The sequence below is a fragment of the Ptychodera flava genome, chromosome 12 (genome assembly GCF_041260155.1).
Source record: "Ptychodera flava strain L36383 chromosome 12, AS_Pfla_20210202, whole genome shotgun sequence".
Lineage (NCBI taxonomy): Eukaryota > Metazoa > Hemichordata > Enteropneusta > Ptychoderidae > Ptychodera > Ptychodera flava.
The window spans coordinates 21,851,642-21,923,730 of record NC_091939.1 but is presented as its reverse complement, the minus strand read 5'-3'; the positions used below and the strand labels follow the sequence as shown (position 1 = coordinate 21,923,730).

Here is a 72,089-nt window from a genome sequence, read left to right as displayed (position 1 = left end):
AATTGCTTTTGACTTGCAGTTTGGATTTCAGAAAAACATATATATATATATATATATATATATATATATATATAATATATATATATATATATATATATATATATATATATATATATATATATATATATATATATACCGGTAGTGAGTAATGCAAAAGAAGAAATCAATTTGACTGAAACACTACATCGCAACTTGAATAAGTTCCATAGACTACCCAGTACGTTCTATTCTGTACACATGGCATTTCTTCCCAAATGTTACATTTTAAGTCACCTACACAATTAAGTACACTAATTATAAGTAGATCATAATTTGTACAGGGTACCTCATAATGTTGCAAGTGAAACAGCACCGCTGATCTATTTGCATATGCCAGGGATAACTGACAATCTTCAGCCTCTTCTCCATTGACCTTTGACCTTGGCTTGGCATACAGGATGCTCTGTGTTACAACGTTACAGATGAAATAAATAGAAGTGCACGTGTTGGTGGTTGTTGCAGAGAATTATTAGCTGCAGGTTCACATTATTTACTCGAAGTTGACGCAATCAATATCAACAAAGATACGGTAGCATAGCATAACAGAATGCAAGGGTTCAAGTGCATAAAGTGAGGTCTACTGAAAGGTGTTGCAGGGTGGATTGAAAACTCCTCCTGCAGAGCTATTGAACATTTGAATATTCAGGGTGATGTTTTGTTTCTTCTGCATTTTCACATTTTTCTTCCCAAGAAAGACTTGACAACAAATATTTGTTGCAGCGGATAGGTAGGTATGGACTATGAGAGGGTGTCAATCCCATATTTTCATAGGAAAGAACCCTTCATGTGCATAATTAATGTACACTAAAACAGACACAGTGATATAATTTTACACAAAGTTATCATTACTTCAAACAATAAAGTTTCATTGAATTGCCATACATATTGCTTATTGAAACTACTGCAACAAATCAGCGCAACCTGATTTATCGAGGAGTATCGTCACTGTAACAAAATACCTGATTATAATTCTTCAGTGCTTCTCTAAAGCGTTTCTTCTGAAAATGTTTATTCCCTGTGATTCTAAAATCAGCTGATTTTCTGTCATCTTTCTCGGACATCTTGTCGCTCTGACATTTCTTGATCATTGCTAGCACTTCATCATGGCCTCTGTTGTGAATATGGACGAACAAATGACATGGTCACTCACCATTTCTCCATAGTGATGGAGGGACGGACTGTGTATAATTCTGTATCTTTTAATTTTGGTACCCAGTATCTCCTCAGTAAACTGTGTTGACTTTCAAATACGTTTTTAATGAAAAGTTACCTTTGAAACTAAATTTCCACTTGTAGATTAAATCATCATGTAAATATGAACCTCGCATCATCTTCTGTCAAGCAGCTTATCTTTCTATGGTATTTTTTCTTTCATGTGATGGCACTGTTCATGACTGGAAAGATACAGCTCGCTAAAAGTACCGGTAGTAGAGCACTGATAGGTGATCGTTGCCATAGCTACAGCTACCATGACCATATACCCTTGAGGGACTATGCCTTGCTATAGTTTTATGGCCCACAACTTCCCCCTGAGATTTTGGGTGGTGGGAAAAATTGTTGGAGAAAATTGTGGGCTACTCAATTGAAGCAAGTCTATGCTGTGACTGAATAAAATTAAACTGCTGTTTAAGGGGGCGCTGCACCAAAAACGGCACATTTTGCTCAAAAATCACTTTTCTGCAAGTATTCACTCAGTTTATTTAATTTGTTAACCCACATTAAAATTGTGGTTGGGTTCACCTGTTAGTTGTCAAGCAGTCGTAAGTTATGCAAATATAAGCAATCACCCGACTTCCTCACTTCTTTTTTTTCTCCAATTTCAAGATTTCCAAAGAATTTAACTTCACTCTGGCTGGGTAAAATTTTTTGAAATTTTCACATTATGTTCTTTAAAATGCTACATAATAAAAAGACTTTTGTGTTTGGCAATAAAGTTCTTACATTTTGAATAAGAGGCATTTAAATTTTACTAATCATGTTTTTAATCACTTTTTTTAGCGTAAGTCTTTCAACCCTTGTCATTTTAGAATGAGGATAGATAATGCAAAATAAAATAGTCGTTTTTTTCCAAATATACTCTTGTTTCAAGTGAAATATTACATTTCGGAAAATAGTATCAAGTTTTTGACTTAAATTATTTTTTATCATTAATACCAATCTAGGCAAACTGCACACAGAAACTTATTGAACGGCAGTAATTTGGAAAAATGGCTGGGCATCTGTAAGTAGGTGCAATATCGGATCGGAAGTCTAATATTATTATAACAACGTCCCCCGGCACCCGAAGAGCATCCCGTTCGTCAACTTGAGTGCACTATCGCATAAGAAAACTCTGTAGCTCTGGTTTTGTCGTCCAACCCAAAACTCTTGGCAAAACCTCGAGCTACTATACTACAGCAAATCGAGGTGGTGCCACTTGGTATGTCTATCAATTATCAAACTGTCAGTGTATTACAATACATGTATCATAATTTTAAGCCTGTCGCGCAGTAGCTCTGCATGGCAGGGCTGTGTGTTACCGGCGTTATACGGCCTCCCACGGAGGCCGTATAACGCCGGTAACACACAGCCCTGCCATGCAGAGCTAGTCGCGCAGCAAATTGAGAGAAGTGGGAATACCATTAACCTCGTTTTCAGGAAGGCTTGACACTGAGCTAACCATTCCCTGTTGCTCTGTCGCCTCTGGAATGAATCGGGCGAATTGTTCTTTCGGGCATCCGTCCAAAGCCTTTTCACGATGTTGTACCACACTTCCACATGTCTTCCAGACGACAAGTCCGCCATGATGTTTATGACCGCCTAGCTCACTCGTGATTTTACCTTGAATTTTGGATGGCGAATGTGATAGAGCGCCTCCACACATTATAATATCTCAATCTTTTGTTTACTACGTAAAATATTGCCATGGCTCTCTTTCTTTGGGTATATTCAAAAGAGTTTGATCAGAAATGAATAAAATAAAATACAATTTGAGAAGTTAAATATATTTCTGAAAGTGACAATTTAAGTAAAACATAGAAGGTAAGGTAATAAAAAGTTAAGTCGTTATGGTTTAAGCTATACGCCGTCAAATCTCTTTCATACACATTTTTGTTGATCTGGAAAAGGACTTCAGCACATTTACAGCGCATATAAACATGGAGGTAGCTACTACCTCCATGATATAACTAAAGCCCGATAATTATTCTTTTTGAAAGCGTCAGATTATTCACACGTTCACACCCCATTCATCACGTCGAAGATATACTCGGGCGGCTTACTACACAATACTTTCAAGGTATTCATACAAATTCGAAATGACCACTGGCGTTTCCACCAAAGTAGTGTAGTTATTTACGTCAGCAAATCTTGTGAGACCCTCATCGCGAAACCTTCCGCACTGTGGCATTCTCTACACACCGTAAAGGAACCGTCATTGTTCCTGGCCCTGGGGCTGTGGAAGTGTGGTGGTTGCACAACCACCCAGACAGCTTCCTCTGAGACACTTTTCTGAAGAGCTATTACATGTAAAAGCTGACTATTGACACGTCGAAAGAGAGCCTGGAGAGAAAAAAAAATCACAAGGATTTCCACAATTCTTCAACTCCTGGAAAACAGCCCATTTTGTTCTACCTCGGATCATAGCGATGAATTTTTTCCGTTAATGCCAAAACAAAATTAATACTAACCAGATACCAGATATGAACTGAAAATGCTCACGTGTTTCATTATATATTGCATTTATGTGCAAGTTTGAACCTTTGCTACATGCTTTGCTACATTTAAAGTGTTATGATCAACACAATGAATTTCACCACAGATCAATTCTAAAGGTCATTAAGTATTCAAATATGTAATTAGCTGAAATAAAAATAATTAATTTCTTTGAGTACTGTCATTGTATCACAATATAGCATGTGTAATTACCTTTGGTCAAGTCCTTCAAGCTCTATATGCCAAACCGTGAAAGCTTGTTAGCTATTTATGCAAATTATGAATTAGCTGACATGAAAATGCAAAATGACTTTCAATACTGTTATAATCTGGTATAATGATCAATGTACACAGCATGTTTCGCCAAATTTTATCAAGTAAATGCCAGTATATATCCCTAATTTGGAAGGTTCATTAAATATGCATATTGGGAATTGGCTGAAAAAAAGTCAAATGTCTTTCAATAATCTTGTATCATAGTATCTTTAATGTACATAGCAAGTTTTGCCAACTTTGGTCAAGTCAAAACAGATAAATATCGCTAATAAATGCGGGATATCGGACCGCAGGCGGGCGAAGATTGCATTATAAGCGCGCCAACCCAAACTCACTGCATGGACATCACATTTACGAAATCGAAGTCCAAAGTCAACTACGTCATTGTTAGAATAAGAGAGGTTTTCCATCACACGGGAGCATACCACCACAAATTTTGCACAGATGGCGTTGCACTGGCATTGCGGGCAGTTTCCCTCGCTATGGGTAGGAAATGCATTGAGCAAGACACACTTCCGGGTTCGCAAAAAAACGAGGATCCCATTTACGGGGCGCTCAAATATAACTATTTGCTGTGATACATAGCAGAGGCGTATATGTTTGTGATGCTGAGAATAACATCAGTAAATAAATGACGGGTTTTAAAAGTTGACGTTTTTTTGCGATGAAACAGACTTCTGAAGGTAGCTCGCTTGGGGAACACGTCATCCCGGCCGCTGTCCGCTTTGACCCCAGTAATTCACACTGGTTTTGGTCGGCCCCAGGTACCCAAGTCACTTCGACCCCGTCACACTTTTGCCTACATGTCCACGGAGACGATTCAACATGTTCCACAACAAAGCCAAGACAAAAATTGAAAATATCAATAAAATGGCTTCACAAAGGCTGAAATACACGATACTCGATGAAGTATGAAGTTTATGAAATGAAATCAAAATTGACAACACAAGTGTTTGTCTCGGGTAATACCACTTGAAGTTGAACTATTCTACAGACTGTTTTTTCCATACAGTGCAGTATTTGTCAGTGACAAATTAATCGCAATCATACCAATCCATAATCGAATAACACTAGGTCAAAATTTGTAAGACAATAGTTGTAAACATAGACACAAAACAGCACAGAACAGACAGTAAATCTATGCAATACATTTTTTTGCGATGAGCTGGAAATTTGATTAATATCGAGTTAATGTACATAAATATTCCGTTATTTACTGGGACACGTTTATTTTCTCGATCCGCTATCTGCGGACTACGTGCTGAAGTACATTGACTGTTCATGTCAACGATCGTTTCTCCCTCTGCAGAGTTTCTGTATCCCGTTCAACAACGCTGTACCTCGATCACACGATAGTGACGCTATGTAGCTGTGCAGTATTGAAACTTATCATAAAATGGCCACCTCGTCTAACAGTAACACGTATTGTCGGGATTATCGTACGGAAAAAAGACTGCAAAAGTAAGACTTATGAATCTTCATCAGAATTGAACACATCATGATTGTACACGAGTATCAACCGTGAATGCACGTTGAGCTCGGCAGTTACACAAGCATGGTACGCTACATGCATAGCCCTACGAGTATGGCGACAGTGTCCGGCTTTGGCTACGCCGCCTACCGGAGGTGGGAGGCGGCGTAGCCAAAGCCGGACACTCTCGTCATACTCGTAGGGCTAGCTACATGCACTGCCGCGATGCCGATCGTATGCATTCCAAGGCCTATCCCGGAATTTGTTTCACAAACAACCTCAAAGGAGAGCAAACATACTTCTATGGACAATGACGAACACGTTTCTTGGCGAAGCAAAATCAAAACAGTGCAGAAGTACATGAAGTAGGTCATGGCCTTGGACTCTGTGCACGAACCTGATTGGACACTTCAATACCTTTGACCCAAAGTTATTATTCATCAGCACTTCCATGCCATGAGGCTAGGTAGAGAACGTATGTACTCATTTCTGGCGATCGAGCAGCGAGGGAAACAATCAATTACCAAGGATAAAGCTAATTTGCTAAACGATATTTTATCTTGAATAGTGAGTTGAATGAGTAATAAAATATCATATTTTTAATGTTCAATACGAGGTTGAAACACGGAGGGACCGTGGTTGAAACCAGAGCTATCCAGCTGTAGCCAACCTGGACAAGCACATTTCACAGCGCCCTCAAACAGTCGATTGTTTTCACTTGTCATACGCCGCGTAACAGAAAAATTAAAACTTTCATAACTTCATTAATATCCAAGCCACGCCCACCAAAACCTTTTCAGTTCTAGCCATTTGAATTCTGAAGATGTCTACCAAATTTGACTGAAATACGTTCAGCCGTTTTTGAGAAAATGGACCAACAGACAGACAGACAGACAGACAGACACACAGACAGACAGACATCGCTGCGACATATGCTCACGTGTTCACACGTGAGCAAAAAATAAAGGAAAATAAATTCACAAGCGACAAAAACGAGATCGATAGGAAGATAATACACTCAGTGTGACAGTTTTCAGACAGGTAGTGAATTTCGCCCAAAGTCGTTTCGTAAATGACCAGCAATACGAAATCTTATTACCATAACTTTCGAAACTTTATTGTGGTTATCCTCAAACTCAGTTGACTCGACGGGAGTGGTATTTCGGGGTCAAAGTTGCCAAAGTTTTGACCCCATGTTGAGGGCGTAGTAATCGGACTGCAATCCCAGAAATCGGACGTCGTGTTTGGAATGTGATTAGGAGCTAAGTATTGATAATTTGAAACTTCAAACCACCGATTTTTAATTTCGATGTGTTTAGAAAACTGTACATAAGAATGATGATAATTAGTTATGTTTAATCCATGGACGACTCAACTATATTTCGACGTGTAGGCCTATAGCGCTTAGATATCAGACATGGGCTGTCTCTGTGTGTGTTGCTTTCGGCACCTTGTATCGTACGGTGTGGCTAACTTCGCTAAGTTTGTTCAGTGAGTATTACTTATAATTGTTTCCATTGCATATTTTGTTTGTAATAGAATCGCACAGGCATTATTTAATAAAAATAGCGAGTATATTTCATCCTATGGAATTATTTACCTGTCAAGTTTTTACGCAGTAAGTCACTTACTACGTTTACACAATTATGCTAAATATTGTCTGTCCGAAAACTTGTACACTTCTTACGTTCATTAAATGTACTTTTTTTTCTCGAAACAACTGCGCAGTTTTCGTTAAAACTACATGCAATCGTAGCGAACAATGGAAAGAATATTTTCAAAATCATTATTCTCCCCCACATTCAAAATTCAATGCTAAATCAGGACTTTAGTCAAAATTTCAGTTACTTTGACCAGACGGCAGTATGTTGACAGTATCACTGACGCGGTGTCAGACGACAATTTGTGACCGCCGCTTGTAGCGAACTCAATAGTTTCTACCAAAAAAACTATCGAAAACGGGACAACAGTGTCACCTGACTTAATATGAGGTCACATGACCTGTAAAACGCTATCGATACGGAGCGAAGTGAGTGTAACTAACAGCATGTCACTAAATGTCCGAAAACTGAGGTCGTCTGAAAACTGTCACACTGAGTGTATATATGATCCTCGTTTGTGTTTGTTGATGTACATATGTGTCAAATATGAAGATGTTTGTTCTACGTATTTGATGGTAGTGGAGGGTGGTCGGGGTTGGCATGCATCTGTGTCAGTCTACCGTTGTCGCACCGTCAAAATTCAAAATTTGATTGAGCATTGACATTATCTCTGAAGTGTTTATTTCAAAAATATTACATTATTTTCTCGTCTTGAGTGCGCGTGAAATGTGAAGTCCTGCTATCAACCATGGTTCAACACTCTTCAACATGACGACGCTCCCAGAAAGTGTTCCGCTTGAACCCTTTGAGCGCCAACGTCAATTTTTCTCACCTTTATAAAATATAGCACAGTCAATTTTTCTCAGATTTTTGTCAAAATTTTGATAAAAAACTGTAGCCAATAAAATATGATGTCCATTTGGTCTAAAATGATCAAAAAAATTCAGAAAAATTCATGAAAGATTGGTAAAATGTGGCAGTAAAATTTTGGTGGGAAAAATTACAGCACTCAAAGGGTTAAATGCAAGAGGGGGTAATTTGGGCGACATTCTTCCCACAAAACACACAATTCTTCGTCATTTCTACAGTGAATAATCTCTTCATCTTCTCAGCCTACAGTGGATCAATGCAGCTTTCAGGAAGACCTGGCAATGCCCATGCTGCTGTCTACAAATTAATGGGTGGCTTCCAACGTTGACAAATATAAATGGCATGGCATGTTGGTAGGACAAATCCTTCATATATTACACAGTGGATAACAATCGTATAGATATAGAAATTGATTTTGGAGTTTTAGTTCACAATTCTCCGAAGTCTGGTTACCACTGTATGAAAGAAGCAAAGACGGCTGACAAAAACTCATGCATACAAACAAATATGCGATTACAAATTTATTACCAAAAAGCCGTAAAAGCTACTTCTCAGACCATATCTTGAGTAGCAGTTCAGGTTTGGAATCCACATTACCGGAAAGATATTGCTCAACTTTCAGCGATTGATAATTCAAGGGGTTAAGAATAGCAACCAAATAAATACCAGAGTTGAAGAATTATTACTACAGCAAAAGCTATAAAGGCACTTGAACTGAAAACACTGGAGGAAAGAAGAAGTGATATCATAATCCAAGTATACTGTATTATGAACAGGTTTGATAAGATGAGCAGCGAAGCAACTGTTTCATCACACACCGTGTCTAGCAGAACCAAATGTCATTCGCAAATAAGCTGTCCACGCCATACCCTACTCTACAACACGTAAAATCACTCTTCTGAACTTGACGTCAAGTTACGTTCTTGCCCGGCATTGCGTATCGCCCCCTGTTAGCTTAGATAACTGGCAAGCAAACGAGGCAGGTGGGTGAGTACCTAGAGCCAACTCCGTCGATTTTTTTTCGTGTTTTTGAAGTTCAGCCGACAGCTTATCTTACAGTAATACGGGAATCAAGTCTTTCACACCTCCGCAAATCCTCTGCCCGTAACTGTGAGGAAAGGGCTTCCGTTGTTACCCAGGAAGCATTTCTTCTCACAGCGGATTATATCACTTTGGAATGATCTACCAGAATATGTAGCTCAAGCTAAAGCTGTTTGCAACAACTTCAAAAATAGACCTGACCACCTCGCAAACACAATTAAGGATAGTACTAGCCCTTACCCGTTTTGCAATGTGGTTTCCATGGCAATCATAGTGATAGCAATTACATGAATTGCTTAGAAAAGTTTCAATACTTCGTTGAGATGTCCGTACAATCATTGACCATTGCCGTCGTCGCATAGAAACAATAATAATAGCGGCGACGTTGCCATGGCAGTTGTCTAAAGTTGGTGTCCAATTCATCAGAAATTGTAAAAATAAAATCGCTTCCTAATAAGTTTTGATTTTAGTTCTGATATAAGTTGCTCAACGACGAAGGCATCTTTTGTATCACAGTTTTAAGTATGATGTTGAGAAATACATACATATATACATAGAATAAATAACACAAAGATGTATTTTTTGATCTAAAGTAATTAAAGAAGACTTAAAATTATGACATGAAAGCCAGAATAGCACGCACACTCTGCCCGAACTAACACTCTTCCGAGACAAACACATTCAAGTATAAGTTTCTCAAGGCATGCAAGCTAGGCTATCTTCTGGGTCACGCTCACAAATTTCAAATCACGTAAAAAGCGTCTAATTCTCTACCAACTACAAGGAAATTGGCATAGCGTGAAGAATCGAGAAATACACTCTCGCATTACAAGCCCTATATGTCATATCAGTCTTCCTCATCGTCTTACAACCCAAATTTCAGGTGGAGTAATTAAGAAAACCATTACGTAGTCGGTTTGTTTGTCCGTGTTCTCACTGATATGATTCGCATCTCCACAGCCTCCCAATTTGGTGGGACATTGTTTGTGAGCGGTCTTGGATAGCTTGGAGATACGCACAGCTGTGGTCGATCGTGGGCTGGGTAGTCTGCTTGATCGATCGATAATCTGCTCGAGTACTTTTTGCTCTGCCTTGCGGTGGGGCAGAGCAACGAGGACACGATCGATCGGTCAAGCAGACTACCCAGCCCTCGAGCGCCTGTGAATTACGAATAGCAAACTCAACTACTTTTTGGGGGTGAGTTATATTAAGCTCTCTTTCGATAGGCATGCGAAGTTTCGCACTGACTCTATGCAATGATTAAAAAAATTGTAAACAATGTATGTGCATGACAATCAATCAAGATTCAGATTTTGTTTTGAAGCCTGAGTTTTTCAAAAACCTAAGATTCAGCAGTTTAAAATTCCTACAACGCATTTCGGTTTAAGCAATTTAGGGAGCCTCCATTTATTTATGAAGGGGAGGGCCAAGGAGTTTGGAGGTCACATTTTACAAACTTGCCCTAAGGGGGAGTGTCGGGTCATATTTTCTAAGTTTGATGGATGCAAATGTCTGAACGAGTTACGTAAAGAAATTCCCAACAATCCCATAAGAATTGCTATTGCGGTCACTGTAATTCGCATAGGCCTGTCAAAAAGTGCGTAGGTTGTACTAACTGTGAATGGTGTATCAATAGCAGCAAACAAAGGACATATACAGCACCTACTTATGCAAACCACTTTTAATAACAGAATAATAGATATCTCTCTCTCTAGTGAGCACTAGCCTCACGTTTTACAAAAACGACGTGTTCTATATCATGTCCCTTAATAAAGCTTTGAAATACAAATGTATATGAATATAGTGCTTTACAAAAAACAAGATGCCGTATACTGTACAATAGCAATCAGTTCAGTTCACAAAAAAACGAAACATGACTCATTCTTATAAAAAAACTAAACACAAAAAAACAAAGATATGAACGATATGTTGAGTTGCTCTCCCTTTATTGCATTGTTCCATGTATCGTCTGCAGTGTCTGGTTCGAATCCTTGAGATGTGGTGGAATACCAAGTATTTAACACATCCTGTATTTGTACAGTCAGCATTGTTATTGGTGAAAATTGAATTCGAGTCAGGACTAGAATTCATTTATCAACAATAACAATATACTAACATGCTGTAGTGACAGGAAACAACATTTGATACACAGAACAAGAAAAATATGACCCAAAAATACCGTATTGTAACATGACAGAGTCATCAGTTCTATCAAAGTTATAGACACATTTCAAACTTTTGAGTTTGGAGGAGGATGGAGGGGAGGATCATATTTTATAAACGAGCGCCATTTTACATGATGCGCCACCCTACCCACCGCGCTCATAGTAACTGAAGGTTTCTCTATCATGTTAAGGTGAAGCTCAAATTTCACAATCTTTCGTTTTAGCTGGTTAGGGGAGGGGATGACATTGCGGTCAAACGCAGTGGGTTTCTTTGCCACGTGGGCGTTCTGATAATCTCAACCCCTGACAGGTTTCCAAATTTATGAAATGTGTTTTTCCTACGTAATACAGGAAAGTGAAATCAGCAAGAAATACGACCCAGTAGTCTTTAAAGGGATATAGTCGGCGGAACTGCGCTCAAAGGTCGCATGGGACTTATACGATCAATGTAAACACTGCATATGGTGATTGATGACAGTTAAAACATGTCTGTCATAATCTACATCGTATAATTTAAATGTTGCCGCTATGATGATGAGGTGCATCTAGACATCGTGCACGAAATACATTGTTAATTTGTAAACAGAAAATTCGCACAGGCGCAGTTCCGACGACGATTCCCCTTTAACAACCTAGCTATGAATGTATTGGAATATCTTTAATTTTTGTTAATTGCGTGGTGACAATCTTCTAATTAGGAGATATTCCGATCTTGTTTTCTAGTTCTCCTGCATTTCTCAAAAAGCAATTTTGATTCAAAGATAGTACAACAGGGGTATATTTAACTTTTCAGAATCCAAGGCTCAGCTGCCCTTGGATTGCCATCCATTGGACTTTCATAATATCGTACACTTACAATTACTTCAATAAGCCAAAAAAATACATATTTATGTCGAACACAGATGTAAACCATCTCGCAGATGACGCATTATAATGATCAAATCGCAGTAAAAAAACACGAACGAAACGCAATTTAAAGTAGCATGCGCCTCGGAATTGTTTGTTCAAGCTTTCCGTAAGAGAACTTTAAACCACGGCCCCTCTATATAGAGGGACTGTGTTTAAACCATTCCCTTTCGAATTCAGGAATAACAACTGGCAGTCACTGTGCAAATTTGACACCAGAGAAAGATATTACCCACACTTGAAATTCAAAATGGCGGCCATACATTGTGGTAACTCTATGGGGAAAATTGAATTTTCGATTTTCACGCAAATAAGCCAGTGATAACTTTATTAACTCCATGAGCTTCAAAGTGAGCCCCCACAAGTGGTAGACTGAACAAGTCTTTGTAAGAGTGTGAGAGTCAGAAAACCTGTCTTCGAGGCGCATTCTACCTTAGTACAACCTTGATATTCTCTACTTCAGTTCCCAATACCGTTTTATCAGGATTAGCTTTCATTCTCTCTCTCTCTCTCTCTCTCTCTCTCTCTCTCTCTCTCTCTCTCTCTCTCTCTCTCTCTCTCTCTCTCTCTCTCTCTCTCTCGTGCTCAAATACTATAAACATACGTACTTACAAAGAGAGTACAAAAGATTTCGGTAATATATATCTTTCGGTAGCACCACTTTCTTTGGACATTCTCTCTTGTAAAGTGAATATGTGTACTTTATTAAATATTAAGGAACCATTGTCACAGCTCTGGGCATGCGAGACTTCATCGTTTGTAACAGTAACTTGCTTCGAATCTGCGTATCATTCGTTGGCTGTAATGCTACGTATCTTCGATTTGAGTGAGGTGTTAGTGGCACTTACGTCATGCTATGTCCCCCACTGTTCTACTTCTTGTCTGGTATAAACTGATCGTTGTTCTTAGGAAATCGATCGAAACGGTAGTATCAACGACTCAAACAATAATTCTGAGTCGTTGATAGTAACGTTCCAGTACAACAGGCACTCTGGGGAAAAACAGACTGGCCAACTAGTCCCCGGGCTATTCTCGGGCGCACGCGTGGAAAGTATGGGTTTCACGTTCACCTTACCATCTAAGCGACAATCAGCTAACGTATATTGCCTCAGTTTGGCAATCACCTCACAGCTAACGCGACAATCTGTTGAAGTTTACTTCAATTTACTCAGTTTTGAGATTTATAAGCCCACAGACTTGAGGCAAGTCTAGAAAAAAAAACAAAAAAAAAAAAACATGCGCAGAGCTGGGACTGTGGTCATTTGGGTAATCTGAGAGTATATCGCTATGAAACTGTGAATTAGTATATTGATGAAATAACTCTCACAAGAGGTAAAAATGACATCAGGCACTTGACGGAAAAAAACAAGTTATTGAACAGAATGTCGTTGAAAATACGGTTGTTTGACTGGGACATAATTACAGATATATCTTACTTGTTAATAATAGGTGTATAACGAAATATCACTGTCCGAATGGAAAGGGAATTTTGAAATAGAACACTAATAAAAACAGGGGGTTTTTTTATTTTTTAGAACAAGGAATCTGAAAATTTTTCCATTCTTTCTCTAGCAATGCGTACGTTTCTTCGAGAAACTCCCCTACAAATAACAACTAATCAACTGTCTTTATAAACTACGGTTGATCACAAAAGCTCAGTGCGGTATCACATCTGTACAAGTACTTGAGAGATATCTTTATGTTCCATACACAACAAAATAAAGGCCAAAATAACAAAAAACTGCGTGTGATTCCTTAAAAATGGCTTTGGGAAAAAGAGTCGGCCCTTCTGACATCTTTTTTTGGTTTTTTTTTATTATCCATGTGGTGCAACCGATCAAAAACAGCGAACTTTAAATCCCTGCGCTGTTTTAAAACAGGCGGAGAAACATTTAGGGTTTTAGATGGAGAAGGTCAGGTTACGGGAAAAACACATATTTTTTATTTGGCCTAATCATGGTTGTACCTTGTTTACAAAAGTAGCAGTCCCATGATTGAAAGGCTTTGCCGACACAGACTACAAACAAGTATTTCGTTGACTGGAATCGCAGATGTACACTGCAGGCAGTATCTTAGGCTTGTCTGCTAGTTTGGAAATAGTCATGCATTTCGACCCCAAAGTATACTTCATAAATACATTGGTTGTTCACGTTGCAGGCACTAGCTTGGTACAAAATTGAGCCCATTATGGACGCGTTGATACGAAAGGGCCCTCAAATTGCAATGTGCGCAGATGTCGACGGTATATACTCAATTGAAATCTGCCCTTCGGGACGAAGAACCATGTGTCCTAGCTCTTTTGCGACGGAAGGACAAATGGCAGTCCCATCTGTATATAATTGCCACTTCAAAATGCTCTTTCCTCTTCACAACCCTTTGAGCTGTTTGGAAAGCTTCTGTTCGTCATTCAGTCATTTTCTTCGGTATGATGGACAGCTTTGGCATTTTAATCTACCGCAACAAGGTTGTATATACAATGCACTTGATTGTCACAACCTTCGCCTCCATGGACAGAAAAAATAAATTCTGAAAAACTAGTGATCGTTTACGGGTTCATGTGAAAACGTTACAGCTCTTCTGCGTGACTTTATCCCCCCCCCCCCATTTATAATAGTTAGCCCCCGTGTAAGAGCATACACATCTGAAATGCTCTAGAATACGGCATAGCCTTGCAATATTGCTGGTAAGTGTTCATGAGAAGTCGACGGACGTTGACGTCACTTGAACGAGTTCAGCAATCTCCAGGTGTGTCAGGAACTTGTTGCTGTTTGAAGTTGATAGGCTAGTCTCTGTCATCGGTGTCGCTGCACAGAAAGAATGGAAAGATGGGGTTCAATCTCTGTAATTTTTATTGCTATTAGAATTCGATTTGTGAGGTGAAGTACCATTCTTTATCACCCACGAAGCTAAGCGTTAGGAACACTAGTCTGATTTGCACGTCTTTGACTTAAAAGGATTCATGGCGGATCTTGGCAATTTGAGTAATCGTGATGAACATTGTATAGCTAATTTAGCCATAAATAATAAAGAAAATATTTTAAGTTCGATCCCCCACCGGTCCGGATTTTCAATTATTTAGCCAGTTAAGTTCTCATTTACAGTTTGGCACAACGTGAATATGTAGCAAATGTGGAGTGGGCGCAATCTCGAGTGAAGTGGACTTAGCGTGGATGATACGAAAGGGTTGCGCTATCACACAAACAGGGTAGTCAAATTACAACATGTAAATGAATTGTGAACAATATCATGCAAAGTGGAAAATGCAAGTTGAATATCAGGGGATGTATACAGCACATCCGAAATGGATAAAACATAAACGATTGCAAAAATAATTAAACCAATGAGGGTTAGGTGGAATATCTTGATGAAGCGGGTACCACATGAAGAAACTTGATGATACCGTACCATAAAAAGGTATATTTTGGCAGAGGTTGGTTGAATCCGTCCCTGCCTTCAAGCCAGTAAGTCGTCACCATACCGTGTCCCTGAAGTAAAAGTAAAATTCAGACGGTGAAATGTGAAATATGGATATTTATACGTTTTGACGTATATCACATCATTGTCTTCCAAGTTCTGACATATTTCTGATCAACATGTCGATATTGATAATTTATATAAAATGCATATTACGCTCCTGTAAAGATAATTATCGCACTTATATGTCGTGACGCACGGTTGTTTGTTCTCGAATACAGCCTTTTCCCCTGACTCATTGTGTCCACATATCCTAACGTGTCAAAGAAAGCCAATGCGCGTAATTTGTCTGTCATTCTCATCTCCTTCACTGTCATTTTTACGGTTATCACCTATTGTTAACCCTTTAATAACTATGGTTTGGCCAGAACCCAGTGTCATCAATGGCTGGCGTGGAACTGTTGATAGGAAATGGGGATAAACAGGTTAATATATGGAATAATAGATAGAAATTCGTGGACGCAACCCTTTAGATACGAACTTAAATATGAGTTTAGGGATTTTTTGAGGGGGTGTTGATTTTGTTGTTTTTGGGGGGCTCCTAGTTATGTATCGTCTTCCTATCTCTAACCGTACCGACTCATGTGCATGCTCACTGGAGATCAAAGCCCCATTTATCTGTATCTTTTCTCATTTTTCCCGATAAGATAAGGCTTTGAAATCAAAAGCAAGCTATGTAAAACACTTGCTGAAGTGTGATCACGGAACGCTTTTTAAACATTGCCAGCAAACGTATGTCTGACTTAGATTTTAACAACTAAATAATTTTGGACTCGCAAGTCAAAACTCATATATATGACCACCGCGAGCGAGTACACAAAACTGTGAACATTAACAATCGACCGAATCCATCTCCGCACCAAGGACTGAAATAGTGACATTTTCAAAGATAATAAGACGTAACGACAGGAATCAAAACCATGTCTTCAAAGATTATATGGGTGTTTGTAAAGCAAAATGCAAAAGGATACAGCTAGAGGGCTTTAACTATATATAGTCTCCATCAATAATAGTCCCAAACTCACTCTTGCGTGGCAAGTTAAGCTATATTTTCGCAATCCGAACGGAATGCTTGATATAGTCGCTTGTGCTGAAACCGTTATATGCATTCGGCTCATGAATTATACAACCAGCTACTACAAGTTGTCGAGAAATACGTTGTTTACAGTAATAATAATCCTTACTTTTATCTTGATTGGCCCACGTAAGGCCAAGTAGTACCCACCGAGATCTTGCAATACTTTACTCGTGGACTCACTCACGTGAATTCTCAGTGCTGAAAGACATGGTTTGATCAAAGGGGGTCAGCTCGGCATTTAATTATTTTGCAATTTATGTAATCTTGCCGATTATTTAGGTCAGTAGGTCAGTGAGTAATTAGTAAGTGAACAAGCAAGCAAGCAACTAAGTAAGTAAATAAGTAAGTAAATAAGAAATAATTAACTAAGAAAAGGCTAAGTAAGCAAGCAAGTAACTAATTAAGTAAACCTGTCAGCTAGTAATAGCAAATAATTAGACAAGTCAGTAATTAAGGAAAACAAGGATAAAGAAGGCAAGAAAATCAGTCAGTGAGCAGGAGTGAAAACAGGTAGGTAATACAACTAGTAGTCTGTAAGTAAATCTGTCAGTAAATTCTTAGTATGTATGTATGTATGTATGTATGTATGTATGTATGTATGTATGTATGTATGTATGTATGTATGTATGTATGTATGTATGTATGTATGTATGTATGTATGTATGTATGTATGTATGTATGTATGTATGTATGTATGTATGTATGTATGTATGTATCTATGTATGTATGTATGTATGTATGTATGCAGCATCGTGTTCATTAATGTGCATGTTGACCTGCCCATACTATGTTTTGTCAACTGCAGTTGGTTGTCACACCACATAAGTTCGACGTTGTCTTTTCGAGAGGGATTATGGGAAATTTTAACGATCATGAATGGTAGGAAAACAGGAAAGATACCTTTGCCATTGGATTCCATCCTGGATGCCATATTGACTGTGTCACCGAACAAGCAATACCGCGGCATAGTCAATCCAACCACTCCAGCTGCGCATGCGCCAGTGTGAACGCCAATCCTCAGCTGCAGTTGTTTCTCTGGAAGGTGCCGTATTTTAAACGTTGTCACTTTGCTGAGCAAATCCAAGGCCATATTAGCTATAACTCCTGCATGCTCTTTGCCATTTCGTCTAGGTAGACCAGATACCACCATGTATGCATCACCTATGGTTTCAACCTAAACAGTAAATAAGTAATTAAATATAAGAGCATGCATACATACATACATACATACATACATACATACATACATACATACATACATACATACATACAACATACAGGCAGACAGACAGACAGACAGACAGACAGACATAAACACTGACATATATACACTTTATTCAGCTCAGTGAAACTGAACTGCGCTGGGTATGTGATCACAGAACTATGTTTCCCAGCATATCTTCGCCCCCCCCCCACCTCCCGCCGTGTTCACACAAGGGATCGACATGTCATTTCGTAACATCACCCGTCTGTGCGTTTTCTGTTCGTAGAACTTGTACATTCAGCAATCTATATTTTGCGCAATGGATAACTGAAACTTTTGTGAACCACATACTGAGAACTATCAACTCGGACTGAAAAGTAGAAAATCTGCGACGTTTTTATCATGTATATCTTTAAAATACCATGTGTCCATATCGATATAAAATTTCTTGTATAGTGACTGGCTTGAATCAGTACATATCGTTGAAGTCTTTATTCGTATGTTCGCCTTTTTCGAAGTGAGACCGAGATGACCTCTGAAAGGCTTTCAATAATTTCAGGAACCAAAGCCAGTGAACAATTTCACAAGACTTTCAAATGTTTGTGAAACATCTGACAGCAGTCTACTTTCCACTCAATGCGAGATCCCTCCCTATCCGAGTATCGCTTGTCGTCAAAACATAACATCGTAGCCGAGAGAGATCTGTAGAGTCTCGCGGCGTGAAAAATGACGATGAATAACTTACCTTGTAAACGTTGAAGTTCACAATAGAGTCATCAAAGATCGTGTACAGATCATTCAACAAGTCGACAACCTTCAGAGTGGAGAAAAAACCCATAGAAAGCGTCAAAAATCTGCAGAGGGGATAATTTCTTTCTTACTGTTTGAAGAATCTATTGTCATGGGGAAATGTTTTTCTTAAAGGCAGATGCAGATTTTGTCCAAACGATAGTAATTTTGAGAAAAAAAAGTGTTGCTCTCATGTCCTCAAATTACAGCATGGCATGTATTTTGATTTAGTCAGAAAAAGGGGCTTAAAAGATCCGCTCATATTTGAGAGAAAACCTTCAGTTTCAGGCAATTTTACATCGTTCACGTCATATGTGGCCTTTCTTCTTATTATTCCCTCGCTGTAGCTTAAACCTCACAAGTGCAATCATCAAAAATACATCATATTTCTGACGGTGGGTGGCTCTAGTCATAATTCTCGGCGCCAACTTCGAATGACTATTCAACCTAGACTTTTTGCCTGTTCGCTGTTCTTCCCAAAATGGGTAGCAATTACGTACGCTACAGCACGATTTATTTGTCGTGACAAACGTGGGAATATTTTAGTTGTTACTTTTCAGATGCAAAGGGACGAGAGAGGCTTACAGGAATAATGCGCAACTCGAAGCGTTGGTTGGGAATTGCAGATCAACGGTAAGGAAAGGGACCAAACTGGTCCTCACCTGCATCGGCGTACTGTCGAAACAAACCCGAGTGAATCCGACAATGTCCGAGAAAAATATTGTCACGTGATCGTATGTTTCGGGATCAACTCTCCGACCAGATTTTAGTTGGTCTGCAACACTTCTGAGAAAGAAAGAGCAACAAAAATGTGAAATTTGCAGGAAATACTTACACGGTTAATTAACTAAATCTCATTTTGACGAAAACGTTGAACAACAAATTGTCATTTTTTAAAAAGTCCAAGCTCATTCTATTACCAAATAAGCTAATATTGTCACATACTAATATCCAGTTACGTAAGCAGTCACGCTGCGAGGACGTCAAGTTTACCGCTCCGTCACAAATCCGTTATTTTCGCATTTGGTTTGCTCCTGAAAACTCAAAAGTCACCAAAGAGGAAAGTTTAAAACATAGAAAGGCCTATGGTCCAATATGGGGACGGAGTTAGAAATTTATAGACGGAAAATTGGATGTTTTGCTGGTGGTGCGCCTTCTCGCCATAAGAAGTCACCAAACATGGCCGCTTTGCGTATACCACTAATCAACTGCCACATGTTACTGGCCATTAAGGTATGTCTTGTGGCACTGCTGGTTGTAGCAGGCAGTGTTGAACGGAACCCTGGTCCACCTAAACGCCATGCAGCAGATCTTGCTACAAAAGAAGATGTTTCGTCGCTTCATGAGAAACTTGACGCAATTTTAGAAGATACGAAGGTAATGAAAAACAATTTCGGACTTTTACAATCGAGAGTTGATAACATCGAGGAGGATATACACGATTTAAAGGAGCACTACAGGAAGAGTCGGACAGAATTTCAGAACTAGAAAATTTAAAATATAGCAGTGATTCTTTCGATGGTATCGCTAACAGATCTGAGGGTATCGGGGAAAATGTAACCGCCCCGCTCAAATCGACTCTCGACGACATGAAGAAAGCTATCAACGATATCAGAAGAGAGAAAGACGACCTTGAAAACAGAAGCAGGAGAAGTAATTTAATTTTCTTTGGTGTTCCTCAAGATCGTGGCAACGAAAGTTGGGAAGAGTCAGAAGAAAAAGTTAAGAATATCGTAGAAAATCAACTCGAGCAACGTGGCAATATTGTCTTTGAACGCGTACACCGAATTCCTAACGCGCCATCTGTTCGCGGTTGCAAGCCTATCGTTGCAAGATTCGCTAGTTACAAAGACAAGGAACAAGTTCTCCGAAACGCGTTCAAGTTAAAGGGCAGTAGCATTACCATCAGCGAAGATTTTACAAGACGAGTCCGTGGTATTCGATCGAAGTTATGGAATCATCGTCGTTCACTCATGGCTGAAAATAGCGAATTGAAAGCGCACCTTCAATATGATAAACTCATTGTCAAAGATTCGGACAGTAAGCGTATTTTCAGCGTGAACGAAGAAAATCAAGTCGTCGAACGCACGGTAAAAGTTTCTGCTTCTTTGCCTAGTTAGGGGTGTGGCCAAGGTCAGAGCTGTAATCGTCAAAATTTCTATTCACTGTTAGTGTGGAATATCCGAGGATTAAAAAGAAATTTATGTAATCCAGATTTTGTATCACTTTGTAAAGCTTATGATATAATTTGTCTTATGGAAACTTTTTGTTTAAAGGATGACGATGTCAATTTTCTTTCCAACTACAATTCATTTTCTTTCCCCGCTGTAAGATTTTCAAATAGAGGTAGAGCAAGTGGAGGTGTGACGATTTATGTCAACAAATGTATTAGAAATGTCACCCGTATTCATTGTGATGTGAAAAATTGTGTTTTCTTGAATTTCCATTGGCTTCATTTTCTCTGGAAAAACGAGTCCTTCTCGGTTGCTGTTATTTTCGTCCTGAAAATCCCTTTGTTGATTTTGAGAACCTGGATGAGTTTTTAGTCAATGTGCACTCTGTAGATTCCGAAAACCAATTATTTTAACAGGTGATTTCAATGCGAGAACCGGCCATCTTGACGATTTCATCATTGACGACACAACCATTCATGTTCCAGTGCTAGATAATTTAGATTATATTTCAGATACGTTCTGTACACCTCGACATTCCAAGACACCGTTGTAACACCGGCAGGTAGAGTATTGATTGACATATGCAAACGAGCTGGTATTCACATTGTAAATGGCCGAACAGGTGGAGATAAAGATGGCAATTTCACGAGTATTTCATATGCCGGTGCAAGTGTTATTGATTACGTCATTTTATCGACTGTACTTTTTGACTCATTGGTTGATTTCAAAATACTATCTCGCACAGAATCAGACCACATGCCATTGTCATGTAAATTTTCTGTTGTTGAGTCTTCATTTGTAGGTCAACTTGATAATGATTCTGATGACAACACAACAAAGCTTGCTCGTTTCAAATGGTGTGAAAATTACAGAGATGTATTTTTAGAAAATCTTTCCTCAAACCAAGTGAAAACTCTTTTAAATGACTCTGTAGATAACTTCTTAGATATTGACACAGCTATTATTAAGTTTACAACAGCACTGCAAGTAGCGGGAAAGGACATGAAGTGTACACAGTCAGATTTGAAAGGAAAACAACGCAAGCAGCCTGACTGGTTTGACAACACTTGTGTTTCAAAAAAACGGTGTATGTATGATAAGTTAAAAATTTTCAGACATTCAAATTCTACAGTTGCTTTGGGGGACTATTTTACAGCAAAGAAACACTTTAAGGAAACATGTTGCAACAAGAAACGGGTGTAACAAAATTTAGTTCAAGAGAAACTTGACAATGCATTTAAGATGGGTCGTCAGATGTGTGGTCAGTGCAATGCAAATACTATAAGCTTAAAGGAATGGTATGATTATGTAAAAAAATTATACTAATGTGGTGACACAGTTTCGGGGATGAAAATCTTACACACACTGTAAATGATTTCTTACATGGCATGGACACGTCATCGACCAGTATTCAAGATGACGATATTTTGAACAAGAGTATTTCTATTGAGGAAATCGCATCGAGTCTGAAAAGATTAAAATCTTGTAAATCACCGGGAGTTGATGGCATTCCTGGAGAATTTTGAAATTTTCAGCAGATGTTACTATTCCCTTTATACACGTTTTGTTTAATAGAATTTTTGAATCTGGTTATTTTCCCGAAGAATGGGCTATAGGTGTTGTTATTCCTCTGTTTAAAAAGGGAAATAGAAATGATACAGGTAATTATCGGGGTATTTCTCTTTTAAATGTTTTGGTAAAGTGTTTACCTCAATTCTAAATGAGCGTTTGACATCATGGGCTGAACTCAATGAATTAAGATCTGATTGTCAAGCGGGTTTTCGAAGAGATCACAGCACAGTTGATAATATCTTTGTTTTGCACGCAATGATACAAAAATATTTGAGTGTAAGGGGTGGGGAATTTTATTGCCTTTTCGTTGATTTTGCAAAGGCATTTGACAGTGTGAATCATTCTTTACTTCTTTATAAGCTTTCTCTTCTCGGTGTCTCAGGTAAAATGTTTTCCATTCTTCGCTCCATGTACTCTAATGTGAAATCATGTGTAAAGTCTGGGTCTAAGCTTTCAAATTATTTTGATTGTCCATCTGGTGTTAGGCAGGGATGTATGCTTAGCCCTGTACTATTTACTTTCTTTATTGAAGAATTGAACGACATGTTAAAAAACTCTGGTAGCATTGGAATTCAATTAACACAAGATATGTACAACTTATTTTCACTGCTGTACGCTGATGATGTTGTAATATGCTCTGACTCTGTTGTAAACTTACAGAAGTTGATAATATTTTGGGTGAATTTTGCAGTAAATGGTCAATGGCTGTAAATATTAATAAGACAAAAATAATTGTTTTTCGTAATGGAGGTCATAGAGCTCGCACAGAAAAGTGGGTTTTGAATGGTCAAAATATTGAAGTTGTTTCCTATTATAAATACCTAGGTATTGTTTTATCTTCTAGAAATAGATGGGGCAAAGCGGTTTCTACATTAGCGGAGCAAGCTAATAAAACTCTAGCCATGCTATCTGTTGCGACAAAAAAAATTGGAGGATTGCCATGTAACACACATTTTATGCTTTTTGACACAACTATCTTACCAATTATGATTTACGCTTCTGAAATATGGGGCTTCCAACGTTATGAAAAACTTGAACAAATTCAAAGAAAGTGGTGTAGGGCCTTTTTAGGTTTGCCACCAAGTGCAACAAATGAAGCTGTTGTAGGAGAATGTGGCAGATTTCCTATTTTTGTGTACTCTCTGAAACGCTGTATTAAGTTTTGGTTAAGGTTGTTAGAACTACCCTCCTCAAGATTGCCACGCCAAGCATATGTCATGCTTTTCCAACTTGATGAATTAGGGAGGCATAACTGGGTTACATCAATTAAGAATATTTTATATTCTTATGGTTTTGGCTTTGTATGGCTGGCACAGGAGGTTGGTAACAAAGAAATGTTTTTAAGTGATTTTGAGAAAAGGGTAAAAGATATTTGCAAGCAACAATGGCGGGGAAACATTATGAAAATAAATAAAATGCGTACATATATTGAGTTTAAGAGCGCCCTTGAACCAGAGAAATACATTTCTTTAAATATTAATTTTAAAATCCGCCAAACAATAGCATGCTTCCGTTGTTTCATGCCTTCCTTTAAATATAGAAAAAGGTAGACATGTGGGTTAGTTTCAACTGAAAGATTTTGTGAAATGTGTAATTCTAACAAAGTCGAAGATGAGTTTCATTTTTTGTTTGAATGTCCCACTTATCATAATATCAGATCATTGTACTTACCTGAAGATATCTGTATTCATCCAAATATATGTAAGTTTCAGCGTTTATTACGTTCTACCGATGAACGTGTATTGCGTAAGCTTGGTATTTTTCTGTTTAAAGCTTGTCAGTTGCGAAAAGAATTACTTTGTAAGTTAAATGTAGACAATCCTTGATATAGAAATTGTTAATTACGGATTGGTTTATTTTTGTATTGTAAATTTGAAAGTTTTAATTTATTTACATTTTTTGACGTGTAACTCCTCTGCAGATGGGCCGGAGGCCTTGAAATGCAATAAACAAATTACCTCATAAAAATATCCAGTTTGCATCAAAAGTATTGTAATGTGAGGAAATGAGTAGTGACTTCTTTCTAAATTAAGTGAGAAACACGGTTGTGTCGTTTCGGAAAGTAGCTGGACGGTACAAATAAGAATGTCGCTGTTAAATTTATGTTGGTCCTTGTTGTAAAACCACGGCAGCCTCTGAAGTAATCAGTCTACCTTCATTTAGATAATTTGGTGGTAAAACATTGTGCTTGAACTCGTACACAATACACCTCGCGATACACTGGTTGCATTTCTGTATACCAAAGCTTGGCCTGATACCGATGGGCCACGCTGTTGTAAGGCGGTTGACGGTGCCCAGGCGAGGGGAGGGGGGAGGGAGAGGAGCGAAGACTAAGTTTGTTGTACGACCATTGCCGAAGGACATTTATCGATCGGACGCAATACCCTAACCACAGACCCTTCACGTGGTTAAATTGACTGTGCCCTAACCCAATTCTTCACCCTAGACCCTAAGGATGTCCGGATGTACAAATTTCGTAGGTTAACCTTCCTCATACCGTAAGAGGGGCTTGGGTAACTTATTGGTGTTTCAGACCAGTTAACTCCCTCCATCGGGGCATTTTACCATCCTGACAAATACTCTAGACCAATCCCTAACCCTAGACCCAAATGTGGGTGGGAAATGTCTTTTTTTGGTAATAGGGGAACCGCCCTCACATACCGACTTGCTTACTTCAGCGAAGAACGTATAAATATACACCTGGACACTCACTTCGGCAACATGCTGTAAAGAAGCCTGTCCGTCTTCCTCTTCTCCTCGAGTAGTTGCTGTGTTCTCTCTTCCACAATCTCTTCCAGATTGTTGGCATACTTCTCCATCATACTCAGAATGTTGTCCATGATGTTTGTATTTCTGAGCATGACAAGAGCAATATTTACCGGAAGTGCTCATGAGAGCACGGTGCCGAGCGAGCAGTACATGGATTTATTATTCATGGTACATAACAATTTGAATGTTTTCTTTGACATACATTACAGAGATAGAAAGGGATAGCTAATTAAAGGCAAACACTGTCAAAACCCAGGCTCGTTTTACAAACATGTTTACTATAATCCAGTAATTTATCATGATAAATAAAGTAGTAATTTGGGCGCATAACCCAGTATATCGAGATAAACAATGCTTCCGAGGGGAAAAAGTGTATAGACATTTTAAACTCAGCCATCGGGATTTTTGGTGTTTTTTTTTAAATGATAGACATGACATACATGTGTGCATTCACCCACCCATCCATCCACCCACCCACCCTTCCATCCATCCATCCATCCATCCATCCATCCATCCATCCATCTATCCATCTATACATACAAAACAAAGATGACTCGGGGAAAGAGAATAGATAATTATGTTTGTCCGCTTACTTTCCTCTTGTTATTTGTTTCAATTTAGCTTTTATTTCTTTAAAAGTAGGTCGTTTGCTTGCATCCTCGTCCCAGGACTCTTCCACTATTTCTGAAATTCCCGACTGTTCCGTGTTCAACGAGGGGATCATAACGATGCTCGGGCGGAACGGTTCAGAGCCTCCAATTTTAATCCGTTCAACGATTTCTAGAAAGACTGAATGGACCTACGGTGTAAATTTTGTTATATTATAGCTTTGTCAATACGAGTGAATTTTATGACGTCATACCCTAAGATTATTACTGATAATGTATCCGATTATCCATCATTGTAGCCAAGATGTTTTCCGACATCTACAAATTCACTGGCATCGCCAAAACTGTAAAATAATAGCAATAATGTACCCCTTCCGGCCCATAATGGACTCAAGTAAACTTCTCGTAGATTATGTTGCGCAAAGCTTGGTTTCGTCCATTATAGGCCGGAAGGGGTACATTATTGCTTAAATATGTCTCGTGTTCACATCCATTCGGGTATACGAAGGCTTAGAGCATAAATAAATGAATCTGAATAATAGACTGTCTGAAATACACGCAAGGCTGTAAATATAATGATTTCATTCATACATACGCTGCAATGAATTACAGGATCTGTGTTACGTCATAATTAGTGTTTTATTCGAAATGTTCTAGCCAAATTTCACTGTGAGGTATTCGTAAAGTTCAACTGAAATGCAAGATGGTATAAACGAACGGAAGACAAAATACGAGAAATGACTGGCAATTGCGACCTCTGTGTTGCTAAAACATACAATTTGATCACTTGATCACGTGACAAAGGGTTGCATGGCCAAGTAGCTGTAAAACTTTTAATGAGTCTGTTTTACAATTTTTGTTTTTAATGTCAACTGCAATTTCTAATTCTGCCTGTAAAGCATGTTGAGATACGCAGCCTTATACACACCTCAGCTTTTACGTGTGCAAACTGCGTTGTTATCGTTGACAAGTGGATTCTTGTCCGGACTAGAATTCCAATGTAAACAATAGCAATTCATTTAGCACCATTTAATTTGCATAGACACTCATCTGTATTACCAAACGGTAGGTGTTTCAACATACTTTCAGAAGTAGAGAAATAACTTGAAAATGACACTAAAATGGTGCAAAATCATAAAAGCGAATATGGGAAAAAAGAAGAACTTGAGGTGTTATGGAGCTGGTGTCGAAAGGCCCGCTTCTTGTCAGTGTTTCCCGTAGTATGATCGCAAAACTATAGACATCCCCCTTTTGGGTGCCCTTCAGGACCGGTGACGGAGACCGCAAAAGTTCAGGAGCTGTCCACAGCATTCCTACAAAAAATGAATCGCGATGCCAATAATGTTCTAGCACACATCAATCAGTAAATACACGTAACATGGTTCATGTAGGTCAACACACCTTTAGTTAGGCTTAATACAAATCTGACATATAGAGATGTTTTGGAGACCTCGTGTGATAGCCTGTCATACGGTGTATTCCATTATTTAATACAGCTCTTTTAATATTACCCACATCCTTGTTCCCCGCTGGGATTATCCTATATCTCAGAAAACTGAAATTACAATATTCTCAGCGATGCATTGCGATTACGAGTAGACGCCTTTAGTGATAACTGCGAAAAACGGTTCAATATTTTTTCAGCCGATTGTATTAGTAAGAATCGGACAGGATGCATTATAAAAGGCCTAAAACCGTGATGTTCAATAGAACTTTACAAATTCTTTGATACGGGCACGCCTCTCGTGCGCATTTGGGAGTGGCAATATTCCTCAGGTGGCGAACAAATATCAACGGGTGTCTGATTCCAATGAGAGGCTGAGATCTTGTACGTGGGAATAACCAGTTGCCGCAGGCCGATCTTCCCACGTTGTTATTATAATGACGCTAAGATTCGAGCGAGATCGCAAAAAAACTTGTATTCGAGTAGCAACGCTGTGAACAGAATTTTGCTCATGCTGCGTGTGTCAAATAGACCTGCAGTCAATCAGCGCAGGAGCCATCTTATCCACAGATAAAGAGAAATTTGGTAACAACACCTTAGTGTGAAATGTTAGCATTATTAGATCAAAAACAGTAAGTTTTTTCACTCATCCTCGCGATCTACACTGACGACGCCAGTCCTTTTCCCCTTTGAAAACATCATTAAATATAAAAAAATATATTAGTGCCATGGCAACGCATGGCACACCAACAGGTTACATCTGCCCATATACAAGCAGTGAAGTTCATCATAATCATTGTGTCAGAATTGCCGCTGAATGAATACATACACATGGAATTTTCCTGTTTTTGTTAGTTTTCATGCCCTTAGTTGTATCATTTGAGCTACAAAAACGAAGCAAGAAAAACTAAAAAAAAACCCAGAAAAATGAGCAAATGCAGCACCGAATAATGTTTGCAAGAGACATATAGGATGGGAAACCTACTATTTTTGCCGTGGATGTTATCATAATGATGTATTATTTCTTTACCTTGTGTTCGTTTGAAGAATACTAGTGTAACACTGTATTTAGTGCTTAAATTAGTATTTTCAATGACGATTTTACAAATTAACCGAAAATAAACAGTGTTGAACAATAGAATAGTGATTTCGACTTAGTTATAAGTAAGTGTGTTAGCAAACCAAACTGGGAATCATATAGCCCTGGGTTCCATAGGCGAGGAGTTCGAGGCCGCGCTTGTGTGAGAGGCCATAGAAGCGTCACAGTACACAAATGCCGCCGGCCTCGACCTCCGCGCCTGTGGAACCCAGGGCTAGGATTCATGGACGGCGGGGAGGGGCTGATCATTCACATTTTCTAATCATAATAGGACCTGGACAATAATTAGCTTTATCGGACGAAGACAACCTGTGTCTTTTCGAAACTCAAGCTATTCAACAGGGATCTGTGACGTAAACTGACCTTTTATTGAGCAGCATCTACCATCAACGTCGTCGGAAACAAAACAGCAAAATTATTACAAACTTACGATTGAAAACAGCAACCACAAAGTAGCTGCTTGAATGGGAACTGATGAAGCATCCTTGCTTACGTGCATATTTGGCGTATTCACCGGCGTCCTCTTGTTGGTTTTCCCGGAGGCTACTCAGTCCGTAGTCGGTTATTTTCAAAGTCCAACGACTGTCAATCACGCAGTTCGGGGATTTCAAACGACCGTGGGAAACAATCTCAGAACCATGAATATACTCCATTCCCTGCAGGAAGAATCCATTAAAACACTTTTGGAAGGTGTTATTGACGTACCGAAGAAACGCGGCATTCACAGAATCACTTAAGGTAGTATGCACCTCGAAAGTGAAACACTTAAACTTTTGCTCTAACTTTCCTCAAGGAATCTTTCAATCATTCTCTTTCAAAATCAGGAATAAAAATAGGGGGTCACCGTGCAAATTTTGGTACTAGAGAAAGAAATTACCCAAGATTTACCGATATTTGAAATTCAAAATGGCCGCCATCCCTGTGTTAACTCTATGGAGAAAAAAGAAAATTTTCGAATTTCGAAAAACTAGGCCGGTGAAAAGTTTTCTTTCACCAAGAGCTTTAAAATGAACCCCAACATGTGGTATATCAGAAGAGAATTGTAAAAGTTTGAGAGTCCGAATGTCTGTCCCCGAGGTGCGTTCTACCTTAAAGGGAGGGGTCGTCGGAACTGCGCTGTGCGGCTTTGTTGTTTACAAACAATTTATTTCATGCATTATATCTGAATGCATGACGTCAATATAACTGCAACATTTAAATTTTACGACATTCATCGTTAACAAACATGTTTTAATTTTCATCAATACAGTGTTCACATCGATCGTCGGTCTCTGGCAACCTTTGAGCAGAGATTCGACGACCCCACTCCCTTTAACCAGGGCAGATGCGCATGCACGCCTGGATGGTCAGTCTCAACATTGGCTCGTCACTTTAGAGCCGTGTAATTTCTATTGAAAATTTCAAGAGCCGATATGTTTTATGTTGTTAAATTGGATAAATTTGAACGCATAATATTGAACTATAATTGGACTAAGAATAGTCCTTTCATCATTACTTGCACTTCTGTATAAATGGTGTTGACGAAATAAAGATTCATTAATCATCCGCAAAGCTATACTTTTGTTGATCCCTGGCACCCTACTCCTTGAGGAACCGAAGAGCGTCGTAAGAACAAATTACAGGGCTCCGTTCGAGCCGTACAGTTTAAAGCGATCTAAAGTGCGTATCATCTTGAATTGACGTAGAATGCGCCTCGGGGACAGATACTAGTATTTGGACTCTCAAACTTTTCCAACTCTTTTCTGATCTACCACTTGTGGGGGCTCATTTTGAAGCGCTTTGAACAAGAAATAATTTCACCGTCTTAGTTTTTGAAAATCGAAAAGTCCTTGCCAGTAGCAAATATAATTTACTTATATCTTGATATATCGACTTTACTTCACTCTTTCTAAGTACTTTATTCTTTATTGCATTCATACCATGACGATGTCGGACAGGAGTGACGTCTTGAAGAGCCAGTCCAACTTGATGTCGTCATTCTCCAAGACATCCTTCAAAAGTTGAAAGACATCGAAATAGAGATGTGCATCAGCATTGTGAAATTAACAGTAAATTCGCCGGCAGCTGAAATCTTCCAGTTAGTATACCATGGGCATGATTGCTAAATGCCACCAAACACCAATGGCGTAAAATTTAGTGGTATGTCCGTGCCATGTCGATACTCATGCAACTGCACATACGAGAATCCAAAAACACAGGTGCCAATTACGGAAGTCATATGACAGTGTTGGTGCAGACATAGGCCCGTGACAACAGTAAAATAAGGCACGCTCACATGTACTGAACACTCAATACACAGTAACAAGACAACGTGACATGGGTAAAATGGGTTGGTTCAATTTTCCATTTCACATAATATCTAAGTATGCTATGCACAGCAAAGCACATGCACAGCAAAGAGTTAACGATAGATTAGAAGCGACACTGTTCTCTTGGTATGCTACCGGATAAACGACATCCATATGAAGAGTCGGGCAATTTGATTAAAACGGCAGGAGATCCCCTCACTTCATCTGTTGAACACCCTATATTCTGCGCCTGGTGTTCTCTCTTCAAGAGATGAGAGGACACTGGCCGTGATGGAAGGTAAGACAAATGAGCCTATTTAGGTACCGTTCAGTTTTTACGGCCGGGGGGGGGGCCGGCAAAATCCAAGGGGGGGTCATCATAATTTTGGAATCCGCAAAGGGGGGGGGGTCATCGCTTTTTTCACTGGTAGGAAAGGGGGGGTTCACCACATTTTCAAAAACATAATACCAACAATAAAGTTCACTTTATGCCATGGCCATGATCGACCCTCTTTACCGGCGGGCCGCCTTCGGCGGCCCACTACAATAAATATACATTATGTATTACCCATGACCCTCTTAACGGGCAGACGCCTTTGGCGGCCCACTCCAATTAGGTTTACTTCATGCAATGGCCATGATTGACCCTCTTTACCGGCGGGCCGCCTGCGGCGGCCCACTGCAATAAATAGACTTTATGTAATACCCCACGGCAATCTTACCGTAAAATTCCCAATTGAAGCCGCGGCTTGTATTAGAAACATTTTTGAGGGACCCCTGGGATCATGCACTGAATAATGGTGATGGCCGCGCGCCTTCAGCGGCCCTGTCCAGTAAAGTCTACTTTATGCAATAGCTATGATCGACCCTCTTTACCGGCGTGCCACCTTTGGTGGCCCACTAGAATAAAGTTGACTTTACGTAATGGCCCATGACCCTCTTAACCGGAGGGCTGCCTTTGGCGAACCACTCCAATAAAGTTTACTTTATACAATGCCCATGGACATGAATTGTCTATGGAAATGAAGTTAAAATTGCCTTACAGTCGTCCTAATTAACAGACGTTTCAATGGATGTGGCTGAGAAGTTTGTGCACTGGCATCGAATAAAGTGCGCCGCGTACCGGAGTTCAAATCCAAACCATGCGGGTAAATTTGACATATGGTTTTTGGTTATTTTTCAGGGGGGGGGGTCATCCATTTTTTTCGTCTGACAAAGGGGGGGGTCATCTTTTTTCACAAAAAATGCAGGGGGGTCTATATTTTTTTGAACACCGGCGACAAGATTTTGCCGGCCCCCCCCAGGCCGTAAAAACTGAACGCTCCCTTATGCCGAGGCAAAATTCTCTGACCTCAATCTAATCCAATTAAACTATCTTAGCATTATGGTGGAAAAGTACCACATCTATCAACCTTGTCGGTACAATCTCATCGGTGATACCATTCGTGTAATACTGCTCTCTCCAACGAAGTTATCAGGCGAACTCACCTGGAGGCTGCCCCTCGAGCAGTAATGAGTCAGAATGCAAATGTTCGGTGCGTCTGGACAGAGACCGGCAAACTGGACCGTGTTAACATGGGTCATTTCGCGCATCTGACAAAGGAAGGGAGAAACTGGCAATAAAGAAAGTACTAGTAACTCGACCACGGCAAATTTGCATGTACGTGTATCCGTATATTGTATGTGATGATTTCTGAAAACAGTCCGTCGAGCCAGAAGAGTTACAGCATTTCAAGCGATAAAAGTGGCAGTTGTGTAATTAAGAAACGGAACTGCCCGTGCTCATTTTTGCGAGTCTCTGGGAGCGAAAACACGACAGGTACAGGGCCGTGTTAGCCATTTTTACATATGAAAAGTCATCACCGCCACACAGCTTTGGTGGCGCACTTTTTTGTGTGGCCCTGAGTGAAAATCAGTGATTGGCTATAACACGGATGACCGACTTCCTCTAGGCATGTAAGTGATGTTTTCACCAACGTATCAAGGGAAGCAATAGATGATGCGCTGCTTACCACTTTCAACTCCAGGAGCGTGTTTCTATCAATGGTGATGGCGTCTTTATTTATGTATTTGATGGCTACCAACTTGTCCCTATATACGCCTCTTGTTGTAAACTTCTGTTCGGATGCTATCGAATTCGCAACACTTTCTGACCTCCGAAATGGCCTACTCCCGTGGCTGAACATGGTCAAACTACTCGCCTGGCACGAGACACAAATGAGAAAGATCTAATCTATATGAGATTTTAATAATATTGAGCGCCTTAATAAAAAAGACATAATTATCTAATATACAACACGAATACTGGTATGCTGACCAAATGCAAATTTTGGACAAGAGATTTAGAGGGTTTCCACGTACTGATCCCCAATTAACGTACAATATTTTCAGTATCCATATCAAAGGCGATGAATCAGATGTAACTGGAAGCGTTCTAAACAGGCTGACATATCTTTCTTTGAATGATCAAATTAAGGTCAGCCTATACCTGGGTGCCTGGAGAGTTCAGTGTGAAATAATGCAAAAAATATACTCTTCTTGCGTATATACCATATTGGCAACTCGAAGCGCCTGTGCTGCCGTATCGCATAATTGTTAAGCCTGAGATCTTAACATACGATACATCGGATTATCCGTTTCAACCTACCCCTCTGAAAAAAGAGGAATTTACATCGCATGGATTCTTGCAACTCTGCCATCAGTACTTTCTTTTTTCTAATGCCGAATTTGGATCTAATATTTGACTCTGAGACGCAGATGAGACAGCAAGTCAAGTTGGTGCGTGTAATTAAAAGCTTCCCCCTTCTTGAGAGATGGTTTCTTGGTTAGGCTTAGCAACTAATAACGTGTCCCAAGCATACTAGCGACTGGGCTAGAAGTTGGGTGGGGTTTTACATTCGTGCGCGAAGCTGATGCGGATGCGGGCTACGACGCGACACCTATGTGCGCCCATACGTCAGGGGCTATAAGCTTATACGGATTTGCCTGAACCAAGAAAACTTAATACAATATTGGACTGTCGCTTTGACTGTCTATAATTAAATTAAAACAAAACAAACACAAATAATAAAGAGCAGTGAGTAAGTAAAATACGTGCCTTACAAAGAAAACTCATTCAATCAAGGAGGGACAGTTATTTTTTCGTGCACCTATGTGCGCGTGCGCCGTTGCAACTAAATGCAACAAAATACGCCATGGATAAGTGTGTAGTACCTGATCAACATTCAGATATTGTTTTGAAACTACATGTCCTTCTAAATCTGTCAGCAGTTCAAACTTTCAAGGACCCGTTTAAAGGGAAGTGGTCGTCGGAACTGCGCATGTGCGACTTTCTTGTTTACAAACAATGTATTTCATGCACTATATATAGATGCATCATATCAAAATAGCTGCAACATTTAAATTTTACGATGTACATTAAGACAAACATGTTTTAACTTTCATCAATCGCCAACGTAGCTTGGATACAGTGTTTATATCGGTCGTAGGGGTCCCTAGCGACCTTTGAGCGCCGTTCCGACGACCACCGCCCTTTAAAGGGAGGGGATCGTCCCGTCTGCGGCTATGCGACTTTTATATTGTTGAGAATTCAGTAGATTTTCAATTTGATTTTTTGAACCCACAGCGTACGGCACCCAGTCACCTAGCGAACACATCACGGTGAAAACCAACGTTGCCTCTCCCAAAGACTTGCAATGAATGCCAAGCAAACATTAATCATTTGGTGCGTGTTCATAGTTTATAAGCTTGTAGCTTTCCAAACACTGCTAGACTTTGCCAAATAAACTTTGGTTGCGTTCGGCCGTGATCACCTGTTTCAGCACAGCCGCCATTTCAACAGTTTGGATATGCTCAAGGGATGTTTGGATATGTTGTGTATAGCAACATACCCGTTGTATAGGTCTCATACGCGCAGTCGCAGACCAGACGACCCCGTCCCTTTAAGCAACCATCGTTTCTTCGGGAAGTTAACCCTCAAATTCGTCGTTTAATTTTACGCACTTCAAAATTTTCGATAGGGGAGGGCGTTTCAATTAAAAGCATGAGTTTCGTATGCTATGGGGGTGTTTTAGTTCCTGATTGCTACTAGCAAACTGATAGGTGTCTATTGGAAAGACAGAGCTCCTGCTAACGAAAGGAAACGAGCAAAAACGAAAATCTAGAGTGGTTCCCTGCACGTGTACTCAGCTCGCTTGGCACCGGACTAGATGAAACTGACACTCCCCGGTACTCCCCATGGTGTAATGAAGTACATTTGTAATTCAAGTCGCCACACATAACAACGACTAAAACAGCGGAACGACATCTGAACTACAGTATCATGTTTGCCTTACCAAGCTTCCAAATTTTTTGAAGCCTTTGAAATTTACTTCCCTGTAGTCAACTTTCCACAGCATTCTGTTGAGTTCTTCCTCGAATTTCTTACGCCTATGAGAAAACACAAAATGGAAAGCATCGTTAGTAATTTTAACTTCAGAGAGAGAGAGAGAGAGAGAGAGAGAGAGAGAGAGAGAGAGAGAGAGAGAGAGAGAGAGAGAGAGAGAGAGAGAGGCCACCAAAGTTTAAAAAGAAGCCCTTATATGGCCTTCGAGACATTACAGCAATCGAATTCGCTTGGTGCGCAAGCGCGATCCTTAAGCCCCGAGTATATGTCTCGCTTCGGACAAAATAATGGAAATTATGATTCAAAATCAATTTAGTTTAATGACTGCTACATGCAACATATCTAATGTCCCGCTTGAATCATTTCTTGGAGCTCGTTTCACAAGAGCAGACGACCACCGTCTCCAGAGCTTACCTGTAAGCAAGGGCAAAGATAACAGCCGTCAAAATGACGAGAGTGCCGGCGACAACACTACCAATGATGATCATGTTCTCACCTACCATGAGAAAGAGACAGGAAGACAAAAATTGCAGGAGCGTGTTAAATTCAATAAACTGTAGAATAACTTTTTTACAACGATTAACCTTCATCCTGTTAAATTCATATGTCACCATCAGGTCAAGTTTATTGAAACCAGTGAGGCACTTGTTGAAACCATGCAGTAACAAGGAGCCACCCCAATGCTTATTATAACTGTTCATACCTAGATTAGCTTTGTGGCAACATGCCCCCCTAGCATGCACAAAGTACCTGCAATAGACCGAAACGAAACTATATTGCTATCAAGTTAACAATGTGGCTCTCTAGTAAAGTCACTGTATGGCTACCCATACAGCTGGTGTTCACTTTCAAGTCCATTTCGCTGTAACACAGACTTGAAATTTTGAATGTCCCTGAAAATATAGATTACTGTAAACATAATTTTTTTCTCAAACTGCTGTAATATTCCATGCAAAGTGTAGGTGAAAAAGAGGTTTAGGCTTTTGGATCAATACCAGTGTGTAATGACTTAGCAGGATAAGGGCAAGATATAAAGTGGCAAGTACGATCTTGAAACGATTGATTGAATCTGCACATCATCAAAGTTGAGCCATGTACTGGTATGGTATGGAAGACTTTGGGTGACGTTACCAATGTATGAGACGAGCAAAATTGCCACGTGATTTTGAAACATAATCGGCATAACATTTTTAACAAGTGGGTGGTTCGGCCCCGCGATACCACCGTTTATCAACAGTTCAAAATGGTGTTACTGTGTATGGTCCTTCGATTTATAATTGTTTCACGGAGTTTATTAAGTTATCTTGGATGTACATGTACAAGATGCAATGGCTACTTCATTCATTTATGATGAAAATTCGCATTCAATACCTATCCATGTTTCATTTGTTGACGATTTCATAAAAATTGCAGCATGAGAAGCGTGCTTAATATTCAATGACACCTTAGTGTCTTTATGATTGTTTAAAATTCCCTGTGGGAGACATTTTCGAGACAGATTTTTCACATCAAAGCTGTCGTTCATCTTTTTTTCCCTAACACCATCGGGACAAAGAATACTTTATTGAAAACAAAAAGTCGTCACTATGTAGATAATGTATAAAGTAATGATACATATTAGTTTCATCAAATTCTATGAGAAAAGATTATATTTCGATGTAAAATATGTATTAATATTAAATATTGAACGACAATGAAGAAGAGCTGTATAGAAGAGTAAGGGCACACTTAATCATGATCGATGTTAATTGTTAAGATAGAACGCGTCTCGGGGACAGATATCATATCCAGACTCTCAAACCTTTTACAATATTCTTTTGGCCTACCAATTGTGGCAGCTCATTTTGAAGCTGATGGAGTAAAAAGAATTGTCCAAGGCATAGTTTTGTGAACATCGGGGATTTTATTTTCCCCCATAGAGATGACATAGGAATGGCGGACTTATTGAATTTCAAATATAACATGATTGGAACTAATTTGGGATAATTGGATCTTCATATTGTTATATTTCTCAATAATGTTAGGTGCATCATAGCTGAATGTTGAAATATTACAAATCACCCATAAAAACAAGTGTGTAACTTAAAAGAAAAGCAAATGAGTTTACATTTGCAGATCAAAACGACATTCCGTCACTGTCCAATTATCCCAAATTAGTTCCAATCGTGTTATATCTGTAAATTGGGTAATTTTTTCTCCGGTACCAAAATTTGAAAGGTGACCCGCGATTTTACATGTATTCTTAATTTGAAAGACAGTTGTTGAAAGTTTATTTGAAGAGAGTTTGAACAAATTTCAATTTAAGTCTTTCATTTTCGAGGCGCGAACTACCGTATAAAAGGGCCACTAATGCTAATTTTGATGATTTTTTCATTATTTTTACACATGTATTTTGTCTATCAATTGCAACTTCTTATTCCACTCACGAACGCTGAAACACCCACTATTTAGCTTGTCAACTCAGCGTCTATATGAGTAAAATGGATTGTTATTGTTAACATTTGAATTCTACTCCGGACCATAAGTCACTTGTCAACAACAAAAGCGCAGTTTACACATGTACGTGCTGAGTTGACAAGCTGGATACTGTGTATATCAACATGCTTTCGTGGAGTAGAACAAGGAATTATGGTTCACATTCAAAACAAAAATGGTAAAAAAATTATCAAGAGTGAACAACACTGGTAAAATATAGAGCTCGACTCTAAATCAAAATTTTTAGCTCGAGAAGCATCCACGGTTCACTTTACTCATAATTTTCTGATTCATTAAATTGAAATGACTCCCGGGATTAAGTAGAATCTCACACACCAAGGACCTGGGATCATATTTTTCGCTCGAGTTGGGAATAATATAATCTCACACTCCCAAGGACCTGGGATCAGATTTCTCACACGAGTTAGGGATATTTTGTCTCACTCGAGCCGAAGGCGAAGGTGAGACAAAATATCCCCACGAGTGTGAGAAATCTGATGCCAGGTCCTCGGTTTGTGAATTTCTTTGTCTAACATGACCACAAAATGCGTTAGCTATACATCGAAAACACTGAATGTTTAACTGTATCAGCGATTATCCTACTTCTTGGCCATCTAGTATTCCGCCGGTGTCACAAATGCGAGCTCTGCTCCGTGGCGAGTTCTACTGCCGATACTTCGACTTCTGCTACGGAGGAGATGTCCAACAGAAAAAAAAATAGCTGTATATTCTAAGTGGCCCATGATCACCAGTAATTTGGAAAATTCTGCCGTCTTTTGTGAGTGTGTCAGCAACGACGTACATGACAACGCTGTCGTCTGCCACCATACTCTGACCTGCTTACTTTGTAGTTCCGGTCCGTAAGAGACTCATCGTGCCATTGGATAATATTTTGCTCGTGGAACGAAAGGCTGTTCATAATCCAATCATAACTCGTGTAATATAAGCTACATAGTGTGGGACAATTTCTGAGAGTCTGGGATCGATTTTGCCCACACCGTCGATCACACGCGCCTCAGTGGCCAGGAATGTGAGAATAGTGTATCACACAGGCTGTTTTCCCAATATATCACCGGAAAATCTGGCTGTTCGAATGCGAGACCCTCATCCCTATTTCGTGAAATTCAGTGCTAAGTAATGTGTTACTATAATTTCTAGACAAAAAAGGAGGAAAAAATAGTTAGTCTTAACTTGATTAAATTTGCCAACTTTGGCAACTATGAGCTTCAAAGTTAGGGCCATGCACTTGTCATCGATAAAAGATACCGAAACTTTTCCACAGAACAACTACTACCATATCCAGGGGGAAGTAACGAGTCATATAGAGTTTACAACAGTAAATTACGGTTTATCGAAAAAAAGAAGAAACATGATTAATTTCTGAGGGGTCTACCTTGCTGATTTTGTTGTGTATGGCTGTGAAGGAAGTCCCACCATTTGAGTTACAGAAGTATTTCTTCCACCGAGCATTTTCAATCACAAAACTCGCTGCTACAAAAGTGAGAGCTTTGAATCAGGTCAACGCACATACACATCAACCTTGGTAGCTTTCTGAAGATAAAATATTTGCTGCTGCCCAATGGGAGAGAATGCATGCAATACAAGAAAATAACTGCTACTTTGCCTTTGAAAATTTTCATGCCATTCCCTAAATTATCTAAAATGAGACAAGTCTCTACCCTACCTTTGAATTTACAACTAGGCAACACAGTGTGTTCATTGTTCGGTCTCGGTTCTTTGAAAAGGCACACACAGAATGATGTGTAACTAAATGCGCAATAGCTTTCATGTTATGTTCTTTTTTCTGTTTTTAATAATACACGGATGTCTGTTTGAGTTGACCGCTGAAAATGCGCTTTGCTTGCGACAATAGGAAGAGCTTTGTGTTTACCACAGTACAGCTGGTACGCAGGACCCAACATCTCAGTAATATCGTACTTTGAATGGCAAACTGAATTACAGCAATTACCTGTCAAGGCACAGCGGCGCGAGTTCGTGAAGATGCCTCTGAAGGACCGCATCGCCTGAGAGGTGCAATCGCTCAGTGTTAATAAAAGGGAAACCGGGCCTTAACATTTACCTGACGTAAATCACACATCGTCAATCGGGAAGAGAAAACGCCGCGGCAGCCCGGCGAACATAGGATCGTAGCGGCCTTTCTGGTGAAATTCCGCAACCAGCGGCAATTCGTGGCAACATAGACGGGGTGCTGCACAGCTCAAGGTTACTTGAATAACTTGGGCATCTCTAGTTTTGCAATGAAAAGCCGCAAATTATTCAACCAAAGTGAAGCTTAATTCGAAATCGTTCACGAGAAAGATCATTTGCGTCACAGTGAAAATAAAATTCGCCGCGTATGCTCTCTATCGACTTGTATGGTCAAGTTCACAATCTTGATGTGTCCTCCATAGTTGTAATAATCTCCATAGGCCTAAACGGAACAAAAATCAACCATAAAAGTAATAAAAACACCAACTATAATTGTAATAAATGGTAACCATAAATGTAATAGAAAATCACCAATAAATGTAGTACTTGTTAACCATAATTGTAATAAATCTATTTTGTCATCGCAATTGAAGAATCAGCCCATAAATATTTATCTATGTAAATAAAGGAAAGCAACTCCACACATTGTTCATATCTTCATCGTTTGCATGTAATGTGTTTTGTGTGTTTTGAAAGTGTGTTTTACGTTTCGCTTTTTGTGTATAGAACTGATTGGCCACGGTGAGAAGCAGCTGTAATCTGAACGTCAATGCAGTCTCTACTCCAGGGTGGAGAGACGGTATAACACTACGTTCCGTTCACGCTGTTTTTCGAAAATTTGCCTACTTTCTTCATCAGTCGCCTCAAATTAATGTTCTGTGGATAAATTGTGCGGAATAATTAATAGATTGTCTGTATTCCTATGTTGTCTCACTTGCAGTTGGTTCCTTCACTGGGGATGCTAATTTTGTTCAACTGTGTTCAAGGTAGTGTTCATATTGTGTTTACTAGATTGAAATATAGATATATGTTCTAGCCAACATGTTTTGTGTCGTAAGTTTCTGTTACAAGGTTGTACATTTCTCTGTTGTTTGTTCTGAGTCGTCTATAATGTCATCATTAATGTCTAGAACTGCTGTTCCACTTCCTGTCGATTTGATCGGTACCTCTCTGTGTTCTCAATGTATTCTCTTATGTGATTCGGAAAGGAAACCTAGTTTCAGGAAAGTATGCAATAACATACACTAGTCTTATTAAAGTTTATTATTTAGTCAGGTCATTGATAAAAAATGATCATATATACAAGTTCAAGTTTATTAAATTTATGGCATAACATACACTAGTCGTGTTAAAGTTTATTATTTAGTCAGGTCATTGATAAAAAATGATCATATATACTAGTTCAAGTTTATTAAATTTATGGTTGAGTTTTATTACATTTATGGTTAATTTGTGTGTTAACTTCGTTGTTCCGGGTTGTTACATTAATGGTTGGCTGTTACCTTTGTGGTTGATTTTATTACAATTGTGGTTAATATTACATTTATGGAGATGATTAAATTTATGAAGGTTACAGTAGCTATATAACATTTCATGATTTTGTTACTACTTTTGTGTTAATTTTCAACTACAATTTCAAGTTCTACTGCCCATGGCATGTTGAGATACACAGTATTCAACTTGTCAACCCAGTCTGTACATATGTAGACTGCATCGTCATTGTTGACAAGTGAATTCTCGTCCGCTCTGTAAGTCAAATATAAACAATAGCAGTGTATTTTACACGCATAGACGCAGTCTTCAGCTAAATATTTGGTGTTTCAACGTACTTCGGAGTAGAACAAGAACTTGCAATTAAAGCAGAATGAGCCTCGGGGACAGACATTCGGACTATAAAACTTTTACAACACTTCTTTGGTCTACCATTTGTGGGGGCTCATTTTGAAGCTCATGTCGTAAATAAAGTTTTCGCCGCTTATTTTTGTGAAGATCGAAAGTGCTATTTTCCCATTGAGTTAACACACGGATGGCGGCCATTTTGAATTCAAATGACGGTAAATATTGAGTAATATTCTTCTCTAATTTGAACGGTGTTCCTTAATTTTTATTCTTGATTTCGAAGATTTTTTTAAAAAAGTTTCAATGTTCCATTTTACCACAGTTACCATGGAAAGAGAAAATCTAACCAATCACAGATTTTAAGCGGGTGGCCGCTTTTTAAAAACAGCGCTCTCACATGGGCATTTTGAATACCAGGAACACCTCTTTGACCATATACGGGAATATTACGGGTGACAGTATACCTTTAACATTCACGATTATTAAGTCACAAATTCTTGATATCAACCGTTGCTTAGCAACCGGGAAAATCGAACATCACAACCATTTATGAATTATGTGATAGTCTGCCTTACCTGTTTGGTCAGGCGGACAGAGCTCATTGATAAAACCACATGGCGGTGTGTCCAACGGTGTGTCGGTGCGATCTCCTCCCCAAAGCGGCTCTGCGTATTTGAACAAGCTCTGAAGGGACAAATGACGTCAAGAGCGCATAAGTATGTCAATTTTGATATTACTCGGCGGGCCACGCAAGTGACATACGCAACTTTCTGCGACTCGAAAATTACTGCCACTCGTGCGCCTCTCGACCGCATGCTGCGTAATGGATAGAAAATTCAACATTTTGTCGGATCATGACTCCTAAGTGTGAAATACGTTCAAGTTTGTCATGCGTTGTTGGTATGTTGCTATCAGCAACTGGACCTCCTGCAACTGATAGAACAGACAATATGTAACGAAGGAAAACAGCCAACATGGGGGGGGGGGGGGGAGGGGGGTAAAATTGACAAATTTTGCCTTTGTTAATCTGAGATTATATGGATCATTGTATGAGATAGCGAACTGTGTCTTTGCTCTCTGTGAACACATATCGAACTGCCCAATAAAATCCTGCCATCTTACTGATCTGCTTGTACATAGTGGCATACGTCAAATTAAAACCCAACAAAACCGAACATAAGGCTTATCTGTAAGTTTCCTCGCCCTTTCGCAGGTGTGTTGGAGAGGTTAAATTGGAAAAAAAATCGGGCCACGTCACAGCACAGAACAGTTTGATGAAAATGTTCCTTATTTGAATAACGCAAAAAACAGCAAAAGGAGCACCGTTTGCAGGAAAATTATGGCATATATTCAACTGCCTGTGTCGCAGACATTTCTATAAACCATTGTCGTCCTCAAAAATTACACGCTTCAACGCCTTTGTTCCCACTCCCTTTGTCAATACATTCAAGCAATTCCCTGTGTTCGAACGTATTTCTAGAAAATAGAAACGTTTTCTTCATCTAAAATTTCTCCAACTTTCCTGTTCTTACTGATGCACTGTTTATTCCCCCATATGTGCAGGGACGACTAATCGCCACCACAGACTTGTCTGTGTCGCCACGTCTAAGACAACTAACCACGCAGGCGCGGGATTAGAAAAAAAATACGAAGGTGTCTAATTCTGTTACCGCGGGCATGCAGTCAAAACCTACGCCTCCCTGCATAATGGGGCGTGATTTCAACCGAGAAGTATTTCCATGGCTCCATTACAAGCCCTCGAGGGGGTCTTTTTTGAAGAAATGATTAATTCGACAGTGTCTGTTCGTTATCCAAAATTTGTGAGACACGCTATACCCGTGAATAATCTGTACCGTCCACTGATTATTTAAAATTTGTGCCTACCAGGAACACAGGTGTGTAATGTTATCTCTTTGCGATTGACATAACCTTTATTTCTTTGATTTTTTTTTTGGTTTTGCAGGTCTAAGATCTTGTTCGTTTTTCTGCGACACTGAATGCGAGGAATCAATTATGAAATCACGAATTCACAGAGATTGGATGTCACTTCTACAGGAAAAATCAGGGTGGTTAACATTAATTTCGAATGCGCCTCGGGGACAGATATTCCAACCCTGAATCGTTCAGACTACTTTTTAAGGTCAACCGCTCGAATTTGAAGCTCTTGTGGCACATGAAATTGTTAACCTCTTATTTTTGTAAAAAATCAAAAAAATTATTTTTTCTCCGTGAGAGTTAACACAGAGATGACGGCCATTTTGAAGTTCAAGTGTAGGTGAATATAATGTTATGCAATTTGTTTATCTGGTTTGAATTTATAATGTGACTCCTGATTTTTATTCTTGATTTTGAAAGAGAATAATTTAATGTTTTCTCGAGGAAAGTTCGAGTAAAGGATTGAGTCTTTCAGTTTCGATGCACGTACTGCGTTTTGGAGACAGAGTTTCTATCGTCATTTATATTAACATGATACAAGTTTTAGTAGACACAAAGATTTATCACATCTTTTACACACACTGAATCATGCTACTTGCCACATCCCCTACCCCCGTCGTTTATGGACAGAACATATTACACAGCTACAAGATACGACGTACATACAAATGATCACCACTGATAATAAGTCATTATCCCGAAATAAATTATGGACATAAATAATACTTCTCAGTTCAATTTGCGTTATAGCCAAGTACTATGATGTTGCACATGATGCACTAGATGAAAGAGAAAAGAGAAATTACATGACCTCCGGTATATTAATGTAATACGTGCCTCTAAAGAAGTTTTTTTTTATAAATGGAACTTAAATACATATTCTTTTATAGTCAGGAACAAAAATTAGGAGTCACCGTGCAGATTTAACGATTAAAGAAAAACATGACCAAAAATTACCTTTATTGGAATTCAAAATGACTCACACAGTCTGTTTTTCTCTACATGTGCTAAAAAAGTAAATTTTCTATTTTGACTAAATCAAAGTAAAACAAAACAAAACAACCAAAGAAATGGTGAGAACTCAATTTACTCCACGGCCTTCGAAAGGAATCTGCACGAGCTGCAGTCTTGCAAAGTGTTGTAAAAAGTTTAGTGTCTCAAAAGCTGTTCCCGACGAGCATTCTACTATAACCATCTGACCATGGTTTGGCCGAAACCTAAACGTCACCAATGGTGATTGTGGACCCGTCTACAGGCAATTTAGGGTGAACAGGTGAACAGACATTCATGTAAACGAACAGCAGAAAGAACAGAAATCTTCCTTGTCATTCATCACATTTTCTTTAACCTGACTTGAGAATTTTAATGACATGACTTTCAAAAACGATATAAGAGCAATTCTATCTATCCCCTTATAGTTATACCACACCCTTCCCCCCCTTTGTGGTACAATACCCTCGTTCCAACGGCATCCACTTGCACGTCGATGATAATCTCGAATCGACCGTTCGGTCGGAGATCTTTGATCCAATAACTGGGTTCTCGTTCAGCAGTATCGTCCATGACGACATCGCCCGATTTACCTGAGGGAGAATTAAATCAACGATACATCACTGGACTAATCAAGTTTATGTTGATTGTGTACCGAAAAACACTGAGCTAAATTCTCCATTTTGGAAACAATTATTTTTTGGGGGATGGTTTGTCAACAGTATTTTAGCAAGTGGATTCCTAGAATTATGTTAACTTGTCCAGTTGTTACTTTGTACAGTTGTCTAGTGCGGGCCCAGCCTTCTTGCTACGTTCTAAATGTAGGATATTTTATCTTCACAGGTACGTATGCAGGAGTATAGATGTGTAGGTGGTAACTTAAAACGATGGCAGATTGGTCGTTTACGAAGGAAGGAAGGCGAGTGATAGGCATAGGTATGTAACACGATTGGAAATATTTTGGTTTATAGGATTTTGAAAAGTTTTCAAAAATTATTGAAAAATAAGGCACCAGACCATAATTTGTTGCTACAGACTGAGGTAAATTTCTTAATTTGTTCAATCTACTTGGCAACAAAGTTAAGTTAACTGCTTTTTACTAAATCTAGTCAAATTGCTTTTTTTGCAAATGTAAATACAGTGAAATAAACAAAAATTTGCAAACTGTACTTATCATATAATTCTGCAGAATGTTTTGAATCTTACAAATTTTGATCCTTTACCTGTTTTTGATATATCACGGTTGTCAAATTGCGATTTTTCGAACACTATAACCACTACTTTGTTTGACTGCTGATAGTACATTGTAAACTCTCCTATTTTGCTAAACTGTCATTTTCATTGTGTGGTAGATGTTCAGAAAACTAAGGTATTTCATACTTTTGATGTTAGTACCTCAATAAGGCAAAGTAAATAGATAAAATTGTATTTTTTATTCTAGCTACTTAAAAAATACAAGGAGTTCAAGTAGCTGGTGAAATATTTGTATTAAAAAGATATTTTGAAATTGAAAAGTTGAAATGTCTAAAAATTGTTAATGACAACACTACCTTATATTTTCAAGGCCACCTTGAACATGACCCTCTATTTTTCAAGGCCACCTTGGACATGACCCTCTATTTTTCAGGGCCACCTTGGACATGACCCTCTATTTTTCAAGGCACCTTGGACATGACCCTCTATTTTTCAAGGCCACCTTGGACATGACCCTCTATTTTTCAAGGCCACCTGGACATGACCCTCTATTTTTCAGGCCACCTTGGACATGACCCTCTATTTTTCAAGGCCACCTTGGACATGATCCTCTATTTTTCAGGGCCACCTTGGACATGACCCTCTATTTTTCAGGCCACCTTGGACATGACTCTCTATTTTCTCAAATTACCAAAACTTGGGGAATGGACAAAACAATAATGACAATTTCAAAGAAAACAATAGGATCTGTCATTTTGAAATGGTAGAAATCTATTTATTGTGCAAATTTATCAAAGTGTCGGGTACCCTATAGCTGAAAGTTACAATATTACAGATTACCCTAAAAAACATGTGAATTGCAAAAACAGAAGAGTAGATGAGCTTAAATTTACTGAATAAACCAATATTACTACAATATCCTATTATCCCAAAATATTTCCAATCGTGTTATGTGTAAATGCATACATACCATAAAATTAAAGTGTTTCTCACCTGATAGTTTACTGTAAGAAGCGATAGTCACACAATTGAAGTAAGGCGCCGAAAGAATAGATACATGCAGTTGTAATGCATACCTGTGTATCTGATACCTTGTGTGTTTTCAAACATGAGCGTCCCATTCCTAAGATCGCCATCCATTGACAAAGTCTTGTTGGCTACGAGACCAATAAGGTACACGGCGTCGTGTAGATAGGGTGCGTAAAGACTGTCCTGTGAAGCAAAGATTCGCAGTTTAAAGTAATGGACTGGTAAGATGATAGTACTCTTAATCTGTCTCATGCCCGTCTATTGATTCAGTACACGTCTTTATATCCATCCGAGTGCAAGTCCATCCGCGTTTTTGCCCCTCTGTCTCTCTATGTGCTTGTCGAACAGTTTTGCATCAATGTCTTGTCAAGATAAATACTAGTCCGTCCTTAAATTCAACTGAATTGACTATTTGAATATCCACTGCACTTCAATGAGTTGTTTATGGAATAAGGTATGAGAACGAGACACTTACGCATAGATAGCTTCGGGACTGCCAGTTCGTTTATCTGAAATGTGCGTATTGCTATTTCTTTTCTCCAATTTTGAGCAAATAGTAGTCATGAATGAACGCAGCGCAATCTCAAAACGTCAGCGTTCCTTTCTCTCTTTTGAACCGATTGTTCGGTAAGTGTACTTGAATCTGACTACAGAGGCACATCTTTATTAAGATTAAAGAGAAAGTGACGTGTTTGAACGATTGAAAAAATCAATGAAAGACAAAGACGTACCAAGTGTAAATGAGATAGGTACGCTTACACCGTAGGGGTTAATTTTGCGCCCTCAAAAATGCATCCCTTCAAATCTAAGATTTAGAGACCATCTCCCGAAATGGTGTCAATTTCTGCTTTTATGGGAGCAAGATTTTAAACTTGCATCAACAAAGCATTATTAACACTAGCGTGCCGTAACATATTCCACACGTGCACTGCGGTGCTTTGATTGGTAGTCATAACGTCCATGTATGGCGTGGTGAAATTCAGATATTAATCGAAAATAGTACTTACTGTTTGCTCGTCAGGTACTGTCACATTGAATGGGTTGGACTGTGATTTATTATAAACCTCTCCATAGAAATCGCCTAGCTCTTCATTGCTAAGTGACGCAAATGAAACCTAAAACAGTTTGGAAAAGAGGGAACCGGTGAGAATCGATGCAAGCTTAGGCACGATGATGGTTTGCAGTAAAGATACGGAAATAAACATTCAGCTAGACGGAAAGAGAAGTTCAAAATGAGCGCTTCAGAGAGTGCATTATGGCCTGTATATATGTAGTCAGATGGATATTAAGAAAGACAGACCATCACACAAACAGAATATAGACAGACAATGACAGATAGATAGATAGATAGATAGATAGATAGATAGATAGATAGATAGATAGATAGATAGACAGATAGAATATAGACAGATAGATAGATAGACAGGTTGGTAGGTAGGTAGGTAGATAGATATATAGATAGATAGATAGATAGATAGATACATAGAGAGATAGAGAGATAGATAGAAAATGGTCAAAACAAGAAGACTTTATTAAAATACAACAATCCGATAGAATGTTGTAATCAATTGAATCGCTAATGACTTAGTCATATATAGTGTAAGGTAAACTTACCATGGTAAACCATGGAGTAGAGTGTAAGGTAAACTTACCATGGTAACCATGGAGTAGAGTGTATGGTAAACTTACCATGGTAAACCATGGAGTAGAGTGTATGGTAAACTTACCATGCTAAACCATGGAGTAGAGTGTATGGTAAACTTACCATGCTAAACCATGGAATAAAGAGTAAGGTAAACTTACCATGGTAAACCATGGAGTGTATGGTAAACTTACCATGGTAAACCATGGAGTGTATGGTAAACTTCCCATGGAAAGCCATGCGGTTCTTCACCTGTGATACTTTGAAGGATGTTGTGAATGTGTTATATGTCATTCTTTTCAGACGTGCCTCCCCTTCACTTACCAAGAGCGCCACTTCGTAGGCCTTCCTGGCATCTTCGTCCCTGCCGTCGTCTCCGAGCCAGGGGGCCGTTTCGTCCACTTTTTCGAAAATCTTCGGCAGGAAGAAGACGTAATCGCCGTTTGTCATGCCCATGTCGTGTGCTTTGAGCAGGATGCGTCGCTCTCTTGATGACCTGGCACAGAATAATACAACTGGCACGGGAAAACAGAAGGCAAACTTCAGTCCGAGATTTACCTTTGCCTAGTATTTGATCTACAGAGTTAAGGGCTAGTAACTGTAACTGTGGATGATTTTATTCACCATTTTTGTTTTGCATGTCAATCATAAGTATTTCTACTCCCAAAAGCATGTTTAAACACCCACTATTTAGCTTGCTAACTAAGCATTTACGCACTGACCACTGTTATTGTTTACGTTTTAATTCTAGTCCGGACCAGAATTCACTTGTAAATAATATCAACGAAGTGTACTCATGTGCAGACTATTGATAAGCTGATACTTTGTATCTCACTATATGCTTTGGGAAGTAGAACAAGAAACTGCTGTTTACATGATAAACAAAAATATTGATCAAAATCGAGGTTTACCAGATTGCCATGGAAAAATGCCACTTTGTTTGTGGTGAAATTGAGTTCAATAGTTCACTATGTAGCTATAACAGCACAGTTTGAACAGATGTGGTATTGAGAGATAGTTCATGCCTCTAAAATGAAAGACTTAAACTTTCGCCCAAATTTTCCTTTAAGTTAACTCTTCAGCCATTTTTCAATCGAAAAAATCGGGGTTCACCACGCAAATTTTGGTACAAGACAGAACAATAAGGCTTACCATTGCAAGCATTTACCGACACTTGGAATTCAAAATGGCCGCTATTCACGCGTTAAATCTATTCGAAAAAATAACTTTTCAATTGTCGCAAAAACAAGTCAGCGAAAACTTTACTTAGTTCATGAGCTTCAAAATGAGCCCCCACTAGTGGTACACCAAAAAGGTGACAGGGTCAAACTACATCATGGACTGTGAAAAACCAGATATCTTATTTTATTTTCAGTGATCGGGCATGTGTGATCACAACCGTTGCTCTAGGCTAATATTAAGTATTGTGCCATATATAAGTAATACGGTGCTCATTCAGGATAGTTTAATATCATATAAAAGGTGACTATGAGTTTGAATATGGTGGTACTCAGCAGGCAGCTGATAATCTAAAAAGAGTGAGAATGAAGATACATCAACTGAAATCGCTAATGCCGTGTGTGACCGTTTTGGCGTTGTTTTAGCTCGCTTAGAACATAGACAGTTGAGGGGAAGACTACAGTGTTTATGCTTAGAAACCTGAGTAAGAGCCCTTTCAAGGGCAGATTTGTTATCATCTTGATCACTAGACTTTTGACAAACTATAAACACCTGTTAAGGAGAACAAAAGACTGACAACATGTAAACAGTCAAGGTCAACAAGAACAAGTGCGTGAACCGAGGATTGAGGACTACCGCTTAAGAATAAACCTTTACTTACTCCTTCCAAGCAGTTTCGTTTTCGTCCACATTTCTTCGATCTCTTCGTCGGATAAATCCTCGGAGTAGACCCTGTAGTCGGCCACTGTCATGCCATTCTCCAACAATATATCGTTGACAGCCTGCGCCGCATATTCACATGGCGCGAACGCTATATCCGCTATGATAACCTAGATTTCGATGAACCAAACAGACAAAAGAACATAGTATATACAGTGCAAGATACAAAGTATATGTGATATCCCATCATTAGCATACAGTGTTGATACCGACACAATACCCATCAATATAATTTGCTGAATGCATCGCATCTGAGACAGATATTCGAACTCTCAAATTTTTCAAATTATTTTCTATGATACCATTTGTGGTGGATCATTTTAAAGCTCTCGGAGTAGGAAAAAAAGGTCTTAGTTTTTTTGGAAATCGAAAATTTTATTGTTTCTAATAGAGTTAATACAGGGATGGCGGCCATTTTGAATTTCAAAAATCGGTAAATGTAGGCAGTTTGTTTCTCTAGTTCCAATCTTTGCATGGTGATCCCCTGATTTTATTCTTGATTTGTTAAGAGAAAGGTTGAAAGTTTCAGAGAGGAAAGTTTGAGCCACGGTCCCTCTATCACTATCCCTATAGAGGGACCGTGTTTGAGCACATTTTTAAGTCTTTCACTTTCGAGGCGCATACTACCTTAAATTAATACTAATCTGCTTTGCATATCGCACTAATTGATAAACAACAAGAGCAAACATATGTTTAACAATGACCCGGTAGACGCTCTGTTTGGGTTTTTTAAAATGTGTAAATGTTATTATCGTATACCTTTAGATTTGTTTCGGCGAAAGGGGCTTGAAATAGTACATGGTAAATGTATTTGAAATTCACGATGGCCGCTGTTCCTGTGTTAACTCTGTTACGAAAATTAACACTTTCGATTTTCACAAACAGTAAGACAGTGAAAACTTAAGTTACTTCATAAGCTTCAAAATAAGACCCAACAAGAGGTATAATTTTAAAAGTTTGAGAGTCCGAATATCTCTCCCCGAGGCGTATTTTTCCTCAATGTGTGCTGTCATTTAAAATGTTTACAGTAGAGGTGAGCGACACTAACGTGATTATTCATCGTTACCATCCGTTTCACTGAGTTTGTCGAAAATAAATTTACATGCAAACGAAAACCCTCTTGGCTTGGTTTGATTAAAAGTCAAAGGCAAGAATTCGAGCATTTCCAGTATCTTATTGGTTTTTTTATGACTAGGGCTCGCTACCCCGTGGAAACAAAACACTTATAGTACCTAAAGATGAAGAGGATGAACAAATCGTTGTATCCAATTTTAATCAGACTGCTTTGACCTTTTTGTCCGAGATTCAAAGACCATTATTTTAGCAAAATGTAAGTCTGCACTGCTCATTCCGACAGAGTTACAGTCGTCGGTCAAGGTCGTAATGGTCCTTTATGACCAGGAAGTATGGTTCAAATTAACACCCAAGAGGATTGAAGAGTCACTCAATTATTTCCCATGGCGTAGAGAAAATCAAAAAAGTACATCTTCCGGCTATTTTAAATTGCTTCACTAAGATGTTGCTCGTGAGTATTTACGAATAACGCATGCACTTATGTGATGTAGTCCGTAAAAGGTACTATACAGTAATTATGCAAAGATATAGATGCGTATAATATGTATATAAAGCTTACCGCCCTGTTCCACTCAAAATAGTTGAAGACCTCAAGGATTAACGGCCCCATTTTACCGAATGACCCTAGCGTGCGGCCGAATGTTGTGAATTCCGATTTGTCGCTAAGCTCCGGGCTGGTGGACAACCAAGACAGATGTAGTATATTCCACATTGACGTCAGGCGGGCAAGAGGCATCGTTCCTGATAGACAGATAATATTTTTTTTCAGTTACATTTAAGAGCGACAATTCCAGAGAAATCATTTTTAGAGAGAGAGAGAGAGAGAGAGAGAGAGAGAGAGAGAGAGAGAGAGAGAGAGAGAGAGAGAGAGAGAGAGAGAGAGAGAGAGAGAGAGAGAATATATCTCCTTACCGGATGAGCAAGGAGGTCCCAGCATGACGTCTACTGACTCCGTATAATAAAGGTCGACTCCACCGTACAGGCCTTCCCGATCTCCACAACCATTTCGCCATAGAACACTACGCGGAATGGGAAGTTAATTCATTACTCAGAGAAGGCTTCATAAGACACGTTTAGCGTACATCTACAACATATTATAACACAAGTACACGTGGCCACAGGTTCATACAGACACACGGCAGGTTCCAACCAAATCACCATTTCTGTGTAGTTTTACTTTAATTAATAATGAACGAAAAGTGATGCAAAGGTCATGACAGGTGTGGAATGAGTGACATACACATAAACGACTAGATAGATGTACATACATACATACATACATACATACATACATACATACATACATACATACATACATATATACGCACGTGTACGTACGTATAGAATACTTACGTGCGTGTATAATGTATGTTCATGGTTGAGCTATAATCACGCCACAGTCGGCATTTCAAGGTCAATTTACAATGTACTTAGCTTATACAAATCACACAGCAAGCGTTTAGGACTGCATTATTCTCAATTTATATCAGCACTAGCGTTTCTGACATTTTAAAGCGATATTTCACTGCAGTTTGAACACCCGAAGAGGAGAAAACAGATTTCCAAAATCACGCGAATATCGTTGAACGATATCATAACCCTGGACCAGCAGTTTGAGTGGACAATCGTCAAAAAATAGGATACGCCGCATGTGAACACTTCGCTGTGCGACAGTGCCAGACTGAGTGACGAATGTATTTTTAACATTTTATACTATCTAATTTTAATCTAATTTTATACTTTTTAACAAAAAACATCCCCTTCTCTCTAAATAACCTATGATGCAGCATTAACGTTTTATGCTAGTTTAGGGTCACTTTTTAGCACGGAAGTTTACATATTGTACTATCTTTAATACCCTCATCCAGTCAGAAAGACGCAAAGGCGTAACTGTATTCGTCTATTACTATTTTAAATGGCAGTTGATTACTGTACTCTTACATCGTGCCGTGGAGTAACTTTATTATATTATCATTCCTTGTTCCTTTAGTGTGACTTTTTGTCATTGCTCTTTGCTTTGTCTGCCGTGTTAGTGCATCTAATTGTATGACACAGACTGTATTTGCCTTGTTTTGGTCATAAGTTTGTTTTTCCCAATGTATTCCTATTGTATTTGCTCATGTGTAGCAAGATCAAGATAATAAAAGATAAAATAAGTATACGATATATTATTTTGCACCAGTAATTTAGAGAAAGAATACAGCGATCGACATGATGTGTCAAGACTAGAAAATAAGCGCAATATTCGCGATATACCATTCTGGACCCCCTACGTACACAGAACATGAACCAATCTTCTACAAAGAATATACTTAATCAATAAATTTGAGAGGAGTTATTGAGACAGGAATTTGCATTTATACACTATAATTCATAAATAAAAGAAGTACAGTGACAGCACTAAAATCGTTCATTTTTAACCGAGGCGCTTACAAAGTTTTTATTATTTCTGGTGTCGTCGACAGCGGCCAGTCTTGCAGCCATCGGGGGTTATTTCAGGCTTACGTTCAAAATATGGTCGTCTGGGTGAAGTTGTCGGAAACACAATTTCTCTGAAGGGGAGAATATCCTGACTGTCTACCCTGTCTAGGCGACAATGAATTTTACTCTTCCGTAATGATTTAATTGTGACTCTTAGGGTTGTTTTCTCACTTTTTAATATCATCCATTTCCCGCTTTATTTGGCACTCTTTCTCGAGTGCTCTATGGTAAGTAATGTTTGTAATAGAATCGATCATCCAATACGCTAAAGCCAACTACAGATGAGGTACCCCTCTGCCCATTACTCAATGAAGCAATGAGGAGTATAGTGCGTTGCTCAGCTCAAGGGTAACATAAGCGAGTCTCGAGCTCCCCTCCACGGATGTGATATTTCCTCCATAACTCCCCCGCGAAATAAGGAATTCAGTCTCGTTGGTATGGCATCGATAATGCCTAACAGTCATAATAAAATCATCCGTAAAAAGTTGTTAATCCCTGCATGCCTTCAGTCAATATTTTCGCTTCTGAAATAATCTCCCCATGTCCCTGGTTTCTGAATAAAGACGGAAAAAGTCTTTTTCATAATGGCAACAGAAATCCTTAGCTTTACTGTGTAACCATTTCTCTCTTTGAGAAAACCTTTCTTGGCGGTGAAATTTTGTTTCTATAGGCTGCCCGCATCCATCCGATGCCCTCTGCCCTTTCGGTATTTGGCATTAACACTTATCCAATGCACGACAACATGAGAGGAAATATGATATATCAAGATGAACCTTTTGCGTGGTTCGCAAGTTTCCTTATTAGGCTTTGATCCACGTGAATATGGCGTCATTCGGCCAATAGCCATACGATGAAATTTATGTACAACTGATTAAAGGTATACTGTCACCTGCTCCAATTTTGCCAAGTTACCATGGAAAGAGAAAATCTAACCAATCACAGATTTTAAGCGGGTGGCCGCTTTTTAAAAATAGCTCCCTCACATGGACATATGAATACCAACGAACGCCCCTTTGACCATATATGGGCATATTTAGATTACAGGTGACTGTATACCATTAAACAACAACAACAGCACCATTTTATGTCTCAACTTCTTGCCTAGCTTTAAGATAATGTAACTTTTGTTAAAGAATCATACCGATAAACGATGGACCCTCCATTTTTCGTTCGAATTAATCATAATCATTATGACAGCTCGCTTAACTCGATTGGAAACCCAAAATTGATTTTTAGCAGTGTGCTACGGGTGAATCTCTGTCCGGATGCGTATGACCAATTTCATCTTTTCAAAACTATGCACCATCAACATCCAATGTTCATCTTTGATTGTGGATACCATCGATGTAATCATTACTTAAGCCTTGGTGTCTCTAACTTTCGATAAAGTCGTGATGATTGGTCAACATAAACAGTTTGGCAATGAAACTAAAATGCTATCACATTTCGAATGAGAATAAAAACCATTTACTCATAAAATTTACAAAGAAAACACCAAACCTCCACCGAAAAGACGAAAATTATTTTTACAAAACAAGCAGAATAAAACCACAATTTCAAGTCAAGCGATGAGTGTCAGGATACATTATGTATTATAAGAAAATAAATCCTGAAACGTCATTGGCCGTTGAAATGATACACTGACTCTTTTGTCTCATTATTGATCATGACGTCAGATGGTTCAACAATAATTCACACGTCTCAATTTCAACCGTCACAAGGTTGTGACCGACCGCTCTTCTTTTGTATTCTGAAATCATATCTATTCCGACCTATTGGCAAATCTCTTGTCGTGATGTCTGATGAAATCCTGAAAAATATGGATCAATTTTACTTCAAGATAGAATGCGCCTCGGAGACAATATTTGGTCTACCACTTATGAGGGCTTATTTTCAAGCTCATGGCGTAAATAAAGTTTTCACCGGCTTATTTTGAAATGTTTCCCCCATAGAGATAACGCAGGGATGGCGGACATTTTGAATTTCAAAGTCAGTAAATATGAAGTAATTTGTTTCTCAAGTACCAAATATTTTAACTGTGGCTCCTTATTTAATTTTTTATTTCGAAAGGGACCGGTTAAAAGTTTGAGCAAAAGTTTAAGACTCAATTTCGATAAGGACTTACTATGGTTGCCAGTGTATGTCTTTGGCAAACGTTTACTTTTTATCATGCTCGTGTACACACTAATATTAATATTTCTGTTTAACCAGAATATTAAAATCTAATTTTAAAGATAAAAGGCATGTTACCTGTGGCACCTTTTCAGCTCCGCCATTGGCAGCTTTTAATACAAACCCTTGACTTTTGTCACAAGGACTTTATTGTAATTCAGAAAATATCATGAAATCAAACCAAACATGTGGACAATTGTAAGTTGTCAATTTTGCGGTTCCTGAGTTTTTCCTGAACTTTGCAATTGTCTTTTGCAACTACATCGAATTACTATCGCCATTGTGAACCATGCCTTCGATGCTGTACAACGCTGCCACCTTGATGAATATGGATGGAATGTTATGAATAGTCCTGCTTTATCGAGAATTAATGCTAATTTGTGGAAGTGTCTCAAAGATCTGAACATCTGTAAGACTGCGAGTACCAGGCGAGGCTGCACTGCTGGCAGACTAATGCAACGACCTATCCAAACTCAGATAACTCCTCATCACCTGCTGAAACGTTTCCATCCAACCAATCACAGTTTCTCAAACAACTATGCCAACCTCGTTAATATCCCTGTCAGTACAACAATCACTGCTGAAACAATGCACAGAAACCCACCACTGTCGGTTTCAAAACCTGCTTCATCTCAGAGACAACACAATTCCTTTCGTTGCTCTTTCATGAATTGCCGTTCATTGTGTAATAAACCTACCGCCGTCAAGGAATTCATGCATGAATGCCACCTCGACGTACTTTTCCTAGCGGAAACATGGCTTCGCGACGACGCCAGTGATTTATCATTAGTTTCTGACTCTCTCCCGCCCGGTTACAACATCATCAGTGTTCCTCGGAGTCGACGTGGAGGAGGTGTCGCTGTCATATTTGACTCGTCATTATCAGTGTCACAAGTTCCGCTAACCAGTTCATTTAATTCGATAGAAGTGTTGGAATTGCGTATAAAGACTCCGTCATCGCACATAACTGCTGTCACTGTGTACCGCCCTCCGCCAAATAAGACAAACGGTCTTACTGTCGATAATTTTGTTGAGGATTTTACGAATTTTTTGTCATCTCACCTTGACAAAAATTCGCCATTAATCATCGTTGGTGATTTTAACTTCCATGTCGACGATCACAATTGCACAAGTGCCGGGAAGTACCGTGATCTACTTGACTCTTTCTCCCTGCGTCAATGGATCTCCGGTCCCACTCATCGTGCTGGTCATACCATTGACCACTTAATCACACGCATTGATGATACTACCATTACCAACGTCCGAGTTGAACCTATCTATGCCATATCTGATCACTATCCTTTGCTTTTCACTGTCAACCATCGCCATTGCTCTGCAGAAAATCGGCAGCGTATAATATCAAGAAACATGAAATGTTTTTCTGCTGATTCATTCGCCAATGATCTCTCATCATCAATTCAGCTTCAGCCAAACACCGAGGTATCGAGAAAATTGGACATAATGAATCGCGTATTACGTGACACATTTGACAACCATGCCCCTACGCGTGTGAAATTTGTTCAAAATAGACAACCTGCACCATGGATCACCAAGTCTGTTACGAACGCAAGATCACAAAGAATGAAAGCTGAACGGATTTGGAGAAAATCTAAACTAGAAGTACATCGGCAGATTTACAGAGAGTTGCGGACTCACGTTGTTCGCCTCGTTGAAAACGCCAAACGTCATTATTATTCAGACTTGATTGACAATAGCAAAGGCAACCAGAAACAGTTGTTTAATATCGTTGAACGGTTAATCGGCCAACCTCGGAGATCTGTTCATCTTCCGAAGCATGATAACCCGTCAGAAATCGCCAATCGCTTTGCAGATTTCTTTTTTACATCGTGTGAAGTCTCTAGTTTCAAACTTGAGCCAGTCATCCGACGATCTTCACCATCAACGCTCGTCACCGATATGCGATTTGAAACCCGAGTGTCGCTTCGAATCTTTAATGCCAACAACCACTGAGGAAGTCTTGCGTACCATTCGGTCATCTCCTTCGTCCACATGTTGCCTAGATCCAATTCCTACCAAGATCCTGAAGCAGCCAGAAATCCTACAGGTGTTACTACCGTACATAAATGAACTCTTCAATGACTCTTTACGTGATGGTATTGTACCCACTGATTTTAACATGCTGTTGTTAAACCTCTTCTCAAGAAACCATCTCTTGATCATGAGATTCTTAAAAATTATCGGCCTGTTTCTAACCTACCATTCCTATCAAAGGTATTAGAACGCATAGTTGCTACTAGGCTGACCAATCATATTACTAGTCATTCCCTGAATGATCCGTTACAATCTGCGTACAAAGCTGGTCACAGCACAGAGACTGCTCTCTTAAAGGTTACTAATGACATATTGTTAGCACTTGATGCAAAACGTGATGTATTTTGGTTTTACTTGATCTTTCTGCAGCGTTCGATACCGTTAATCATAATATTTTATTAAGTCGGCTGTCAGACCTTCTTGGTGTTTCAGGAAATGCGCTTAATTGGTTCCGCTCATATCTTTCTAATCGTAGCCAGTGTGTTATTATCGATTCCACAAAATCATGTTTCCGTCAAATTGATACCGGGGTTCCACAAGGGTCCGTTCTTGTCTTGGCCCTATACTATTTAATGTATATACATCTCCTTTGGGGAAATTAGTTGCAAGTCATGGTTGCCTGTATAGTTTTTTATGCAGATGATTCATCATTATATATGTCTTTTAAGATCAATGAAGCTTCTGCGACAGCCAGCAATCTTGAACTTTGTATTTCACAAGTTAGGTCCTGGATGTCTGCTAATTTCCTTTGTTTGAATGATGATAAAACTGAATTTGTAACTTTCTCTGCATCTTCCAGTAATGCTTCGGATGATAGAATACAGGGGATACGGGTCGGTGACACCCTGATTCCTGCTCAAAGTCAGGCAAAAAGTCTTGGAGTTATCCTGGATTCTGGTCTTACAATGTACCCTCATGTCAACAATATCTGCCGCTCAGCTATTTTTCACTTACGACGCATTGCAAATATTCGCAAATATCTTTCTAGATCAGACACGGAACAGTTGATTCATGCTTTTGTGACATCACGCATTGATTCATGTAATTCGCTTCTTTATGGTCTTCCGAAATATTCAATTGATCGCCTTCAACGTATCCAGAATGTAGCTGCCAGAATTGTAACTCGCTCAAGAGTCACTGAGCATATCACCCCGATTTTGTTTCAGTTGCATTGGCTGCCTGTGTCTCACGTATTGTTTTTAAGATTCTTATATTCACCTTTAAATGTATCCATTCACTCGGTCCAACTTATCTTTCTAGCATGGTTAATTTGTACGTCCCAACCCGTAATCTAAGGTCCGCTGACCAATTTAAACTGTGTCAAAGCAGGTCGCGCACAAAGAAATATGGGGATCGTGCGTTCAGTATTGCCGCCCCCTTTTTATGGAACAATCTTCCAATTGAGGTTCGTCGCTCCCAAGCCTGACAAGTTTTAAATCAAGTCTTAAAACATTTCTTTTTAATTCTGCTTTTTAACTGAACTCATTCATTGTATTTTTTTGTTTTTGTTTTGTTTTTAATTCTTGTAACCTTTTTAAAATTGATTGTATTTTACCTAGCGTCTCTGATCACACTATTTGTGTGGATTTAGTCGCTTTATAAATGAATAAATTATTATTATTATTATTATTATTATGTACATTAATATATCAAATTTATGTTTCAAGTTCTTAGGCCTGTGTTGCCATTTAAAAAATGAAATACTACTAGCAAGTAGGAACGCCATTGTTTTTATTTTTTATTTTTTTTGTAGAATTGTTACAACTATTTTACGATTTTACAACTATTTACGCCCTACAAATGGCGTAACGTAAACCTCTCAACATCCTGGGCTGTATGACATGAAAACAGCGCTGACCAAATTGTCTGTAGATAAGTCAGAAAATATTTCGTAAGACACGTTGAAAATGAACGACAAACTGAATCTGAATATGTAAACACTAACAAGACCATAAAAATGGAAAGAAAACGAGGCTCTCTCACTTCCCTGGTACACTTAGAGAGTGAGAACACCGGTGCTGGATCAATTTATTATCACACTCTATATTATCGCGCCCTTGAAATGTATTTTCTTTTGACGAATTCTCATTGGTCAATTGCTATCCCAGCCCCCTATGAGCGTGTCTTAGTTGCCGAATGGGAGGTCGCGTACTGTAAAATCGGAACTACAGCGTGAGCAGACGACTCCGTCGGTGACAAATATATAAAAATACACCAAAGTACAATATGATTTGGCTATTTTGACAATTAAGGCATAGCAAAATTATTATTAGGCAATGTTACTTCAGAGGAACAGCAGTGAGAAGAAAACATGTATCAGCATGAACATGTCTCGCACACCATTTATAATGTGGATTATATTTTCGATGAGCGGCGACATAAATGAAAGAAATTCACTGATGACGTCGATCGACATTAAAATAAACTAATTGCATTTTTTCCAGTATTGAAGGGACGTAAGAAATATCATTCACTCCCAACCCCCTCCCACACGGGCTAAAATGGAATGTCTCACTCTCGTTGGGGAATTTCTAACTTCAGATACAACTGCGGTGCGGGCTAGAACAGTATTTGCACAGGAGTATCTGGACAATATTTGCACAACGAGAGTGTAAAATTTTATTACGGCGAGAATGCAAAACACCACGGTAACTTTATGTAAAGTCAAAATATCAAGCCCAGGCGGCGACAAGATCCTATAGGCACTGACTCAATTGACGAGCTGACCCAATAAACGTGTTTAAGAGGCCGAGAACCTTCACTAACGAAAGTGATATGTACGCTGAAGAGTAAAATCTGTTGTGACGCAGGCCATGCGTACAACGCGTGCGACAACCGGGTAACCCCTTGGCTTGGGTGGAGCGCAAAGCACTGATTGAAAAGATGGACAGAAATCTAGCTATATTTTTTCTGTTGTTGTCGCTTCCCCCCAAAATAACAATGAGAATAGCAGCATCGCAGCCACTCCACATCATCACATTCGCCCAGTGGGTGAGCATTGTCTTGGAAACGAAAGCTGACAGCATGGATTTGAAAAGCGCGGCAAGACGACACCTGCTCTGGGCATTTCTGAATCTGTATGAATACGAGTGATTTTTCAGAAACGTTGGAGTGTTGAAAATGCGGAATATCGATGAGAAAATCGCAACAGAACGCCTTCACAACTTGGAAGCTCCCCGCCTCAAAGCAATCCCACACCACCATTCTACTTCTTTCGGAAACATTCGATAATGCTCACGGCGTCTCATCTTCCAATCAGGGAAACCTTATCCGATTCAAAATCCTCCTTGTCAACTTCGCCCCTTTTCATGGACGTTTTGCCACGAAAATGAGTTAACTTTAGTGGTCGCATACACGCCGGGGATTTCACAATCGTAAAATTTTACGAGGATCCCATCGGGAAAGGTGAACGGCAGCGTTGGAAAGAGACTTCCCCTTTGCAATTCCTCCCAATCGCGCTGCACCCGCGACGCTAGCTATTCAGAAAAATGATAGGGTAAGGTTGAAAAAAGGGTTATCATATCCATCGAACTCATTTACGTCATCATTTCTGATGATGGAATATCATTAATCATTGAAGTCTCTAATCTTCCCTTATAATCCGATGAACGCGTCAGGTATACACGTATAGGCATAATTATGTTCCCCAACTGGGCTTTACCTATTACATTTAGTGATATTTCCACGGGGTGACTTCACGTTTGGTGAGAATGGGTTAGTTTGTGCTTGATTTTTTTCTCGTCTCTGGTTCTCTGAATACGTTCACATACATCCTCTCATTTGCTCATTTTAAAATTGTGATATTTCAGTTATTGCCGCGTGCAGGCGTACGAGCGCTTTAGCACCGGTCTACCTTCACAATTTTGCAACATTTGCAATCACTGTATTTTGCCAGGCCACTAGCTTTCTTCTATGTGCGCGAGGAGGACCGCGTCTACCATCATAAACTCGGGGGAGTGTGGGGAAATCTTACGCAAGCATTTAATTAAGACCTGTATAAGTCGTTAAGAATGCTAAATTAACTCATGGTCAAGAGCATCGAGTTACTTTAAAATAAGCAAACGGTGTAATCTTTGTCTATCAGTAAAACTACACATATTCAATGCTGATGACCCTACGTTGTTACATGTAAACAAAGGCCCAGAGTTGATTTCAAATGTCGCCACCAATACACCATTCAACACACCTAAAAACATAGTATAATGGTACGTCCCAACCATATACATGAAACTGAAGACCTGATGAATTTAGATGTCTATCTGATGATTGCAGGGTGCATGAAACTTAAGTAACAGATTGAAGTAATTTGTATTAATATATCGCCAGGGGCGAAGGGAAATCCCCAATCTCAACATAGAAAGTGAACACCAGCTTATATCACAACGTGCATTGTCATACCCTGTCAGTGAAGAAAACAGAGTTTTTCAAGTAAACATCGAGGAGATGAAATGCTCGGCACATTGCGGCCAGTAAACAAACAAACAAACCAATTTTTACAGTGTACTTTCACAACGACACCGGAATAACATTGATCTTCCCTCAATGCCCAATGCGCTCCCACGAACAAGGTTACCTTGCGGGTATTCAATTTGCGGCCATCCATGAGGAACGAATTTGATGGCAGCTGTAGCCTAATTACTGGCAGCATTATCGCTCACGTAAGCAGGAAAGGCGTTCAGATGCTCCTTGTCAAGTGAATATTTGATGAGCTTACCTGGAGTTCATGAAGTTCAGAACTCGGAAAAACTGAAATGGAGAAATTTAAATGGCCGATAAGAGTCATGCTAAAGGCAGTATGATATTCTTGCCAAAATATCAACCATGACAAGATACTTTCCTTTTTAGGAACAGATGCAAAAGCAATTATCCTGATGAAGAAGCCATTGGCACAGACGTTTGGAACTGCAAGCGTATACAACACAACGTTTTATGTGAATTTAGGCAAGCAGTTAGGCCTAAGGTAGTATGCCCCTAAAAACTGAAAGACTTAAACTTTTGCTCAAACCTTTCTCCAGAAATATGTCAACCACTTTCTTTCAAACTCAAAAATAAGTAAGGGGGTTACCGTGCAAATTTTGGTACTAAAGAAACAAATTACCCCAGATTTACCGATATTTAAAATTCAAATTGGCCGCCATTCCTGTGCTAACTCTATGGAGAAAGATCACATTTCGATTTTCGAAAAACTAAGACGGTGAAAAGTTATCTTGTACAAAGTGCAAGTAGTAGATCAGAAAAGTTTGAGAGTCCGAATATCTATCCCTTAGGCGTATTGATGAATGGAAAGAGGTTTCGACAAATAAATGGGAAAACTTTCTTACTCACCCATGGAATAGACGTTGGGTAAGAAGACGATAAGTAAGAGTATTACTAAGCAAAAGAGATTATGAGTTGAATCATAGACTACCTCGTCTGATTGGACTAAAGTGCAAAGAGGGCGCAGAGATTTTAAGGTAGGCCTAGTATGCGCCTCGAAAGTGAAAGACTTAAAACTTCTTAGGGAATGTTTCAACAATTCTCATTCAAAATCAAGAATAAAAATCGGGGGTCACAGTGCAAATTTTGGTACTAGAGAAACAAATAATCGAAGATTTACCGATATTTGAAATTCAAAATGGCCGCCACTCCTGTGTTAACTTTATGGAGAAGAAATAAAATTTTCGAATTTCGAAAAACTAAGACAATGAAAATTTTTCTCACTCCAAGGGCTTTAAAATGAACCCCCACAAGTGGTATATTAGAAAAGAATTGTGAAAGTTTGAGAGTCTGAATATCTGTCCCCGAGGCGCGATCTACCTTAACATACACATAGCCCCTCCACTTCCACTCCATCCCGGATGAAGGCTGAAAAGTGTCTCTCAGCCATTTGCAGTCAGGTCTCCTCTCAGTAAACGGACTCTCTGACACATTCAGTAGGTATTTTCGCTCCTTCAGTATCTGCTACAAAGCAAAACCAAAGAACACTCGATCCGACCAAGGTCGAAAAATAATGTGCAGTTGTTCAATGCAAAGCCGATTCTGAAGGGTTCAATTTGCAATTAGCAATGGCTGCATGATTTAACAGTGCATCAGCGGCAGTGCAAATTTATTCATTAATAAAACTTCAAGGGCTCGTATACGAGGTATGCCTACACGTTTTTGAGTAATGACTGATATCCTTTTCCTTGATCTCCCTTTTGACAGATCAACTGTCTATAATTTCTTTAAAATTTAAACAGATCATTTGCAAAAACCATGAACTCGGGCCTTTTTAAAAAACCCTTCCTTATACGTATATCAAGGCGGTGTTCACAACTCCTCATAAATTCACGCTATCACCATAAAATTGACAGATTTTTTTGCAGGTTTCAAAAAGTGTCTGAATAGACTTGGCAATGTTTGCAGTAAGCTGCGTGAACGGTACGAATTTCCACGTGAAATTTTACGCTTTTTTTTGAGCGTTTCTAGTACCGTAGCCGCGTGCGTTTAAACCCATACCCAATGCCAGTACGATGTCAGTCAATACCTTTGACATACAGTTAGAAATGCGAATGCAAAAATATGCCGTTGCTATAACACTTTGGAAAACACAAATACCATATTATGAGAGGAGAAGTTCTACTAATGATAGATTTAAAAAATGGTGTCACCCTCACTGGCAGCTACCACACTGCTATAGATAAAATGGCAATGTTTGTGAACTAGTCAGTTTTTCTCTATGTCTTAATAAACACATACACATTATGCATCTTCAACTCCGGGTCAACAACCCATTTTTGTTGTCTTCGTACATGCCAAAGTCATTTGCAGACGAATAAGCATCAGTAAGGCATGAGACTCGACATGGCAAACACCCACAGTAAGATAAAATTTCACTTTGTTGGAATAGTGCTAATCGCAAATGACGTCATTTTTTCTCTAATATACATAATAAATATTTTTCCGCATTTTCCGCATAAATGAAATAAAACAAAAACAAAACAAAAAGGCTAGTGTTACAATGGCTACTAAAAGTCACACTTATTCGTATGAGTTAATGGCGCAGACTAAAATTTTGTCCGAAATTGCGCGCGTGCAACTATATTTAGTAACAAAACTGAAATCGCGGTCAACGCTATTGAACGCTATTAAAAAAGATAATGCTAATGAACAGAACGCTACAGTATAATGGTCTCTTTTCCTATGCAGTGATTGCTTATCGTTATATCACGAATTAAGTACTGGCTGCAGTAACCTGCAAACGACTCAGCTTGGGCCAGCAAAGTTCCAAGAACGACTGCCGACATTAAAATGTTAATAATTCAGTACTCTCCCATACAGCGAACGAATTACCTTTAGATTCTTTTCATTCCATCGTGCCCCGTATACTGCGTAATCCCTAGATATGATATACCTTTAGATCTCAGAAGATTGTGTGATTACTAAAAAGGGATTTTGCGAATTAGTAACTGACTGGCATGGGCACAAGGAACGCAACAGGTCATATCGATGAAATTAATCTTCTCTCGATATGATGATAACATCAAAGTTTTGTAATGAAAGGGAGAGGAACCTTTACCAATGCTATGCGACCGTAATTTCTGATTGAAATACTTGAAAATATATGGACTTACATGCGAATGTAGTATTAATGACAATTTTGATGATACGCTATAGCTATCAGCAAGATCTTCGAAAACCCGTCTTTTCTAAGGTTACTCTAGGTGGCCTTTTCCCCCCAGACAGACATGAAGTTTCATGATATTCATCAGATTTGAAGTGACAGAACTTGACATGGGTTTTTTGGAAACCGCAGATAGTATAAGTAGCTATGACAATACACGCGCACGCGCACACACATCCCCGACAGAACGAAGTCCATTGGCCTATGGAAGACAGGTTCCCTGTACAGTAAATAAGTGAGTTTTTAAAAATCTCCTAATGAGGAAAGTCGAATATTCTATATAATCCTTTAAATGAGGTACTTAAATGATTGAGCCTCATGCTCACAGAATTTCCTTTTTGCTTGGCGTACTTTATAAAACATAGCTATCTACGTTCAAAAAAAGCTTTGACGATACCTAATATTCAAAGAATTAAAAGTACAGCAAATCTCCATCGGCGCCAATGTTCTGATAAAACCTTCCAAGTTTGAAATGTGCTGTGGGAGTGTATCCTCGTTTTTTACCTTCTCGTGTCTATTTATAGACAGAGAAGGTATTAGAGTTGAAAACCAGTATGCTGGTGTCAACTTCTACTTCCGTCTGTCAATACTTCCGTCTGTCAAGATCCGTTGACGTCATGCCATCGTGATGGGTCATATCATAAACTGGTGGGGGTGTTCATGGTTCAGGTTGAGGTGTAGGAGAACGATTTTGAGCTGTGACAAAAATCAAAAGGGACTTAGCGGCATAGCCACAGTGTTACATGTAAGCCTTTCTCCAAGGTTCTTAGTTGGCTACGATCTATTACAGACTACTGAGCTGACGTTAGGGGTACTCACTTTGTGTTTGCTCACTCTGTGTGCGCTAGTGTTTGGTACTGAGTTGCGTGGATATCCCCTCAGGGCCCTCATGTGATATGGGCCTGTTGCATAATGTGCAGAGATGATCATATGCCTCTGAGTCTGAAAACGGTCAATGTGAATTGTGTAAGCCTGTCGGCATTTTCCTTGCATTTTTTCTCATTTAATTTTGCAAAATATCGGCGAGTACCTCAATATTTAAAGATAAATCTTTCTTCTCAATCGTTTCCTTGAGTTTCAGAGTCATATGAACGAAAATGAGTAAAAGTTTTAGACAGGAAAATCGGACGTCGGCCATGTTCAATGTTTACAGTACAATCAGAGTTTATGTGGAGGAATAACTAACAAACACTGTTCATGATGCTCGCCCTCTAGAGGCAGACCTTCCTATATGAAGTACCACATATGATGCTTGTGGAAAGCTTGACCACATAAAGGAGCATTTTAACTTTTAGAAAATGACAAATTGAATAAGAAGGTATTCTGAAAATGTCAAATACTGAGGAAAAATGCGCAAATATTCAAAATAAACAGGTTACTGACTGGTCAGCTATAAAAACAATGAAAATGTTTATGATCAAAAGTTTTTTGAAATGCGCCGCACATTTGAACAAATACAGAAATTATTAACATTATAAATATAAGAGCAAACTATTTTTTCAGGGATGGGACAGGTTGGAAATGAGGGGTGAGAGACAAGGCACTCCTATTGCTGCATGTGGATGCAGCCACACCATTTCATTTACAGCATACTCACTGTGTTGTGTTTCAAGTTCCATATTGTACTGACTGTCATACAAGGATAACATAAGCAAATCAAATCAAATTAGAAAAGGATCAATGCTGTTGTGTGGATTTTGCTGAACATGGCTGATTTTAATATTTCGCCCTATATATTTGGTATCCAGCAAAGGCATATTTTGATGTAAAGTCAAAATTAACACTACATTGCTGACAATATATGTTACCGTTTCTGCATGAACTTTTCTTTTTTAAATTATAGTATAGTAGTACTTCAAACAGATTAACAATTATCGTGATGTCAACCCATAATTTTACATCACAAAGACTAATTCTTCTCCAATTTTTTTTATTTTTCAGTCATTTTTATAAATTTTGCACTGCACAAGATAATTGAACAAATTGCAATGTTTGAATTTGTAAACTCAAAGAATCCTTTGGTCACAGATTAAATCATTTTTTGAAAAGAAATTTACTCATTTACACTTTTAGCATATATTCTTTACACGGTCATGTATTTCAAGGAAAATATGCCTATTAAAAACAGTAATTTCTTCACTTTCAATTTTTTTTGAATACTATGACAATTATCAGCCATGATGAGGTTTACAAACACAAGACCAGATAAGCGTTTTTCATCATTTCCACAGGACTCTTCGGAAAATCCATTAAAAACAGTTAAAAGTGACTTAAAATGATCACTTGGTATACATTTAATTTACAGATGCCAGGTTGTGTATTTCACATGCAATCAGGTCAGTAGGGAAGTGCGTCATTACTATTTTGGAGAGTTAATTCTTATTTCTGAATTATTTAACTTTTGTCCTCATTGAACTATCTTTAGGCAGTTCATACTGTAACTTAGAATTTTTTTTGATTGATGTATTTAATCATCTTTGGGTTCTTTGGGTCCATGTCCCTCCTCATGCCCGTACATCATCAACTATTTACCAACAACTCCATGCCAACAACCAATTACCTGACCTGCCACACATTAGAGAAGGTACAGCGTCATTGACTGTATTTTTATATGGTTGGTTCCGGTCTTGCGTCTGTTCGTCTATTCGTGTTGTGAACACGGTGTCATTGAAGGGTTTCAAATTATTTACGATTAATTTCACACTGCCCGGAGGGCTTTCTGTCACCAGTGTGAAGTCACTTCCTCGGTAATTTGGCCGCTAATGCTGTATCATGGTGAACGCCACTCGAAAGAAAATTTAGCGGGTTATTTGCGTGCCATGCGTGAGCATGAGATACCGGCGAGACACCAATAGTGTATAGCCGATTCAAATATGGCTTCCTGTAAAACCGTATTGATTGCCAGAGGAAGTGAATACCATATAATCCCAATAAAAATGAATGGTGTACATTTGCGAAAAATGTGGCAGTGTTAAACTTGCAAGTAGATACCACATGACTGAAATGTCTGACGGCCAAATGAATGCTATTCGCATATTCTATCGGGTGATGATGATCTCCCAACATTTAAAGAGAGCTACTCTCAAAATAAGAGCATGAATCTTTACAGCCAAAAGTGGTTGACACAGCATTGCTTGGCAAACGGTATCTATATTGCAATATTGTAGCGTTTGAGTTGGTTAGCCATGATTAATGTTGGTGACGGAAATTTCCTCGATCTCTGAAAACGCAGTTTTGTCTTTGCTATTTTGAACAGAGATACGAATCAATGCCATAAATATGTCAGGCGGCACAGGGCTTGCCTATCGCTGACTACAAGTCACCATAAAATACAAAAGTGAGGATATGTGACGGAAGGAAGATAGATTAGAGTAAAAGAAACTCGCAAAAATCACACACATTTTATATTTGATTACGCACTCTCTGCCCACGGTTCAAGAAATTCTACCCAAAGCCCAGAGAATGAATACGATGAGTCTTGAAATCAAAATCCATGTTTCAAAAAAAAAAGAACCACTCTAGCTCGTAGACACTGCTTTCTCATGAACGAAATAGTCACGCAAGTTTGGACCGGGAGGTTTTAGTGCCAGACACGACACATAGACGAACAGACAAACCGGTGAAAAGAAAAGACATTACCAGTTTTCCTTCACTAGATAGACAAGATGCTATACTTCAAGACTTCTTTATAACCGGTCGGTTAACTCTGAAGCTACGCCCTTGATTGAACAACAAGGCCTGCTTCTTGCGCAGTATTTCGTGAAAGGTTGACTCCTTGTCTCGCTACATCCTAACCAATCGAGGATTTCCTCAAAACACCTATGCTTACCTGCATGTCTTACGGCAATGTCCCAGGTATCGCTAGAAATGCCTTTAAATAGAAAGTCGGCTTCCTTCAAAAGCTTACAAACACAACGCCACCGGCGTGAAAAAGCTGAGAATGTCATTAATATTTTAAAGTCGCTAAAGTGCATTATGAATTTTGAGCAAGAATCTCTAGCGACAGAGATGTCGATATTGGCATAAGGTGAAATTTTAAATATTTAACATCATTAAAGTTATATGTCTTGCAATGCTTCTCTTGCCCGCCAGCCCCCTACGCCCAAAAAGCAATTGATTTAGCTAACCTCATCAAATTAATTGCAGGATCACCGGGTTTATACCAATGTGTCTCAAATATAATTATGCATTTTTTCCCTAAATCTGCAAGTAATACCATCACCATCTGGCCTTTGCAACTCTCATGTAAAACATTTTACAAGCAAATTATTTGACATGCAGCCCTGTCGTTCACGTAGACTACACTCTCATTACAATCGATCAAATGGATTAAAATGAAAATGTGGAATCAACTTACGTAATACTGTTCGATTTTAATCAAGAATACTACAATCCTATTAACATATATGGAAAGTTCCGTTCCAATTTCTTCTTCATTGATTATATAAATTAGTTCTATTTAGGCATGCAAGCAACGCCTACTAACATCTTCACTAAGCCAACGATTTCGCCAAATATATGCTAATTGCACACACTTTTCGGCTGACAGAGTTTTGAGATATACGACTTAATTTCAAATATTCTATATAACTAATAAAAATGTTTCAAATGCCGTGTACCGATACGACCTATACAATTCACTATGTGATCATCATTCTTACCAGATTTGATCCTTTTTTTAGAAACCCGCAGGAAAAAAAACTCTCACTCCTGAAATTATAGATTATGCAAAATGATATGCACTATGTAAGCTACTCCCAGAAAGTACTCTTTAGATCTAGATTTTGCCATGAACATACCATAACCAAAATTACGCAAACTAAGGCAAGTAACCCATTTCACCAATCTTGAAACAAAAGTCTAGTTACTGTCACACAAAGATTTTTTATAATGGACCAATGTTGAACAAAGGTCGCAAAACGTTCGCAGTTGTGTGTTTATTGTACACAGACCTTACAAAAAACATGTTATGTACTTTTCCACACTCCCACACTTTCTCACACACCCACAAATTACAAGAAATTTCTACAGCCATTTTGTTGTGTCAAGAAAAACGTTGCTTGTTTACGACCAATATAAACATAGTAATATAGATTACAGTGACCTCATTAAAAGCAAGAAAAGACATACATTACTTACACGACATTCAAGTACCATGCCTCATAAGGCTTGTGCATACATTTTATTTTGTACAGTTTTTTCGGTAGGCGAGCAGAAGTCACCTAGTTTCCAATTTTTTTTCTAGCTATTAAACCCTAAAAACGGCTATGCTATTACCTGTGCTTTCTTTACACGTTTTTAAGGTCGTGCAAACGTAAACTGAATCCTGCGGCCTGCCATTGCCATCTTACCTTCATGAAAAATGGGTACCAATGAGTGTTCCCAAGATCGACGGAAACGTCTTTTTTTTGGTTCATTATCACGGTCCGTGAAAACGCGGAAAAGGGATACATTTTGATTGATCCGTAAAATGATTAGACTATCCCTTAGAAACCAGCCAAATAATTTTCTAACATGTATAGCCTCCCTATGCTAAATTGAAAATGAGATTGTTTTGAATAATTACGTCATCATGTACACCCTCTCCCCAAAAGTTATCATTTTGCTTTAGACTGTAATGAAGGTAAGTTGGTACAGACCACAACAATAGACTACATAGATATATGACTATTAATTACTCTATACCACATTGGCATTGCTCTAACTATTTGAAATTATATCCCCGTTTCGAAAATTTTGTAAATAAGAGATGGCTTTTGTCTAATTTTCCCTCATATTTCTCGAAATAAGGGTATCTTTTTTGTTGAAATATCCCAGATAAGGGTTGTTTTGAAATTTTGCGGAACAAGCATGGGTACGCAACCATCCTGTGATGGACATTGCCCGGGTACAAGTAATGTAAATGATAACGTACAGTCGCAACCCACCTTATGGAATAGTCCGGCAACAGTCGAGCCTCTTCTATAGCTTCTATAGCCATGGCGATAGCACCATAATTATTGGGTAGACCAAAGTTATTTCCTCTGTTTGGGATGATCAGACCAATCTTCAGTTCCTTCACTGCAGCTCCATCTTTAAGCAGTGTCATCGAGAACATCACACAGACCATCGCGGTGATGTTCTTGCGTCGTCGTCGTTGTAGCATTTTCGTGTGGATAGCGGTTTCCGTGCTCAGGATTTGAACAGGGTGGTACATGTATATCTAAAACCGCCGATGAGACGGAAAATGCAACCACATGTGCGTCACTTACCAAACGATGACTGTCCTGTGATAGCTTGGATTGGTCATCGCAATTGGTTACCATGGACGCCACGGGGGCGTCTCCCATCTCTCCGCGAGGGGTTTCAAAGCGAGTAAATGGACTCTTTTCCGCCGTAACGTGCATTTAGTAACGAGCGAAGCAATCAAACACAATATACTAGGAACAGGATACAGAGAAATGTCTTCGGAAAGATTCAACTTTCAGTATTTTCCAAAGAGGATGGTATAAATGATATATAGCGACCGAAATGTCGAGACCGTAATCCGAGCCAATGCAAGCAATTCTCAAGCGGGAAAATGAGGCTTTTAGTCATTAAGAAAGGGCGGAATAGTCTCTGACATACGGTTTTTAAATCAAAGCCGTATCGAGTGGCTCGATCAGTTTTGAAGAAAGTGATTAATCACGATCAACATGCGCACGTGACGTGTCGAATATCTCAGCCTTCAGGCTGAAGACACAAATGTTATG

General features: G+C 39.0%; 2 protein-coding genes across 2 annotated transcripts in view; both read right to left on the bottom strand.

Moving 5' to 3' along the window:
* The window catches only part of LOC139145394 (SET and MYND domain-containing protein 4-like), a 23,146-nt gene extending 20,312 nt beyond the window's left edge, over positions 1–2,834 (bottom strand). Inside the window, exons 1-3 of the mRNA XM_070716533.1 lie at positions 2,666–2,834; positions 999–1,149; positions 326–442 (exon numbers count right to left, since the gene is read on the bottom strand). Of these exons, the coding sequence (XP_070572634.1) occupies positions 326–442; positions 999–1,149; positions 2,666–2,823 (426 nt within the window). The 5' untranslated portion in view covers positions 2,824–2,834. The remainder of the gene's footprint in view (positions 1–325; positions 443–998; positions 1,150–2,665) is intronic.
* A 13,082-nt stretch (positions 2,835–15,916) lies between these two features.
* On the bottom strand, positions 15,917–71,551 carry LOC139146187 (atrial natriuretic peptide receptor 1-like). The gene is made up of 23 exons (XM_070717595.1): positions 71,286–71,551; positions 51,924–52,030; positions 51,571–51,752; positions 49,879–50,047; positions 48,363–48,553; positions 47,404–47,511; positions 46,444–46,579; positions 44,639–44,766; positions 41,824–41,932; positions 35,360–35,441; positions 34,896–34,989; positions 32,574–32,762; positions 32,050–32,154; positions 30,193–30,264; positions 28,767–28,929; positions 26,895–27,043; positions 25,716–25,921; positions 25,066–25,206; positions 19,270–19,393; positions 18,564–18,632; positions 17,515–17,788; positions 16,721–16,812; positions 15,917–15,934 (listed from the first exon to the last, which is right to left on the bottom strand). Exons 1-23 carry the CDS (start codon positions 71,501–71,503, stop codon positions 15,917–15,919), a joined length of 3,126 nt encoding a protein of 1,041 aa, XP_070573696.1. The 5' UTR covers positions 71,504–71,551.
* Between the last annotated feature and the right edge of the window lie 538 nt (positions 71,552–72,089).

Excerpts from the sequence above, each read along its gene's own strand:
- LOC139146187 (XM_070717595.1), bottom strand. The coding sequence starts at position 71,503 with ATGCTACAACGACGACGACGCAAGAACATCACCGCGATGGTCTGTGTG. Across the intron at positions 44,767-46,443 it reads ACAAGGTATCAGATACACAG|GTAAATCGGGCGATGTCGTC; the intron begins GTATGCATTACA and ends ATTCTCCCTCAG. Across the intron at positions 30,265-32,049 it reads GCTCGAGGGGCAGCCTCCAG|GATGTCTTGGAGAATGACGA; the intron begins GTGAGTTCGCCT and ends CAACTTTTGAAG.